Source organism: Maylandia zebra, linkage group LG2 (assembly GCF_041146795.1).
Source record: "Maylandia zebra isolate NMK-2024a linkage group LG2, Mzebra_GT3a, whole genome shotgun sequence".
Taxonomy (NCBI): Eukaryota; Metazoa; Chordata; class Actinopteri; order Cichliformes; family Cichlidae; genus Maylandia; species Maylandia zebra.
The window spans coordinates 13377744-13449832 of NC_135168.1; the positions used below are offsets into that span (position 1 = coordinate 13377744).

Genomic DNA, 72089 nt, shown 5'->3' on the forward strand with positions numbered 1-72089 from the left:
ATTTTTATTTAGCTTCGACTTCAGATTTTCAATTTTATATCAGTTTTAATCAGTTTTTACCACTTGTTTGCTAGTTTAGTTTAGTTTCAGTTATAGTTTTAGTTTGTTTTAGTTGTGTCTGCAATAATTAAGTGTAGCAAAATCCCAGTCCCATCATATCAGTCATGCTCTTGTGCTCATCCTTGGGTATTGTGACTATTAACTCTTGCAGCACCGGGTGCTCCTAATTTTGGTTCAAGTGAATTTATAAACTTTGTGAAAGGAATTGACTCCTCTGCACACTGGAATAAACATAATCAACATGATCCACATTTTACTGCGTGTTATTTCACCATCTTATTGATTCAAATGCTCCATCCTTATGTGGTTTGCGACATTATGTTTATCCACTCTGTCTGTAAATGTTTGAAGAATTTTCAAGTTTGGGGTCAAATTTTAAGAATTTGACCATAAGTGAAAGTTATGGTGTCATCACCCCCTTCGGGGCTTACCTTTCCCAGTTTTGATGATATTCCTCCCCCAAATATTCGCAATTACCCTCCTTTGGTATGAAAACTGTTGGTGTGGTCAAGTGGGTGCTATAGAAACAAAAGCTCAGGACAGAACAGTTATCCGTCATGTACTTCCTACAAATTTTGCATATGTTTTATTCCATATGATCCTCTGAGTGTAATGGTACATTTTAATTTGAATTTATCCAAACTAAACACAATATTTTTCTTTATTTACTTTGCTCTTGTTCTTTTGCAGCACCACATCCTATCAAATGTCCCTGTCAATTATATTCTACATCTAATAACTTACTATTTCAAGTGAGAACCTAAATCATGTGGACCAATGTTTATTATTGCATATCTCTATTCTGAATGTGGCAAGTCATTCATAGATATTGTTAAAGTTTTGGCGATTTTCCTCTAAAAACTTTAATTGACTTTTTTACAGTGGCCTGCTACGGTTAATAGTAACATATTCCAGTCATGAGTGATATCAAAAATTTTCTCCACTGTAGCATTTGGCATTCCCAATAATATAACATGATACCTTACCAAAACACAGCTAATATAGCACAGTTTTCTTAATGCAAACATCAGTAACTCAAAATTAGCAACCAAAATGTTAAGTCTGCAGTTCATGCTTATGTGAAGCTACAAGACACCAGTCTCCTCCAGTCTCTCTTATCCTCCTGCTCCTGAAAAAACAAAACAAAGCGAAGCATCCACCCTTCTCTTGTCCGCTGGGTGAATTATTTATTGGCATTTACTAATCCTAAAGTGGGTGCAGTCATTGTCTCAGTATCAAGTCATTCAAAACTTTCAGTCCGTCCATCACAGTCCAGTCACATGCATTCATTCACACACATTCATACCAGAAGTTGCTGATAATGGAGTCTCACGCGCAACCTATTCGAGCATCCATCGCCAGCAAGATGACGTCATCATTTTAAAAGGAAAACAATTCCTTGTTTTTTGGACCGGATTGACTCGCTGCAATCCTTTTAGATCAGTGTTCCCTATAAGTGAATTTCTCCCAAGCCAATTACAATCATGGAGAAGCACACTTTGCAACTGTTTACAGTAATAATATTTTATAGCGCTTTAAATCTCAATCTTTCAGGCCTGGTTTAAAGAGCTGATTGTTAAATCATGAACTCACAAAATATAAACATATCACCACCGGTGGATCACACCTCTCAGATGTTTTTTCTCCAGTGCACTGTAACAAAAACGAAAACAGACATAACCAACAAAATACTACTAAAATAACACAAACTAGGGCCCGTTGCAGACATGTCCAAACATAAAACTATCCTCTCTCGCTTACAAGAAAGAACACAAGCCAAAGCTCACTGATAAAATCAAGCTAGCGCTAAGCAAAACCAAAAAATCAACCAGAAATTCACAGGAACGTTTTGCTTCCTGTCGGGACAATATTATGTGGGAATGAGAACCTCAGGTGCCGTAACACCTTTTGTTCCTCCTTGAATTAAAACTCAATCACAGAAAATGCCGTACTCCGACCTAAAACTTACACTATTAATTCATCATCTTCACTCTGTGCCACTGTTCCTCATCAGGGCTGTGTGAAGCACAGCAAAGAATTCAGTCAAGGCCTTGAGCCATAAACAGACATCACGCACAGACATTGTTTTCATAACCAAACCGTTTTAGACCTTATTAACTCTACATAAATGCCCTCTAGGTGACATATAACACATTCTAAGTATTCAATGGTAATCAATTGCTCCTCATAAAAATTATGCATTGGGATGTTTGTGTGCAGCATTTTGCATATCAGCATAAGCAAAGCATTCTTCATTGCATCAGCGTGTATGTGTGTGTGTGCGCGTGTGGATCACTCTTCATTGCACAAGCGTGTGCATGTGTATGTGTGTGCATCACTTCTCAGTGAATCAGCATTCCAGTGTGTGTGTGTGTGTGCGTGTCATTTCTCACTCAATGTTCTGGGTAAACCACGGCCTGAAGCGTGCTCTGGGGTCCCGCTCCCCTCCTTTTCAGTTCGTTTGCGACCATTGCTGCTGCTGCTGCCCAAAGTTCTGTCCGTCCTGGTTCTGACCCCAATTGGGGCAGTCCTTTCTCCAGTGTCGATGTTCACCGCAGGTGAAACCTGCATCTTCTTCTGTGTTTTTGTCCATTCTGAGGTGCCTTCTGTCCTCAGTTACTCCTCCTGTCTCGGTCACGCCCTTTTTCGCCGCCCGATCATCCGTGTTGGTCCATCACTGTCCTGCACAGTGTGAATGCAAAGTTATCAAGGTCAGCATTCTTTCGCTCGGCCTTACTTTTCATTCGGGCTTGGCGGGCGTCTCGTCACAGCTCTGTCAGCTGACGCAGTCTAGGAATTTTCCCCCGTGTAGTGAAACGGGCCTTAGGTTTAGTGCTCTCCGTCTCTGCTGCATGAGATCGCCTTCCTGCAGCACTGTTGACTTTTTCAGGTTGTTGTTGTGGGTCCAGCTGTTGCAGCATTTGGTCAGTGTCACGTATGGGGGAGAGCAGGAGTCCAGGTCAGCCTCGGCTTTCATGGGCCGGCAAAGCAGCCTGTAATTAAACATAAAGAGAAAAAACAAAAACAAAACAAAAACAAACAAAAACAAAAACAAACGAACAGGAAAATGATGTTGTGTTGGCTTTGTTATTCAGAGGGGAGAAACACCGGGGCCAGGCCCTGTGTCAGCCTTCTCTCCCCCTTTTTTTTTTTTTTTTTCACCATATAATCCACTCATGACCCACCAAGCTGACAGGACAACACAGGTACATATTAAAATTCTTAAGATCATGTTTAAAAACCCAAAAATGGAATTTTCTTTCATTCAGTAATCACTTTTATTAATGAATCAACAGAAAACATGTCACAATTTGACTCTTTTTACCACTAAATTTGTTGTGTCTTGCCTGGTTGGTTAGACCAGTGCTTCGTTTTTTTTTAGTTAAATTGTTGTCCTGCAACCCAGAGGGTTTCTTTGTCAGTAATGTATAGACTTCATCATTTAAGTATGTTAATTTTTTCTTTAACCTTGCTGGAAAATCTTCACATGTTCATGAGTGTAAGCTGTTTCTTCATTGCATGTGTGTGCATTTGTAGGCAAGCAGGTTAATTTTAACTTTTTCAAACTAGGCGTTACCTTAAAAGGAGCCTTTCCCTCACATTTCTCTGCTTGTGTGTGTTTTTGTTTCACCTTTTGTTGTGATGCTCCGGATGCCTTCCCAACCTCCACAAGTCCGTTGGCCCCAATTTTATGAGTTAAAAACTTCTCTTAATTCCTCCTCTAATTCTCTCCTTGCTGCTGTCTGTTTCACAGCTGCTGATTCGTGCTGGGTGTGGTTCCCATTACCTATAATTTTGCTTTGGCCGCTGTGCTTGTGGGGGCAGTTGGTCCAGGTCCGCAGCTTCCTGTATTAACACACTAACGGTGTGTTCACACCGAACGCGATGGACGCGAATAGAGCGTCAGGTTTACATGTAAAGTCAATGGAAAGGCGCGATGACGCGCGATTGCGGGTCCCGCGAAAATTCGGAAGCAGATTTGCGTCGCGAAAACGCCAAAACGCGTGAAACGCGCGTCAGTGTAGCGCATCAGGCGCGTTTGACGCGCGAATAAAACCACGCGCGTGAGTTTTTGTGTTGCACTTTGTGCATACGCGCGTTTCGCGTCTACCGCTCGAGTTGGAAAAATCTGAACTCCAGCGTCAAATCGCGCCGCGACAACCAATCAGGAGCCTGGTGACGTGGCTCTGACCTAGGTCAAAGGGGCAGATCCAGCCAAAGCCCTTCATTCTTCATTCAGTATGGAGGAAAAGCTGATCAGCGCCGTGGCTAACCACCCCGAGCTATATGATGCCAGCTCCTATTTCTACCGAGACAGGAATAAAAAGGACCTAGCTTGGAGACACATAAGTGAGGAGATCGGGCAACCTGGTAAGTTCATTCCTTCTTCTTTTTAATTTTCAGACTGACCCGATGAAGCCGTGCAAAAGCTAGCAAGCACGCCTACTGTCCCGCGATTTTCCCACTGTTGTACAAATACCTTTCCGCTAACCAGATAATGCGTTTATTCAGAGGACATCTGCAGGAGAAAGTGGAAGAGCCTCAGGGACACCTATAATAAGGAGAAGAGGTCAGAGAAGGAGAAGAGGAGTGGGTCTGCAGCAGGATCGGGGAGGAGATGGAAGTTCTTCGCGGTCATGGGGTTTCTGGACCCCTTCCTCACCCCGCGGGAGACCAGCAGTAATATGGTGCGGACCGTGGAGAACTTCTCCCCCGAGGACCAGGGACAGCCCGAAGAGGCAGCAGGGGAGTGTCAGTCAGAAGGTATGTTTACAATTATTTAATGTAGGCAGTTAATTTATGCGTGTTGTCATACAGGAATATATTTTGTTTATTAATAAACAGTATAAAGTAGTCCCGCTGTTCATCCGTCACTGCCTCGCCTTTTCGCTGATTTTTTTTATTGCACCGTACAGCTTTCAACGATGCGCATTGCATTCTGCAGCCCAAATGACAAATCTCCTCCGTGTCGTGTCTCCTGCGCTTGCCAAACTTATCATGTTTGGTTTTGATAACCATCACTTCAAATAGAAAAAAACAGCACAAAAACACCCATAACTATGACCCTCATTCGGAAATAGACACCTGCACCGGGAGCAAAAAAGGCGCACAAAAGTGGCGCCGCAGACGGAGAAAAAGCGTGGCATAATACTTTTACGTTTTAAAATCGACAAAGGTTTGCACTTTGAGAATCAACTTGTGAGAACTGTGACTACTGTTCATGTGCTGCAATAAATGGGAGACCACTGTATATAATAATAAGTATATAATAATATAATATTCTCTATGACTATTGTCTTCAACCTGTTAACATTTAATATTGTCTTGATAGAGTCAAGTTATCATGCAGCAGAGTCCTCCCCTGTTGCTTCTCCTGACTCCCCAGTCCCTGGTCCCTCCACTCCTGCTGCTGCACCCACAGGTATGAACATCAAGCACTGATAGCTTTTTACTTGCTTGGATTCCCTTGTGATCACCTTTACTAAATATCTACAACCAATCTGTTCATATCCTGGTTTTTTTCAATTTTGAAAATGACAATCTAGTAGCAGCCTTCTCATTTCTTTGTGGTGTTTTGTTCTGTTTTTTACAGGCCCACAGAGGAGGAGAGCCCGAAGGCGGTCGAGGGAAGGGTCCCAGGATGGTCCATCGGCGGTGGAGCTGGCTATCCTGGAGTCCCTAAAGAGGCCACGCCCGTCTGCAACAGAGTATTTCCTCCTCGGCCTTGTTCCTGCTCTGGAGAGCATGCCGCCTCAGACACGAGAATTCGTGAAATTCCAAATTCATAAATTAGTTTTTGACAACAGCACAGCTGTGCTAAATTTGGAAACATTGGACCCTAATGATCAGTAGTTTTCTGATGAGGCAGCAGCTCTCCAGGGCAGAAACAATGTTCTTATTCTTCTCCTCCTTCTCCCCTGAGGCTCTTCCACTCCAAGCTGGGTCCTTTTTATTCCTGTCTCTCTGTAAATAGTTAAATTTTATATATTTATGTTGAATCTTTTTATTACTGAATTTATATATTTTATCAAATAAACATTTATAATGACAAATGTCTCTGTTCTACTACACAGCAAATATTGGCACCCGACTTGACACAAGTAGAATTTATTTCATATTATACTAATGACAAAATATACTGATACAGTGGGATGCAAAAGTTTGGGCAACCTTGTTAATAGCCATCATTGTCCTGTACAAATCGTTATTTGTCACAATTTAAATTGTCAGTTAAATACATCATATAGGAGACACACACAGTGATATTTGAGAAGTGAAATGCAGTTCACTGGATTTACAGAAAGTGTGCAATAACTTTACACTAAATAAAGCAGGTGCATATATTGGCAACACATAAAAAGAGAAATAACATAAATATGTAGTGTATATCAATGTGTGTGTCTCCTATATGATATATGTAATTGACATTTTTTACTGTAACCGATTCATACAGGAAAATAATGACTATTAATAAGGTTGCTCAAACTTTTGCATCACACTGGTTATAGGAACATAGTGAAGACAAGTTACTTAAGAGAATAAAGAGAGGTTAGGTTATTTTGGAGTAGAGATCCATTTATTAAGAAAATTTTAAAAAGACAGGAACACTCTTTAGAGGTTTGTGGGTGGCTCTTAAAAGAGCCGTTGTGGGGAAGTCACTCAGACTTCAAACAGGCTACTCCTTTGGTTGCCAAGACACAGCTCCCTCTGCCGAGAAGTGGGCCATGAACTTCTCCCTCACCAGGACAGCCTCTCTGGAGGAGTTGTTTGCTGCTACACGACCCAGGCCTTGCAACGGCTCCACCACAGCAGGTGCCACACCCCTCACAGCAGGTGCCCCTCTCTCGTCCACACAGCGCAGAAAATTGTGGAGAACACACGTTGCCTTCACACACTTCTCCGCAATTTCAGGACGGAGCTCCATGGCACGCCGATACAACCTCCACTATCATCCTGGCCCTGGAAAGGCGATAGTTAAAGATCCTCTTCTCTAAAGGGAGGAGGCGTCCAGGGAAAGGTCTCATGAGCTCACGCCGCAGCGGGAACGCTTCATCAGCCACAAAGACATGGGGCTGGGCTCCACGGTGTTCTCCACCAGGTAGAGGCTGGTCAGGAGGCAGATGGAGAGTCCCAGCCCGAAGAGCCTGACCAAAGGTGGAGTTGGCCAGAATACCACCGTCGCTGGTCCTCCCGTACCCCCCAACATCAATGACACGGAAGCGATGCTCTGCATCCACAACCGCAAGGAGAACAATGGAGAAAGTTCCCTTGTAGTTGTGGAACATGGATCCTGAGTTGGGGGGTGCCTTCGTCTGGACGTGCTTCCCATCCAGAGCTCCACAACAGAGGGGGAAGTTCCAGCGCTCCTGGAATCCCTCTGCGATGGACCGCCAGTCTTCAGTTGAAGGCACAGCCATGAAATCGTCCACTAGACAGTCCCAGATGGCCGTCGCTACCTGGGGGATGATCTGGCTCACCGTGGACACACCGACTCGAAAACTGAACGCGATGGTCCTGAAGGAGTCCCCGGTGGCAAGGAACCTGGACAAAATTGTTTAAAATGTGTATTATGTGTACTGCAGTTACAAAATACATTATTGAAATTCCAAAATTACAAATTCCAAAACATAAATCTTACATAAAACATTTTGTAATTATAAGGATAATTACATGATATATATTTGATATAATCTAAAACAGTCTGCAGTGATGATATACAAATATTCAACTATCCCAGAAATTAAACCAGGTATAAATAAACAAAAGGAGTGTGTATCACTACAAAGATTAACCCACAGTGGTCCTAATACCAGTTTGATATCAGCAAACACCGAGAGCATACCTATGACACCACAGCCATGCTATCATTCAACCACTGATAACAGCATAAATCGAATTAAATCGGGACTTGATGAGACCATCTGAGTATCACTAGAAATATTATAAACAGTACCAGTTTGCTATCGGTAAACACCGAGAGCATTCACTGTTAGCATAGCACATCCATGTTAGCAGTGTATAAACGATACACTGCTAACATGGATGTGCTATGCCATCAGTAAACGCCGACAGCATTCACTGTTAGCATAGCACATCCATGTTAGCAGTGTATAAACGATAGTTTATACACGCCGACAGCATTCACTGTTATAGCACATCCATGTTAGCAGTGTATACACGATACACTGCTAACATGGATGTGCTATGCCATCAGTAAACGCCGACAGCATTCACTGTTAGCATAGCACATCCATGTTAGCAGTGTATAAACAATAGTTTATACACGCCGACAGCATTCACTGTTATAGCACATCCATGTTAGCAGTGTATACACGATACACTGCTAACATGGATGTGCTATGCCATCAGTAAACGCCGACAGCATTCACTGTTAGCATAGCACATCCATGTTAGCAGTGTATAAACGATAGTTTATAAACGATAGTTTATACACGCCGACAGCATTCACTGTTATAGCACATCCATGTTAGCACATCCATGTTAGCAGTGTATACACGATACACTGCTAACATGGATGTGCTATGCCATCAGTAAACGCCGACAGCATTCACTGTTAGCATAGCACATCCATGTTAGCAGTGTATAAATGGATGGTTTAGCATATATTAGCACAGGTATCAATAAAGGACTACCGTATTGACCACTTTTACTAACCTCAGGCAGACGGACAGGCGCTCTGCAGGTGGGATTGAGCGCCTGTAATTGGTGTCTAGGCGGGCGATTCTGGGACCGACGCGGGAAAGCAGGTCCTCAAACTGGCCGGGTGACAGACGATGATATCGCTGGAATCTGCCGTCATCCAGGCGCAGCTCCTGGAGCAAATGGTGAAACTCACCAAACTGCTCACGCGCCTGGAGGACCTGATGGACCCAGGTACGGCGAGGACGTCTTTTACGCTGCTGCTCTGCTCTCCACAGTACATAGAGAAGGGAGACTCTCTCTTCAAGCGCTAGCTCGATAGCTGCCATCTTGCAAAACCAGGTCTGGCACAACTCCCTCCCACATTCCTCCCACATTTCCGGTTCACGCGCGTCAAAATATCATATTTTGACGCGCGATGGATTTTTCTTGGACACGCGTTGAGACGCGAATGTACACGCGTCAAATTAGGGGCGTTTGGGGCGTTTTATTCGCGTCCATCGCGTTCGGTGTGAACACACCGTAAGAGATTTATTTAATTTCATTTTCATCACATGTTAAACAGATAAGCAGGCAACACGCCTACCTTGACAGCGTAAACTGCACGCCAGTCTCCCAACACATTCCTCTCTCTACTCCTCCATAATTCTCCACTACACACCTCTTACTATCTCTCCTTTTTATTTTTATTACACCACAGAGTAATACACCCAATTATGCCCGTCTATCTCTATGTGGCTCCAAATTCCCTCTTTATTCTAATTTCACACTCGTCAGGGGACAGGCACACAACAATTTCAACCACTGAAACGAGGAATTCAACCTTTTTATTTCTTTACTAATCTAGACTCAACCTTTGTTCGCAAAATGTGTCTTGTTCTAGTCCAGAATAAATGTGAACCCGTGATTACGCTGCGGTCCCAGTGTTATTTCCGTAGCTGATGCGGGAGTCCTCAGTTCCCAAGTCGCCACCTCGGCACTTAACCTGCCTGCACGTCTACAGACAGGGGGGTTGCCAAACCTTGAACAAAATTATTTCCGCAGGTACACTAGGCATCAACCTTTGATCCTAAAATGTGTCTTTGCTCTAGCGTCCTCCTAATCAAACACATCAACCGTCACTGTCACTGTGTTCAGACTTCACACACACAAAAAGCACACTCAGCGCGCGCCTCACCCACAGCCAGAGCGCGCCTTACACACACAGCGCGTTTCACCATCAGTGAGACACACAGAGAGCGCCTCTCATCAGCAGAAATTTGCACAGAAACCTCTGAGCTCAACTATTAGATCTTCTTAAAGCACACTGCACCATAGACCAAAATACCCCTTTCTCTGCGCTTATGGCCGCCACAACGGGGCAAAGTCGCATCATAAACGTGATGCTTGCATCCCCTGAAGTTATACTGACACCATAAACCAGGTTTTGCTCTATGTACTTCTTGGCAAGTAAAATTTTACTTTGTTTTATGACCGCAGCCCTTAAAAAAAAACTCGACTGACGCCACAAACCACCGTCAAACCTCTGTTCAATGTACTAAACTAGCACCAACCACTACTGCACTCCACGGCCGCACCACCGGAACACGCCGTATCATAAACCAAACCTACGGACGTGTTTCGCTCTCGCGTTGCCAGCGTTCAACTGCACCGTGTGCCAGCATCTGCTTTTCCTTAAATCAACTTCTATTTCATGACCGGCAAGAGCCAGGACGTAACCGACACCATAAACAAACTTCAAACCTCGACTTCAATGTACTGAACTATGGCCGCGTCTTCAGAAGAAATTCTAATGTATTATTGCTACAGAAGCCAGTATTAGACAAAATTGAATGTGGAAGGTAAAGTGGCTGCAACTAGTCCAACGTAGTATGTTATTAGTATCTCGTTATTTAACACACTGGAATTCAGCCTCAACTTAAAAACCAGACACCGACAAATTTAATGTGAAAATACATGTGACTCAGTGAACAGATTAATTTGGAAAGCCCAGTATGCACATTTGGTATTTATAATACAACAGGCTGTGCTTACCTTTTTATTTTTGGACCGGTCCTCTGTTCACCTCGCCTCACGATCTCACCAAAGGCCAAATCTGCACCTCCTCAGCACACCAAAGATCCGGGTCACACGGCACCAAGTTGTTGAAATCTCCCAATTCTTTGAATCTTTGGGCTGAAGGAAGGACAATACTCGGTGTATAAATGCTCAATCAACAATCATTTATTTTCATATAATTCAACACATATGAGCATTTGAACCATCATGATGGGGAGAGATGCTACCAGAGGGTCAGGCACATGTCTCAAAGTGGTGACGGGTTACACAGCTTTTTATACTCTCTAGTGGCCCCCACCTGGTCGTAAAAGACCAAACATCACATTCTTTCTATCTTTACGGCGCCTAAATTTATGACCTCGGCTCTCTGTCTTTCTGCTCTTCACCAAAGGAATGTGGTCTGTTTCTTCTATTATCTGGAGAAGGTCCTCTGCACACAACATTCTCTTCATGATTCAGCAGTAAAACATGACAAGAAACAATGTAATACATTCAACAGTGTTGAGTAATACAGGTCAAACAAATAGATCGAATGATTTTCACACTCTTTTAAGTCAGAAGTATAATGCAAACTAAAACTACATACTAATCACACACTCTATATTAAATTGTATAATATGGTCTACAGCAGTTAACATAATTCAACTATTTTGATTACATATATAAGGTAACATATAATAACAGAATAATCTCACAGTATTTATCAGTGATTTGAATCCTTTCATTACAGAGTGAAGTTAAAGTAGACGTGTGAACACACTAATAAACACAAAGGGACACAACTACTACTCCATGATGGAAAGCTGAAGTATTACACAGCTTTATGAACCTCCTGTTATCCTGGTAGACGAGTACAGCAATAAATCTTTTACTTGAACATCTTCTGGCTCCAATAAGCTTTGAAATGTGACCATGAAGTTAGAGACACACTGACTGAAACCCACAGCTGTGACTGTGGATCACATCCACACACAGTGTAGCTGCTGTCTCTGTGTGAGCCTTTGCACTGCTGCTCGCAGCACCGTTATATCACTCAGCGCTCGCTGCTGTTATTGAATCCACTTTTTACTGTCCGTGCAATCAAGCTCCTCTGCAGAGCTAGAAAATATCTTCGAACCAGTTTATGTGTTAGGGGATCCTTTGCAGCTGTGACTGTTGCCTCTGTTTTTGTCCTTTGGTTCCTGGGAGCCTTTTACATTTCCATCAGCAACAAATATCTGAACAGGCTTTATTGTAGGAAATACAGGATTAAATAGTTGTCATGATTTATTAGATGTTGTTAAAGATGATCAGATGCTTGTTTAGTTTAATGCTGTGGCTTCAGTCAGCATCACTGTGCTGTATAGTTTTATTTTTCTGATCTTTCTGTTAAAGTTGCTGAATAAAAGCTGGTTGGTCTGCACCTCACCTCTGCCTCGAGCCTCCTTCTTTAAAGCAGCAGAGGCTCTTCATTCAGGTATCACAGCTCGAGTTGTTCTGCAGGAGACCCAGAGTACTGTCCTTGGTCCATAATGACATTAACTTTGATTCATGTCAGCCTGAGCGTCTGTGATGAACACACTATCAGCATCACTGACATATTTCATCATTTAAAAACACTTCCTGTCACTGTGGTGGTTACAGTGACATCATGCAGTTTGTGCTTTGACCTCCAGAGGGCGACAAATCAGCACAGACAGAGAGCTCCATTCAAACTTTGCTGCCATCAGGAATAATTCTTCAAATATAATCATCAGTGTTTGAGCAGTTATGATATCAGGGACAATCTAGACATGTGTGACAATACTGAACATGTCACATGACACACCTCAAACATCATGTGATCCACTCTCAGTCTGCACTTTCAGTCATGACTTCATGAATTTATGATCAGTTTACTCCTGAAATATTCAAATGCTGCAGGGTGAAGAACAACAAAGTGCTGACACATGTTTGTGTTTCAAACAAGAAAACCAGCAGAAATAAATCATCTTTGGACAACATGACAGAGATTAGTGAGTTTCCAACTTGCACTTGAATGCAGCACAGACAGATTCTGATGTTCGTGGTTGTAAACGTGTCCTCAAACGCCGCTCTGACTCTTTCCTTCCTGCTCAAAGTTCCTCTTTTCTGAACTTGGTGTTTGTGCCTGACGCTGATCGTCTCCGTGTGGAGCTCCGTGTGAAGGTAACGTTAGCAGTGTGTAATGTTTCCTGGCTAACATCAGCTGTGTGCAGCTCAGTTCCAGCACAAATCTGCCGCTCCATAGTTCACGGTAACGGACTCATGAGGTCGACCGTTAAACGCTCTCCCGCCATTTTGTCTGTGTGCGCGGATGTGTACATTTTTGTTACCACTGTCATCTCATCAATAGCCTATTTGTAAAAGATCTCTGTTCATAGTTTAGTTGGATTTTAAAACTCTGTAGTTGGACAGTTTTATTTTGGACTGATGCTAAAATTCTTGCTGATTGTTTCTGTCGAGGTTTTGTACTTGACATCCCCCATTTTGGATGTGATGAGATGTAGAGAGTGCGTCCAAAAAGAGAAACCAGAAAGAGAACCTGTTTTATTAATAACCTCTTGCAAATAGAAGAATATGAAAAAAACAACAACAAATAGGATAAAAACTTTAAATTACTTGAATCTTTAAAATCACATCATCTGTTAACACAAATTTGATCATTTCAAATTTGTGTTTTCATTTTCTCTTCCCAGTTACTTCTTTCTCATTCTCTTCATTCTCCTTGTCACCTTACGTCTCACTCCTTAACTGAAGTTATAGTTCTAACATAAGAAGTCCCACCAACGTCCTTTATTTAATCTCTGTGTTGTCACAGTTATTATCATCAGATCAGACATGAGACCCAGACAACAACATAAGTTTACAAGCTAACATCATGTCAGCTAACATTAGACGATAGCATCATAAACTTTAAATTACTTTGCCTCTGATCAACAGTTTGATTACATTCTCACATCACAGGTTTATTTGCTAAGTGTGAGTCCGCCCACATTAGATCCACTTTTCAGCAGGTGGAATAATTTGAAGTACTGCTGTGTTTAGCAGCATGTTTTGCAAATTACTGCATTTTGTTTGACTTCCTTGTGAAATCCAACCCCCCCCCCCAATAAAATTACATAAGGTATAAATAAAAGCCAAATAAAAGAAAGAAAAAATAAAATCCGCCTGGATCTCGGTACTTCCAGGAGCAGCTGGTCAGCTGACCTGAGACTGACACGGTGTGTGGAGATGAAGAAGCTCAGAGACCTAAAGCGGGTCAAGACTGTGAAGGCATTTAAAGACAAACGGCACAAATTTTAAAATTAACTCTAAAAGACACAGGCAGCCAGTGCAGGGAGGCCAGCACAGGGGTTATATGCTCTCTTTTACAAGTTCCTGTTAGGAGTCGTGCAGCCGCATTTTGAACCAGCTGCAGACGTGAGAGCAATGACTGACTGACCCCCACATAAAGTGCGTTATAGTCCAGGTGAGAAGAAATAAAAGCATGGATCACTGTTTCAAGATGCTGCTGTGAAAGAAAAGATTTGCCAGTCGCCTTAAATGATGACAACTGGACTTCACCACTGCTCTGATTTGGTTCTCCAATTTCAAATCATGTCCAACTTAAAACCAAGATCAGTAACAACAGGTTTAAAATAAACTTCCAGGGGTCCCAAATCTACAGAGGAGGACTCACAGGGACCACTGGGTCCAAACACCAACAACTCGTTTTCTTTTCATTAAAATTTAAAAAGTTTAGAGCCAACCAAGCTTTAATGTCATCTAGGCATGTCATGAGAGGTTTTATGCAGATGACACCCTTCTGCTTCAGTGGCAAATGAATTTGGCAGTCATCGGCATAACAATGAAATGAGATCCCATGCCTTCTAAAGATGGAACCCAGAGGCAATAAATACAGTAAAACGAGCAATGGCCCTAAAATTGAACCCTGTGGGACGCCGCATGACAGAGGAGCAGAAGATGATTTGGAACCGAGAAGGCTGACAGAGAAAGTTCTGACAAATAAACCTAACCAATTGAGTGCAGTGCCACCAACAGTTTTGGGAAGGTTAGCTTTAAAATGTATTCCATTACAGATTACAGAATACATGCCCCAAAATGTATTCTGTAACGTATTCCATTACGTTATTCAATGAGAGTAACGTATTCTGAATACTTTTGATTACTTAATATATTATCATGCTGTTTACAACTACATGATGTTAGGTAATCTTACACGGATGGATTAAGTGGCAGAAACACACACGGGCACAGGATAGTTGTGATGCAAGTTTATATACCAGAATAGGGAATATTTACAAGGAAGGGGGCTATATACAGTGACAGATAAAAATGTGCCAGGAGAGTAACACCGAAGAGATGAGACGAAGCCGAGGTATGCAGGTAGGCAGATGACGCACCGGAGCTACCTAACAACGAGGAACAAAACAGAGTTTACGGAGTACCGTTGATAGCCGAAAGTTAAACAAAAGTGGACGGGGAGAGTTGGAGAGCTTACTTGAAACACAAACTACAGCTGCAGCAATGATCACAGCCTGATGGAACGTAGCTCTCCATCGCGGATCCACAGTAGCCAACACCAAAAACGAGGCAGGCGAGCAAGCAGCGGAACAGGCTAAAACAAAAGAGAAGCAGGCAAAAAGTGGATCCTTAAAACATGCAGCTCCACAGCGTGGAATCAGCAGATTCAGCTTGCACTAACACGTTACCACTTGTGACAGCAGCAATACTCCGACACCAGACGTCCGTGACTCGGCTCCATAAAAGCGCTCACTGATGACGTCCGATGTGCCGCAGGTGTGCCGGACTGCCATCAATCCCCGCCTCGCCTACCCATGCCAAAAAGGAAAACAAAACCCAAACAACAACAATACACCTACCCACCACCTCCTAACACATGAATGTACTATTGCTGTGATTTATTACTATTACTGAAGGTCCGCGGCGCCGAACCGTAGTAAAGGGACCTCTGGCTGAAAACTAGCTTTACTCTGTTGTCTGGGTCAACTTTGCTAGCGAGAGACAGAGAGATGCGTTGAAAGGCTGCTCCAACGGAACTTATTGTTTCGGAGGAAAACAGGAACACGGTGTACAGTCGAGTCTTAATAGCTTACTTACAGCTGGGCTCGTCAGGCTCTCTTCTTGGCTGAAGTGGTTATTATTATATTTACATGCTTCCAGCTCCCGTTTTTGCTCAATGACAACTCATACTTTTCCTTTTTCTCCCTCCCTCGCTCACAGACACATAACGGGTATGACAGCCAATTCTCCCTGCAGCACGAACTACACTGCCCATCAGGCTACATTCTTTAGAGCTATACCTGTAGCATTCTGCCTGTTAGCTTAGCACAACAACAACAACAGCAACAACAAAAAGGCGCTCTCTCACCCAGGAAACGCGCAGAGAGAGAGAGCGTCACCCTGTAACCATGGCAACCGTAACGCTGCCGCCTGGAACAACAGAACGTAGCTGTCAAACAAACCCAAACAGTCCTGGCCCGCGACAAGATGAAACAGGAAAGTACCGCAGTGTAATCCATTTATTTCAACAAAGTAACTGTATTCTGAATACCACTTTTTTTTTTTTTTTTTAAGTGACATCAGAAACAGCAGCATGTGACATCACGTGATGGTGGAGCTTCAGTTCATCCTTTGTCATCTTTTTTTTTTTTTTTTTTTTTTTTTTTTTAATAAATAGGACAGGGGGAATGAATGAGAGAAAGAGGGGGAGAGAAAGAAAGAAAACCAAAGGGGAGAAGAGACGGTGAGAAGGGGGGAAGAGAGAGAAGAAAAAAAAAGAACTCCTGGGTCACCTGTATGGAGAAAAAAAAACAAACAAACAAACAGAGGAGACAGCAAACAACAAAGAGCAACATAATAATAGAGAAAACAAAGCACCATCACAATAAACTAGCTAGTCATAGATATCAATATTTACTAAATAATAAACGATATTGTGCAGCACGCAAGATAGACAGCGCACAGTGTGCTTTGAGGCAGCAGCCAAGAAAGCTTTAGTCCGCGTCTGTGAATACCCATGTGTGCATACCTGTGTGGATCAGCATGCTTGCATTCCAAAGGTTTCTCCATGTAATGATCTGTTAGGGAGTGTGGGGAGCCACAGCCCCGTCCTTTATGGTATCAAGCGGGTATGGAGGAGATCAAAACTCCAGACATCCAGAGGCCCCCAGAACACAAGAGACCAAGGAAGACCCACAGAGGGGCAGCTGCGCCACTGTCCCAGTTAGAGCTAAGGAGAGTCCCAGATGAGGGCTCATTCAGCAGCCGCGGAGCAGAAGCCAGGGGGAGTTGCAGTGACGCGCCCGTGGGCTCCGCCGGCAGCCAGCTGTGCCTGAGTGACCGAGCCCCAGGCCAAGAGGCCGGGGGCACCCCACCTCCGAAATGGCCCGAGCGAGCCCCAATAAGCGGCCGCCAAGGAGTGAGCCGGTGTGTACCCGGACGCCCACCCCCAGATACAAAGAACCACCAACGCACCGACACCTGAGGGAGTCCGCCACCGGCAGGGGAAGTGGTGGTGGGTGGAGATAGGCCTCCAAACCTTGGAAGGCCCGAGATGTCCCCAGAGAGGTCGCGTCTGATACCCAACCTGACATATAGATACAAACATACAGGCACACACAAACACAAACATCCATTCCCACCCTCATGCTCTCATGTGCACTTCACACTCAACCACCCCCAAGATCCTATATGTATGTGTAATGAGGGTGTGAGTAATGTGAATGTCTAAGTTGTGGGATAAAATTGAGGCAGAGGCAGCCAGAAGGGGACAGAGGGGGGGGGGGGGGGGGGGGGGGGGTAGCCTCCTCTGCATCCTGGTGACATACCCCTACTCCAAGGCCCTGCATGTGTGGGTGGCTGTGGTGGAGCGGGAGGAGGGAGGCAGCTGGAGATGGGGAGGAAAGGAAGGGAGGGGCAGTGACCCTCCCTGGGGCCAGCTCCCCCGCTGACCCCAGTAGGCACTCCCACACTCCGCGACCCGCCAGGGAAAAGGGGGCCCAGGCTCATCCAGACCGGGGCCCAGCGCGGCAGTGCCCCCCGGCCCCACAGAGCCCGGGACAGTCCACCCAACCCCACCACAGAGAAAACTGCACCCACCCCACCATCCACTCGTCTTCCAGACTACATGAGACAATAGACGCCCAGGCTGAGATCTTCCTCCACCTCTCCTGTATCTCCCCCTCCTGCAGAGAGTTCCTGAGGGGAGGAAAGCTCTTGCCACCTTTTTAAACGGTAACTGTAACGGAATACAGTTACTCATATTTTGTATTTTAAATACGTAACGGTGGTACATGTATTCTGTTACTCCCCAACACTGGCCACCAATACCCATCACATCACTTAATTGAGGAATTAGAGTATTGTGGTCTTCAGTGTCAAAAGCAGCAGTTAGGTCAAGCAAGACAAGAACAACATGGTTACCAGAATCACATGCCAGAAGGATGTCATTAAAAACCCTTAATAATGCAGATTCATTGCTAGGAAGGGTTTTAAAACCTGACTGAAAAACCTCAAGGATGCCGTTATCATCTAGTCATCTTTCAGTTGACTAAAAACAATTTTCTCTAAAACCTTGGAAACTAAAGGCAGCTTGGAAATAGGCCTATGAGTAGCTAAAACGTTGTGATCAAGGCCAGGTTTCTTAGCCCTTTGAGGTCCTCACCAAGGAAAAAAAGCAATGGAATTTTCTTTTTTGCATTTCTTATTGAGTTGGGTGAGTAATAACCACAATCATTTTTTTCAAGAGACCCTGTAGTTTTTAAAATATTGATCTGTACCAAACGGTTGAGTGTCTTGCAAATACAAGTACATTAGATAATACAGTTGAAAAAAATTAAATAAAGTGCCGAATTAAAATTAAATGAATAACAAAACCTATCCAGGGCATTGGATACAGTTTATTTCTAGCAGCATGCCAGTGAACATTGCTGTTTTCATTCCATCAAAGGACAGTATAATATCAAACAACAAAATACATAGTTTTTTCATCTGCAAATGTGAAAAATGTGATACAGCACAAAATACTCACATTCAGGCCACTTCTGATTGAATGCTACTGTGCAAAATCATTTTTGTTTTTTTTAAAAAAAAGAGAAAAAAAACAGTGCAAATCAAGCACATCTGCTTGTGGTTTTGGTCATTGGGGTCTTAGGGTGTAGCATTTATTCTGTGGTCTTGGAGAGCTGGATCATGTTAATCAAATTAACACTTAATTTGATTTATCAACAGCAATGGATAAACAATGATTTTATAGCAAATAATCAACATTAATAACATTTAGGTTATGTTAGCATTAGCACCATGAAGGGACAAATCAACTGTTCGGCTGACCACTTTTTAAAAAAAAAATTAAATATTTAATTTCACTTTTTTAATGCTGTCAAGTGACATACATCTGTTTAGTAAGTCCTCTAACACTATCATATATCAAAAATTATATCTTCCTATCTTAGTTTAATCAAAAACACTGAAAATATGTTGGATGTTTTTTTTTGTTTCTGACTTCCTGTTTGGGAGAGGTATAATAAGAGCCAACCGTTTACATTCACAGCGCCTTCTGGTGGATTTTTTTGGCATTACAGATGTAAACCAGGCCATCTGTCAGCTCTTTGTTACTTTGGAAACATGGATTAAACAATTTCTCTTCCACGACGCAATCCGATAAAAACCGATCTCTTTACCCGTCGGCTTCCTGTGGCTGTCATGCGACTATTGCACTTAATAACACAACAGCTTCTTGCCATTCTTTGTGTGTCTTTTTATCGCTGTGTGACTGTTTTCATGTGAAAGCCTGCTTGCACTAGTACCGCTTGCCACTCGTTCCCAGAATCCTTTGCGCTTTTACCCTGGACTGACGTCACATTTTCAGTCTCTATAATGGCAGTTGTTGATGGATGTGGCTCTGATGCAGCCGTGGTAGCTGCTGATAATCACGATGCTATCAGGTACTGGCAAAAAGGAGGAAATCTGTTTAGCACATTTGCGCTGCTGTGTGTTTTTGTGGTCTTCTTTTGGAACTATTTCAGTGAGTTTTAGTCGGAGTGCGGTGAAACTTGGTGTTTGGAATCGGTGATAGCTCTGGGAGCTAACTAGCCTTTCTTTAGCCGGTTACATGAAGTCTGTTTGGTTTTGTTTGTTTATGGACTTTTGGGCATTTATGTAACTACTCTTTTAATCATTGCTTGTTTCGTGTGTTTGGTGGTTGTAGAAATGTTTTCTATCAGACTTTAGCAGAGATTTCTGTGGATACCACACATGTCTTTTGCCCCCAGTACGGGAGCGTGGGGCTTATTAAAGTAAATTTGTAAGAATCAGCAATTTATTTAAGCTTTTCTCTCTTTTTCATTTTCTTTTGCTAACTGTGTTTAACAGGAACGTGGTCATTGAGAGCATCACAGTCGGTGCTGCTGTTTCCTGTGTCTGTACAGAGTTTGATCTTCAGCACATGATGTTCGTCTGTCTCTGCATCTGTTTCTCTGACTGCAGCTGTGTTTGGAACATCCAATCCTCCAACACCTCAACTCTGCTGATCCTCTTTGTATCCTGGATCAGGAAGTTGAATATTTGGTCTTTAAGTTTCTGTCTTAAACTCAGTCTTACTTGGAGCTTCATGAGTGCGGCTCCTGTTCAGACAGGTGTTCACAGAGACAGGTATTAATGACCTTCCTGTTCCACATGTGTAAATGTGCACACTGCTGTTTGTGCCACGTGATGCTGCAGGATCTGTTAACATGATGGTAACATCTGTTCTAACAGCAGCTGTCACAGAGTGTTTGTCAAACGGCTCTCTGGCTGTTTCCTTCCTGTTCAAAGTTTACTTTCACTTCCTGAACTTTGTGTCTCTGACTGATGCTGATCGTCTCCGTGTGAAGCTCCGTGTTGAGGTAATGTTAACAGTGTGTAATGTTTCCTGGCTAACATCAGCTGTGTGCAGCTTAGTTCCAGCACAAATCTGCCGCTTCATAGTTCACGGTAACGGACTCACAGCTGGACCAACGAGGCCGAGTGTGTCCGCCATGACCTGTTAGTCTGTGATCAGAGTCTGAATGAGAGCAGGAGCAGAGTTAGCTGATGGTCAGCAGCTGAACTCCGAGTCATTGTTACTTCCTGATGACTGAAGGCAGTTTTTCCTGCCTCCATCAGTCTGTGGAGGAGGTGGAGAAGAGCCCCTGCTCTCCCCTCACTGACTCTCTGACTGTGGCCTGAGCTCGATGGAGAGACTCTGAGTCTTTATACCCACAGACTCACAGAGAGGTCACAGCTGGTTTGATAGATTATTTATCACAGGTGGAGTTTAGACACAGATTAAACATGTGAACGTCTGATTTTATAAAAACTGCATCACAAAGAGTTGGCTCCGCTCCAACAGGAAGTGACATTTCCACCACAGAGAGTCATGTGACTCAGACTGTTTCCTCCAGCAGACGGCTGCCTGCTAACCAGTGTAGAAACCAATGACTGTATAAAAGATGTATGACGCGACCCCGCCTCCTCCCATTGTGCAAAAATGAAGCCAAAATATCCTGCTTCTGGAGGCTGCCATTTTGCAAATTTGGAGCCAGAGTCTGCGCAGTAGTGACTTGAGGTGGAGCGACTGTGTAACGCTCCCGCCCACACACCCGCTGGACGTGACCGCAAACACGCCCCCTACACTTTCTACTAGTGATGGGATTTCCGGCTCTTTTTAGAGATCCGGCTCTTTCGGTTCGGCTCACTAAAAAGAGCCGGCTCTTTTGGCTCCGAACCGGCTCTTCGATCGTGATCGTGGCTCAAGAGTTTGGAGTTCGCCTTGTAATCGGAAGGTAGCCGGTTCGAGCCCCAGCTTGGACAGTCTCCGTCGTTGTGTCCTTGGGCAAGACACTTCACCCGTTGCCTACTGGTGGTGGTCACAGGGCCCGGTGGCGCCAGTGTCCGGCAGCCTCGCCTCTGTCAGTGCGCCCCAGGGTGGCTGTGGCTACAATGTAGCTTGCCATCACCAGTGTGTGAATGTGTGTGTGAATGGGTGGATGACTGGATATGTAAAGTGCTTTGGGGTCCTTAGGGACTAGTAAAGCGCTATATAAATACAGGCCATTTACAATCTTCAGGTTGTTTTGCTGCGTTAATTAATTTATTATTAACAATAATATAAAATTATGCACAAAAGGAATTACTATCGTAAAAAAAAGTGGTTTTATTTATATGTTTATATATAAATATATGCGGTGGCCCCTAGAGACAAAACACGTGCAAACTCCAAAACACATTTCTAGCATGAACTGAACTTCCAAAGCAGAGCTACTAGATCACTTAAATTACACAATTGAAAGCATGTGTGTATTCTTTGTGTATTTATACACAGGCACTCATATACATTCAAATAATTAAAAAAAAAAAAGTTCATCTACCTGTTACTACCACACACCAAATCCAGTCGTTGGTACTTGCTGGATTGTGTAGCCACAAGATAACAAAAGCTCAACATTGCGCCCAGCATCCTGGAGCACTTCTGTTGTCTTTTGTACGTGTTTTGAGTTTTTATGTGCTTCGGAGTTTGTACGTGTTTTTACGTTTGTATGTGCTTTGTCTCTATACAAAAATCAACTATTCACATTTCAACTTTAACTATTTAAATTTTCAGCTTTTTCCTTTTACAAATTGAAAGTGAAAACAACACAAAACACTGCAAACCACAACACAATTGTGTAACTGTAACTTCTGTCGGTGCTGTGCTTTTGGAAACCGAATTTCCCAGAGGAACCCACCCAAGGGATTAATAAAGTTTTATCTTATCTTAATTAAATATAAATTAAATATGAAAACAAAAAGAAGATGCACATTCTCTGTCATATGGGCCCGCATGAATCCGCACTTTCTGAATCCTTTATCATCTGCAACCGAAAATAGTTGTGGATGATTACTATACCTTTCTAATGTGACGTTGTTGTCCCTGGCTCTCTTTCTCTCTCTCTCCCTCTGGCTTTTTGCTGGTTTACCGCGTCTGAGAACTCGTCTAATTAAGGTAAATACAACCATGTCACTGTTATAAAAAAGACACACAGCTAGTGATGGTGAGATGAAGCTTTCCACCCAATTGGTCGACTCATGGTTCGAAGCATTGTGATGATTCATTTGCTCTACTGCGCCATCAAGTGGACAATTCAAGTGAAGCGGGCTCTGTGATTATAATGATGTGTAAACCTCTAAACTGAATAAATAAATTGTTTTCTTCGTTATTTATCCCGAATATTGTCTCAGTATGTGTGATACAAAAGAGAAAGTGGAAAGTATCAGGACAGCGTTTTGGTATGATTGTGTAACTGTCAGCCTCAGACAGTCTGTCAATAGTATAATTCAGATCATAGATCTGTACATTTGCATATTTGTATAACCATAAAAAGAAAGCTGACACTTTCGAGACTTTATCTAATGTGTAAGCATCACAGCAGATGCCTTTGTGTCAACATAGCTGAGGCTAAAACAGAAAAACGATTCTATAAAAATATTCAGCAGTAGATCAAAACCGAAAGAAAACCATCAATCAACAAATGAACATTACCTGATGCTGCTGAATTGAAACAGAGCAAATAGAGGTTTTATTAGAGACACACCTTAGCGTTTTGCAATTTTGCATAATGTTAAAAAGTTTCAATTATTTTAGTAGCATATTGAACGGCAGAAATTAGGTTTTCTTTTCGGAAGTTTTTAAATGGGAAAGAACAGCGGCTGACAAACAACAGAGGTCTTATGCATAACAAACAAGCGAATAATGCAGAAAACAGATTTTTAGACGGGAAACTGTTCTTGAAGCATATTGTGTGTGTGTGTGTGTGTGTGTGAGAGAGAGAGAGAGAGAGAGAGAGAGAGAGCTGTGCATGAAGTGTGATTTTATCCTGGTGAAAGCAAAATGGCAAAAGTCAGAGGAAATTCATGACGATGTTTATGTGAAGCGTAGTTTGGATCTTCTTTTTCTGCTGGTTCGGTCAATATTGTTTGAAGAGAAATAAAACCTGCAGCTTCAGAATCAGTGCAAAAAAGGCGTAAACACGAAGCACGGACCCGCCGACGGATGCTTTATTACACAACACGGTGTGATGGGGAATCAGCTGTATTTTGCTGCCCATTTTATTTCGAATCTGGCGCGAACCGGTGAACCAGTCCCTGAATCAGTCACGTGGTACGGACTGCCCGCGAGGCCTCGAACGTCACTGCATACGTAATCAAGGCAAGCCTCGATACGCGCTTCACAAAAACGCCCCCGAGATTACCCGACACACGATTCGACGCTTCGACACACAGGACACATCACTACACACAGCTTATCATCGTATAGTTCTAAAATCACTCTGTTGTTAATTCGTTAGTTAGATTAGCCGCTAGCATACGCACTGTGTTGGAGGCTTGTTGCTAGCTAGTTAGCGATGCTACACACCTGCTACTCTTAATAGTCTTCAACACTTATGTTTTTTTTTTTATCCATTTTTAGACAGCGATGAGATCAGCTGCACACTCCACAGAGGCCCAGAGTTACTGTTAATATCAAAAATATAATGCTGTCCTTTGAGATTTTAACATAAGAGTGTAATGGATCTAAAACTGTTTAAATCTTCAGAGCCCTCTACAGCCTGGTAACATGGAGACTTTAAAAACATCAGCAGAATGTTTCAGTAGTGTAGTCTAATTTGTTCTTTTCATTTAATAATAGAGTCCATATTATATCAACAGCTACATTCACCCTGGAGAGAAACTAGTGAGGGAGACCATCAGGACCAAGCTGTGTTTCCTGCGTCCAGAGGTTTGGAGAAACTTCTTCCCTTTCTTTCATCACAGCTCCTGTGCCACTGAGAGAGTCTTCATTTAAGAAACACCAGGAAGACTGAAGTTCATGTTATTGATTGTTACATCCTGGTACATCAAACTATGTACCAGTTTTTAAATTGTGTTGATAGGCCACGTAAAACTGATGTTTTTTCTGAATACAACAGTGGCGTTTCCTCCGGGAAGAAACGGTTAAAACGGCGTTTTCTAAGGAGAGTGCTAGCAAACAAGCTTTTCTTGTGAGTGAAAAAAGAAAAAGAAAAAACACTCCTTCCCTATTGGTGGAAAAATGTACCACGTCGACCAATCAAAAAATGATATGTCAAAATGTGGCATTTGGTTGTTTGGGAAGAGGCGGAGGTTTTAGGAGTGAGAGAGCGAGAAAGAGACAGTTTTGAGACATGAGAAATTTCTGACATTTCCCGTGTTTGGAGTCTCAAGTTAGTGTGTTGACTAGTGTAGTGTAGTCGTTGTTTTGTTTTGTGTGTCAGTTCTACTAGTGAACGCCACAGTTGCTGCCTTAAAGCCACCAAAGGCAGGTTGCAGTGTAAACGCTGACACAGCTGCTGTCAGACCTGCAGGTTTATCCCTGAGCTGTTCTCATCATATCAGCTTCACACATATCAGCTGTAGCTGCAGCATCTGCACAGAGTTTGATTGGCTAACGCTGATTTGTTTGTTTTTTCAAACAGGACAGCAGAGAGAGAGAGGAGGAGATGAAGAGTGCAGCAGATTGATGAGACAGTGAAGAAGAGGTGAGCATCTGACAGAGCAGAGCCAGTTTAAAGGAGCCTCACAAGCTCACACATGACAGCTTCATCAACATGGAGCTCTGAGTGTTTATTAAAGGATCATTGGACGCTCTGACACAGCTGACTGCAGCCTTTAGCTGTGAGCACACAGTGTCTCACATTTACATTCACTTCCCTGTCAAACTCAATAACTTTAAACAGCTGCTGTTATCAGGTGAAGATAGCAAAGCTTTCAGGGCTGAGCCCCAGTGTTTCAGGATAATGGCCCCAGAGACCACAGTCACATACGTGGGGAAGGATTTTAAGTTTAAAACTTCCTTTAAGCACTAACAGCAGAGACGCACAAAGTCGCAGACAGGGAACAAAGTATTTTAGGTTTGTATTGTCAGATTATTTAATCATTATACTGAACAAATATGTGAAAAAGTAAAAACCTCTATTGTGATGAGGTTATCACTACATTCACATGTCGTCGATGTGTTCTTTCACACAGATCAGTTTCAGTGTGTGTGGCCCGTACACTAAACCATGACACAAATTCATATGATGTGACACCCAGACTGTGTTCACTGTTTCTTTTGGTAAAATCATCTTCTCGTGTTTTTATAGAAAGATGATGGAAGAACCTAAAGAACAGCCAGCCAAAGCAGCTCCATCAGCAGGTAGGAGATCAGTGCTTTGTATGATGAGACGTATGGATGTATAGACTTCAGGCAGATTCTTTTTTGTAACTGTGACAAGTACATAAAATTCACGAGTTGTAACCTGTCCTAATCTTTGCCTTAATCTTTCTGTGGGACATTAATATAACATGAGAACTTCCAGTCTAAGGAGTTTGGCAGAGAAACAACTGGACTTTTTTGTACTTTGAACCCACATATGAGGTTAAAATGATGCCACCTTAAAATGAAACTGAAAAAATATTGAAACTGAAACAAATGTATTGAAAGTGAAAAAAAATTGATAGTGAAAAAACATCAATATAGAAATTTAAAGAAAAAACTCACTGTTCATGTGGTTTTCACACTTACATCGGTTTTTTTCCACGTACAGTTATTTTTTCAGCTTCAATTAGTTGGCACTGCTTCGGCATCTGAGGGTGCGCTTGAGGAGCGGGGCTTCAGGGCCACATATATGAGCCACATATGTTTGCGCACATTATATTGCTGACCAGTGACTGTAGAAATCATGGACGACCTAATATCTGCAGCAGCCGCAGTCATGAAGAAACTTGCGTATCTCTGAACGGCACATAGAGCGGGGACGCTGAGAGGAGGTCCAGCGTTTACCGACTGTTTCAAACTGACAGACTCAGGTGTTCTTCAGCGTTACTTGTAACGCGTTACTGTAATCCGATTACTTTTTTCGAGTAACGAGTAAAGTAAGGGATTACAATGGCAAAAACGGTAATTAGATTACCGTTACTTTCCCGTAGGAACGCTGCGTTACTGCGTTACTAAAACCGTGATTTTTTTTTGTGAGAATGTCTCATGACAGTGACAGAGGATTTGTAAAGAATTTATTGGTAAATCAGGGTGGAAAATAAGTATTTGGTCAATAACAAAAATACAACTCAATACTTTGTAACATAACCTTTGTTGGCAATAACAGAGGTCAAACGTTTACTATAGGTCTTTACCAGGTTTGCACACACAGTAGCTGGTATTTTGGCCCATTCCTCCATGCAGATCTTCTCGAGAGCAGTGATGTTTTGGGGCTGTCGCCGAGCAACACGGACTTTCAACTCCCGCCACAGATTTTCTATGGGGTTGAGGTCTGGAGACTGGCTAGGCCACTCCAGGACTTTCAAATGCTTCTTACGGAGCCACTCCTTTGTTGCCCGGGCGGTGTGTTTTGGATCATTGTCATGTTGGAAGACCCAGCCTCGTTTCATCTTCAAAGTTCTCACTGATGGAAGGAGGTTTTGGCTCAAAATCTCACGATACATGGCCCCATTCATTCTGTCCTTAACACGGATCAGTCGTCCTGTCCCCTTGGCAGAAAAACAGCCCCATAGCATGATGTTTCCACCCCCATGCTTCACAGTAGGTATGGTGTTCTTGGGATGCAACTCAGTATTCTTCGTCCTCCAAACACGACGAGTTGAGTTTATAGCAAAAAGTTCTACTTTGGTTTCATCTGACCACATGACATTCTCCCAATCCTCTGCTGTATCATCCATGTGCTCTCTGGCAAACTTCAGACGGGCCTGGACATGCACTGGCTTCAGCAGCGGAACACGTCTGGCACTGCGGGATTTGATTCCCTGCCGTTGTAGTGTGTTACTAATGGTGACCTTTGTTACTTTGGTCCCAGCTCTCTGCAGGTCATTCACCAGGTCCCCCCGTGTGGTTCTGGGATCTTTGCTCACCGTTCTCATGATCATTTTGACCCCACGGGATGAGATCTTGCGTGGAGCCCCAGATCGTGGGAGATTATCAGTGGTCTTGTATGTCTTCCATTTTCTGATGATTGCTCCCACAGTTGATTTTTTCACACCAAGCTGCTTGCCTATTGTAGATTCACTCTTCCCAGTCTGGTGCAGGTCTACAATACTTTTCCTGGTGTCCTTCGAAAGCTCTTTGCTCTTGGCCATGGCGGAGTTTGGAGTCTGACTGTTTGAGGCTGTGGACAGGTGTCTTTTATTCAGATGATGAGTTCAAACAGGTGCCATTCATACAGGTAACGAGTGGGGGACAGAAAAGCATCTTACAGAAGACGTTACAGGTCTGTGAGAGCCAGAGATTTTCCATGTTTGAGGTGACCAAATACTTATTTTCCACCCTGATTTACGAATAAATTCTTTACAAATTCCACCATGTGAATTCATGGATTTTTCTTTCACATTCTGTCTCTCACAGTTGAAGTGTACCTCTGGTGCAAATTACTGACCTCTGTCATCATTTTAGGTGGGGGGAACTTGACTAAATACTTTTTCTCCCCACTGTATATGTATATTTGTTCATAGTATACCTGTATACTTGCCCGTCTGCAGAGGTGGGTAGTAACGAGTTACATTTACTCCGTTATATTTACTTGAGTAAGTTTTGGGAAAAAAAATTTACTTTTAAAGTACCCTTTTTGCACGATACTTTTTACTTTTACTTGAGTACATTTGTGAAGAAGTAACAGTACTTTTACTCTGCTACATTTCCAAAATTTGACTCGTTACTTTTTAAAAAATAATTAGTTTAACACATTAGATAACATGCCGCCAGTGGAGTTTCCGGTAACTATTTTACCAATCAGATGTGGCCATGCAGTCACATGACCAGCTTGAAACTGTGGCGGGCAGAGCGGCCCAAACGTTTCAAAGTAGCGACACACGGAAAGAAGAAACACGTGAAAACATGGCAAAGCCAGTTGTCTACGCTAGAGCTGAAGAGGATGAACAGCATTTTCCTCACATACAAAGAATGTTTCGCTTAAAAGCAGCACAAAAGAGCAGCTATGTCTTCAGTGAGAGCCAAAACAAACCAACTTTTCAGCGTGAAACAACTCAGTTCATGTAACCTGAGGAAACTGAGTTTTCTCTAAATATCTTTTAGCTGTGGTTAGCTGGATGTCAGTCTTATGTTACAGACGCTGTGTCGAGCTCGAGCTGCGAGTCATATTTTCGGCGCTACGTTGTAGTGAGATAAGTTTGTGGGTATTTTGTGCAGCTTCAGCTGTCCTTTTAACTGCTCGCTGGTTAGCTAGCGTGAGCTATAAGCTAACAGCTAGCACGGTTAATGACGCTAGAGTTCCACGCACATGCAAACAGCTCGTCTCTACTGCTTTACCTGTTAAAACAGAAGACAATACTACGGGTGACAGGGTTTATTATGTCAAACAGCAGCTTGTTTAGTTTAAACAGTCTGCATTAAGCTGGGCAAACACTGTGCGATTTTTTTTTCAGTCGCGTTATTCAGCTCCTGCTCAAACTGTACAATTAAATCGCAGAGGTTAAAAGTTCATAGGTCACGATGCAGGGTCTCACACTATATGGCCTGATGCTCTGATGCGACCCGAGTGCTCAAACTGTGCCTTCATAACATGAAGCTTATCATACAAAATCTGTCCCTCGCTCTCCCTCTCTCTGTCTTACAGACACACACACAATCAACTTTGCTAAATTACTAATGAAAAACATTGACCAGGCAGCTGTGATTGAGTAGCAATGTCCATCCAACTCTTTTCATGGTTGTTGTAGTCATAATAATTTTGTGAGGCCACATTGAAAAGTGTTGGATACAGAAGAGTAGTACGGAAGCGTAGAGCCGCCACCCAGGCAAAAGACAAATAGAGCTATGTCACATTATAACGTGCAAAGTTTATTATTATAGTATACTATTGTTCTAACAATATTAGATATATATTGTTCTAACAATATACTTTTCATGTTTGTACAATATACTATCATTTAGGTACAATATACGTATTACAATATACATAATTCTCACGTTCGTACTTGCACTCGTTCTTATTTTAAACTTAATCTGGAATGCAGGATATGAATGACAAGATTTTGTTTTTCATATTTTTCATTATTTTTCAGTTTCAATTTTTTCTTCGGTTTCATTTTAAGCTGGCATCATTTTAACCCTACACACCCTAAAATTTAGTATTTGTTGATGAGATGTTGAAGTGTTAATTGAACAAAGTTAAAATACAGTGGAACCCCGACTTACGAAATTAATCCGTTCCCGAGGGTCTTTCGTAAGTCGAAAATTTTCTTAAGTCGAAAAAGCCATTGCACCTTTTGAGTGAGGTGATGCTGAACGATAGGCTAATTGCTAACTAGAACAACAATATGTCGTTCAAGTGGAACAGCGAAGCACGAGTACGGAAGCCAAGGGGTTGTCACATGATTCGGAAGGCCTTGTGGGCATTGTAGGCTCAGCCAATCAGAGCCAGCGGATTTCGTTACACCGGCATTTTGCCGTACCACGGGCAGAAATATTGCCGTTCATTGCCTTCGTAACTTGAATTTTTTGTTAAATGGGGTATTCGTAAGTCGGGGTTCCACTGTATTTTTCACATGATTTCGACTGAGAAGCATGTTTATGTCTCTTTCTTCTTCCTGTAGAGGAGGAGCTTGCCAGGGTACGGTCAGCCTTTGTCTGGAGGGTAACAATAGAAATCCTTAAACTGCTCCTTGAGGCCCTTGTAAGTGATGGTATCTTAAATAAGTTGGAGGAAGAATCGATACTGGAGGGGAACCCACTCAGAGCAGACAAGGCACGCAGCTTGATCGACACAGTGAGGAAAAAAGGAGACAAAGCATGCAAGATAACAATCAAGCATCTTCAGATCAAAGATCCTTTTCTTTTCTCTCAGCTGCGTTTGAACTCTGATCCATCTGCTCAACAAGGTGAGGTCATGCATCATATACCATGAATAAAAATGGTCACCTTGCAGTTTGTTGATATGTGAAAGTGAAACCTCAGAATTCATTGTAAGAAAAAGGAGAGGGCAAGAACGTCATTCTACGACGAATGTTTGGATTTGTTACATGCCTGCAAATGTATTTTCTAAACTACATGGAGGAATTTGATGATCATCATAAACGTGTGAAACTACTTAGATCTAATGTGAGCTGTATTTAATTAAACACAAGTGTTCTTTACTTTTAAAAACCATGCAAACTGATTGCCTTAAGCTGGGCTTACACTGTGCGATTTTTGGCCCATTTTGAGCCGATTTTTGAGTCGTGCGACCGTTTTGGCGATCGGCCCGATTTTGGCCTTCATCGTGCATCGTGCATCGTGTAGTATACGTGGGGTAATGAGAAGCGATTGACACCTCACGACGAGCTCCCGATCATCAATCGCTTGGTCGTGAGGATTTCAAACCTGTTTCAAACCTGTTTCAAACCTGTTTGAAATCCTCGCGACCGTCGTGAGGGTGTCACCGCAGTTTGTCACACTGTGCACGCGCAAACACAAACGTCAGCGAAAAAGACGGCGCAGCACGGCAGTGCAGCGTGTGATCTGGACACAAGCGATGGAGGCAACAGGCTCATCCGAGCCTTTTCGGTGTGGCCTCACAAAATTATCACGACCACAACAACCGTGAAAAAAGTTGGATTTACATGCTGCTCAATCACAGCTGCCTGATCAATGTTTTTCATTAGCAATTTAGCAAAGTTGATGGTGGTGTGTGTCTGTGTGAGTGAAAGACAGAGAGGGAGAGAGCGACAGAATTTCTGTTATGACCTTCATTTTTATGGACGCACAGTGTGAGCACTCAGGTCGCATCAGAGCATCAGGTCGTATAGTGTGAGACCCTGCATCGTGACCTATGAACTTCTAACCCCTGCGAGTCAACCGTACAGTTTGAGCAGGAGCTGAATCGCGCGACTGAAAAAATCGCACAGTGTAAGCCCAGCTTTAAAAAAGAAAAGTCAGAGTGTTTCTCTAACAAGAGGACACTCTTTAAGCATCGGTCATTTGACTTAAATGTTTAATGATAAAAATGCCACATTTACATATAATAAAGTAAACCGTGGCCAGAAAGGGTTTACATTATCTTTTGCCATTGTAAATTACGTGAAGAATTAAATGTGAATTACTGAATCTCTCTCAGATGCTTCTTTAAATAACATAGCAGTGGGGAACATTATGACACTTCAATGTTGTTATTTTTGGTAACAAAGTTTGGAGAAGAGGCACAGAAAGCAGAAACCTGTTTAGCCTGCACATGTTGGCATCAGGTACATATGAAAAGCTGCAAAGCAATGTACCTGGCCCCGCCTACTATCCTCGAAAATGTAAAATGATTGGCTAGAATCTAAAGTGTGTCACAGCTCAGGAAAAAAAAGCACAGAAACAAAGCACCGAAATGTGCACTGCTTTTCGGTCTGGTTACTACCGTTTATGTCAGAACCGGTATCCGGTGCCATCATGGCACCGGATACCATTAAAGCAATGGAGGTTCAAAACATTTAATGTGGCTGTTTTCAGGAATTACATTTAGGAATTCCTGAAGCCCCTTTTTGATTTCTGGTAGAATGAGTATATTAAAAACTTGATAGGTTAAATAAAGGCCAAAGTACATCACATAGCTCCTTCAGACCAGATTTGTATTTTTCCTTCTTTTTTTTCCTTTTTTTGATTCAGATGCTCTTCAGAAGTGTCAGCCTAAACTCAAGTCTCTCTTAAAGAAGAAGTTCCAGTGTGTGTTTGAGGGCATCGCTAAAGCAGGAAACCCAACCCTCCTGAATCAGATCTACACAGAGCTCTACATCACAGAGGGAGGGACTGCAGAGGTCAATGATGAACATGAGGTCAGACAGATTGAAATAGCATCCAGGAAACCACACAGACCAGAAACAACCATCAGACATGAAGACATCTTTAAAGACTCACCCAAAAGACAGGACCTGATCAGAACAGTGCTGACAAGGGGAGTGGCTGGCATTGGGAAAACAGTCTTAACACAGAAATACAGCCTGGACTGGGCTGAAGACAAAGCCAACCAGGACATCCAGTTCATATTTCCATTCACTTTCAGAGAGCTGAATGTGCTGAAAGAGGAAAAGTTCAGCTTGGTGGGACTTGTTCATCACTTCTTTACTGAAACCAAAGAAGCAGGAATCTGCAGCTTTGAAGACTTCCAGGTTGTGTTCATCTTTGATGGTCTGGATGAGTGTCGACTTCCTCTGGACTTCCACAAAACTACAATCCTGACTGACCCTAGAGAGTCCACCTCAGTGGATGTGCTGCTGACAAACCTCATCAGGGGGAAACTGCTTCCCTCTGCTCGCCTCTGGATAACCACACGACCTGCAGCAGCCAATCAGATCCCTCCTGACTGTGTTGGCATGGTGACAGAGGTCAGAGGGTTCACTGACCCACAGAAGGAGGAGTACTTCAGGAAGAGATTCAGAGATGAGGAGCAGGCCAGCAGGATCATCTCCCACATCAAGACATCACGAAGCCTCCACATCATGTGCCACATCCCAGTCTTCTGCTGGATCACTGCTACAGTTCTGGAGGATGTGCTGGAAACCAGAGAGGGAGGACAGCTGCCCAACACCCTGACTGAGATGTACATCCACTTCCTGGTGGTTCAGGCCAAAGTGAAGAAGGTCAAGTATGATGGAGGAGCTGAGACAGATCCACACTGGAGTCCAGAGAGCAGGAAGATGATGGAGTCTCTGGGAAAACTGGCTTTTGATCAGCTGCAGAAAGGAAACCTGATCTTCTATGAATCAGACCTGACAGAGTGTGGCATCGATATCAGAGCAGCCTCAGTGTACTCAGGAGTGTTCACACAGATCTTTAAAGAGGAGAGAGGACTGTACCAGGACAAGGTGTTCTGCTTCATCCATCTGAGTGTTCAGGAGTTTCTGGCTGCTCTTCATGTCCATCTGACCTTCATCAACTCTCGACTCAATCTGATGGAACAACAACAAACAACATCCAAGCGGTCTAGTTTTTTTAGAAAAAAAGAGTCTCTCCACCAGAGTGCTGTGAAGAAGGCCTTACAGAGTCCAAATGGACACCTGGACTTGTTCCTCCGCTTCCTCCTGGGTCTTTCACTGCAGACCAATCAGACTCTCCTACGAGGTCTGCTGACACAGACAGGAAGTAGCTCACAGACCAATAAGAAAACAGTCCAGTACATCAAGAAGAAGCTCAATGAGAATCTGTCTGCAGAGAAAAGCATCAATCTGTTCCACTGTCTGAATGAACTGAATGATCGTTCTCTAGTGGAGGAGATCCAACAGTCCCTGAGATCAGGAAGTCTCTCCACAGATAAACTGTCTCCTGCTCAGTGGTCAGCTCTGGTCTTCATCTTACTGTCATCAGAAAAAGATCTGGATGTGTTTGACCTGAAGAAATACTCTGCTTCAGAGGAGGCTCTTCTGAGGCTGCTGCCAGTGGTCAAAGCCTCCAACAAAGCTCTGTGAGTACATTTGTACTCATGTCTTTACTTTTAACATCCAACTCACTCAGTAATTTATTTCACCAGGTTTTCTGTCTTTGTATGAATTTGTATCCTAAAGTTTTGGGATTTCTCCAAAACAACTGTGACCTCTTTGATGCCTCCAGAACTCGAGACACTGGATTCACCATAAACTCTGATCATCACTGCTGCTGTTGTGTTATCAGTCTTTGTTTAAACACTTAGGCTGCATGTGCCTGATGTTGTGATACTTTATATTCACATGCATGCTCCTAGATACATTTCTACTGCAGGTCTATTTTTAGTCACAAATGTTGGTGAAACACTTGCTTTTACATGCATGGTGGGTCCTGCATTAAAGAAAACATTTGAATTACTCAGTGAATCATGGCAGCCAGAGAAACATCCTTAGTTCCACTTTAAACTAAACTCTGCTTCGGTCTTCCACAGTGTGTTTGTTGTTTCTTTGTTGTTGTTGGCCTGCTCTCTACTCTCACTCCAATCTGGTTGCAGCAGATGTTTGTCCCTCCCTGAACCTGCAGACTTGGGTGCAGCACCTCAGTTCATCTTCAGTCTGAAACCAGCTGTTGTAGCTATATCCCCTCAAGCACACCTTCCCGGGTCATCTCTGCTGTGGTTGCTATAAAATTTAATCTTGATTTAAAAAAAAGAACAAAAAACCTCAAGTCAGACTTGATGCCATTTGTTGGCAGCATGGTGCCTGTTTGTCTTTGATGATAAACTGCAGCACAGTCTAAAGCAAACCTTCTGACTTTATTGACTTTATGCATGTATATATTCTTCCTGTTCACCTTGGACACACAACAGCTCTCTGTTTGTTGTGATTGGATCTAGAACAGCCAACATATCCTAATCTAGATGATTTCTAAGGTGGTATCTGGGAGGAAAAGTTAAAATCAGCTTGGATGGCCTGTACTGTATGATGGCCTTGGTTGCACCACATTGATAGCCATGCAGGGTGGTTCACTCCTTGGGCAAGAAGACCGAGGAGTGAGCCACCCTTGGTCAAAGCTTGGCCATTCAAGCTCACTGTTTTCACCTTGTTGGTTGATGATAGTATTTTTTTTACCTGACTTATAGTCATCATTGTCTTCAAATTAACTCACACACTGCTGACTGCTGTAGCTTACCTGGCTGAGCAGGTGACCCATGCACTGAAGGTTAGAGTCATGACTCCAGGGCCTGGTTTGAGTCTGCCCAAGACCATTTCCTGTGTGTTATTCTCCACACTTCTCCCTCCCTTCCTGTCTTCTTTGTCCTGTACAGTGAAGACAAACTCCTAACTAGGGATGGGTACCGGTATCCGGTGCCATCATGGCACCGGATACCGGTTCTGACATAAACGGTAGTAACCAGACCGAAAAGCAGTGCACATTTCGGTGCTTTGTTTCTGTGCTTTTTTTTCCTGAGCTGTGACACACTTTAGATTCTAGCCAATCATTTTACATTTTCGAGGATAGTAGGCGGGGCCAGGTACATACGTTCTTTTAGAGCAGAGCTACAGATTAAAAATGCCCAAGACGAAGCGGTCAAAAGTCTGGCTGTACTTCACAGCAAAAGATGCAAACTCACCAGCCTGCAACAAGTGCTTTAAGCTGATACTGTGATGCTGTCAAAGGAGGTAACACCTCAAATCCGATGAAACACCTGGCGACGCATAGCGGGTTTCTTTTAACGCCGAGAAATGCACCGTATTTGATAGCTTGCTGCGAGACCTCACACCGAGCACATCTACTGCGGGTGTGGTGCCTGTTATCGGACCCGGAGTTAGCAACATCCCCCAAAAACCCGAAGAGTACAGTCCTGGCCCCTAGCCCTGCCAGTGTAGCAGAAATGATGAGGATGATGATGGCAGCAGCAGCCGTTCTTCTCTGCGTGAGTAGCTTAATGTTGTTCGTGTGTAATTTACGTTGAGTAGGCTAACCGTTATTACATTAATGCATGTAAGGTGAACTAGCAAACATCATCATAGACATATGCGGCTGTCTTCTTGTTTGATGGCAGATACTCCCTTCACCCTGGCCAAAAAGGCTAAAATGACCAAAGAAAAAGTGGGAAACAGTTAAACATGAGAGGTTTTTGGACAAAGTTTGTGTTTTTTCCATTGTTTAAGCACTGCTTCCAGCCAAGAGTGATACCATATATGCCCCATAGCTGCAGAAAAGGCTAACATTGTTATCTTTTTACAAAAAAATAGCTGAACATGAGGTTTTTGGACCAATTTTGTGTTCTCATTCTTTAAGCACCATTTGAGCACCGGCACCGTTTCAAAAGTACCGGTTTGGCACCGGTACTTTTGAAACGGATAAAACCTAAACGATACCCATCCCTACTTCTCCCTCCCTTCCTGTCTTCTTTGTCCTATACAGTGAAGACAAAAGGCCTCGAGTTCTGAAAACTCTTCCCCTTCATCATCTTCCATCTCTCTCATCTAACATCACCAGTATTCTCTGAGTAGAGAATCTTTTCAGAATCTTGAATGATAAGGATCCAAGTAGGTAAAGTTATTTATTTGTTGTGTTCCTATTTGCAGCTGGGATAGATTGTGAAAAACTCTCGGCTGCCAAAATTACATCCAGTTTAGAAGAAAAACATTGAGTGAAGTGTTTGTTTCATCATCCTTCACAACTCATCAACCAGGTGTCACAAACTGCAGCAGGACAGTACAAAGCATGTCATACTGGATGGCTGCAACAACCAGAGTTTTACCTACCTTTGGTATTTCGTGACAGCATGAGCGTAATATTTACTGAACAGAGTTGTCTTCTGTAATCTTTTCAGATTCAGAACACTGTATTTATTTTCAAGGGGCAATTAGGATACTGAGCTTTCCAACCGTACATACAATACACAAACATCACATTGGGGAGACGGGTCAGGCTAGGTAGCTGGCCGGTCAGCCGCTAGAGCAGCGACCTGGAACCGAACAGCAGAAAATGCACAACATCAGGAAAGATGAGGAGAAAAAAGAACTCCTCCCAGACTGAGCTCCAACAGGGAGATCAGTTTGAGAACAGAAAAAAAATGACCTTAGCGCAGAGCACATGAAAACTCTTAATGCGCCATAGAAACACATAGCAACAGGGATGGGTAAAAGGTGAGAGACAGCCGGTGTAGACAGCGCACCCGGGCCTGCAGGATTTGCGCTGGTCCCCAGTTTTTCAGTTTTGCGCTCAACTCACGACCGCCATGAGCTTCTTCAAGATCTTATCCGTGCTGCGTTCAATGAGCCCATTTTGAGAAGTCACGACCCGTCCCATTGTGTCAGTCACAGCGGGCAGCCTTGTGGAGTTTTGGACAGCTGATTCCGCTTTCTTTAATCTTCAATAAGCCAGGGCCAAGCCAGCTCAGATCAGCAAGAACCAAGAACTTGTTTAAGTTACTTGAAGACATTTCACCTCTCATCCGAGAAGCTTCTTCAGTTCTAAGGTCAAATGGTGGAGAGTCCCAGATATAAACCTAGTGAGAGTTTCCCCCCACAGAGGGACAAAAGGACCCCCTGATGATCCTCTAATCACCTGAGACAAGGTGTGAAACTGGGTGTGGGTCCCAATCAGCCAGAATTTCAGGTGAGTTCATTGTGAAACCTGGCCCCACCTTATCATGCGAATTCCTGAGGTCAGATGGCCCAGGATGTGACTGGGCGTTAAGACGTCTGGGAAGGGATCTCAAAACTGGATTATAGATGGCAGAGAGCTGATGTCGTAAACCCCCGCCTCTGTTCAAAGATGGTCGCTCACAGTGGGCAAATTCAAATTCAAATTTTTATTTGTCACGTACACAGTCATACACAGTACGATATGTAGTGAAATGCTTGGACAACTGCTCGTGACCTAAAGAAAACAAAAAAGGAAAAGGCTATGAATAAGATAGGAAATAAATATGAAAAATTAAAAAGGGTAAATCTAACTAGGAAGGAATAAAATATAAATTAAGGTTAAAAATGAAATAACTGTACAACACAAATTAGAATGAAGGGTAAATTTAACTGGGAAAGAATAAGATAGAATATATAAATTAAACTTGAAAATAAAATAACTGTACAACAAAGTACACAATATAGAAATATATAAGAATGTATGAAGAAATATAAACAAATAAATAAATATATATATACACAATAACAGCAGCTGTACAAGTATTAACTGGAAATGAAGAATATAGTGACCAGTGTTGTGCAATCCACATTATGTCTTGTGCAGTGCAAATATGCTTAAAGTGATTTAAGTGATAACAATGTCCAGAATATCCAGTGTGTGTGTAAGAACCATATGTGTGGGTCAGTACTGTGTGGTGGTGTGATTGTGATTGAGAGACCGTATCGCCTGCGGGAAGAAGCTCCTCCTCAGTCTCTCTGTGTTGGTCTTCAGGGAGCGGAATCGCTTTCCTGACCTCAACAGAGAGAACAGTCTGTTGTTGGGATGGCTGAGGTCCTTCACCATCTTCCTGGCCTTGGTCCAGCACCGCCTGCTGTAGATTGAGTGCAGGTCAGGGAGCCTGGAGCGGATGGTGCGCTCAGCTGATCGCACAACCCTCTGTAGAGCTCGTCTGTCCTGCATGGTGCTGTTCCCGAACCAGGTTAAGATGTTTCCCGTCAGGATGCTCTCTATGGTGCACGAGTAAAAGTTCCTGAGCACCTTGGAGGGCAGTTGGAAGTCTCTCAAGCATCTGAGGTGGTAGAGACGCTGACGGGCCTTTTTCACCACGGAGTTGATGTGACAGGACCATGACAGGTCCTGCGTGATGTGAACTCCGAGGTATTTGAAGCTGTCCACTCTCTCCACTGGGCACTCGTTGATGACGGGGGTCTGGTAGTTCCTCTCCTGCTTAGTGCTGAAGTCCACTATCAGCTCCTTTGTCTTACTGATGTTTAGAAGGAGGTTGTTCCTCTGGCACCAGTTCTCCAGATTCCTAATCTCCTTCAGGTAGGCCGTCTCGTTGTTATCAGAGATCAGGCCCACCATGACGGTGTCGTCAGCAAACTTGATGATGGTGGTGGAGCTGGTAGTGGCCACGCAGTCATATGTGTACAGAGAGTACAGCAGGGGGCTCAGAACACACCCCTGGCACAGCCATGTTTTTGTCTGTAAAAGCCTTCGTTGTATTTGAAGTATGTAGTGGTGAGGCAGAGGTCTAACAGTGTGCAGGTCTGATGGGGTGTGAAGGTAGTCCTGTCCTCCAAGGAGCTGTCTTCTTGTAGTCATTTTCTGACAGTCTCCACGGCCTCCGTGGTGGGTATGCAAGTGAAGAGAGAGACTACATCAAAGGACACCATGGTTTCATCTGGATCCAGGGTAAGTTTCTGGACATTGTCAGTGAAGTCGGTGGAGTTCCTGATGTGGTGTGGGGTGTTCCCCACGAGAGGAGCAGAGATGGTAGCAAGGTGTTTAGCAATGTTATAAGTGGCTGAGTTTATGCTACTGATTATGGGTCTGAGTGGGACAGCTTCCTTGTGGATTTTAGGAAGTCCGTAGATGCAGGGTATGGCATCCCCTGGGTAAATGCGGTGATATGTAAGGCAGTCAATGATTTTGTCCTTTTCAAAGTCTTGAAGGCAAGCTATAACGTTCTTTTTGTAGCTGCTTGTGGGGTCTCGCTTTAGGGCTTCGTAGGTATTGTTGTCACTGAGGAGAGTAGAAGATCTTTGTATGGTAATCTGTAGTGTTTAGGACCACGGTGCATCTTCCCTTATCAGCTGAAAGGAAGGCTGTGTGTAGAAGAAGAGTTGTGTTTTAATGAAGCTATTTAGTTAACCAATGATTGTATTGCATGCTGGCATTAAAAATGTTTCATTTGACTGATTTAATTGTTTGTTTGTTTTCTTCCAGACTGAGTGGCTGTAACCTCTCAGAGAGAAGCTGTGATGCTCTGTCCTCAGTTCTCAACTCCCAGTCCTCTAGTCTGAAAGAGCTGGACCTGAGTAACAATGACCTGCGGGATTCAGGGGTGAAGCTTCTGTCTGCTGCACTGCAGAGTCCACATTGTACACTGGAAACTCTCAGGTCAGGATCCAAACATATCATTAAATGATATTATTGTATAAACAACCAAGCTTTATAGAATTGGCAGGTGAACTTTTCTTTATCTTTGGATTGCTTAGGAGATTCTTAATTACTGTCTGAACATTTTTTTACAGTCACATATTTTGTTTTAATGGTCAAACAGAATTATTGTTCAGTTCAATGAGCAGGTAGCTGCGCGATTCATAATAATGAGGTATATTTGTATTAAAGATGACTAAACTTGAACAGTAGCTGTGAGTTACTTTGTTTACTCATGTGTGCTGATGTTGTGAGTAATTTAAAGCTGAAGTAAACTTGTAATGAGTTTAATAGAGTTTCTGAAGTAAGTGTACTTGGAGATATGTCTGTGTTTACTAAAGTCCAGGAGCAGGAGGCTGTGTGTAGCATAGAGGAACCCAGACCTCAGCTTTGTCTCCTGGGTTTCCGTTGCTGCTGTTACAGTTTCCCCTCATCGTTCCCTTCAACAGTCTCCTCACTGTAACAAATCAAAGTGTTACTGTATAGATTCACGTCTGAATGTTGCCATGTGCTATTAAAACTGAAAGCGATGTTTCATACACCCACGTGGTTCAGTCACACAGTAACTGATGGTAAATAATATTTGTGTTGAGCACATCGTACAGGTCAGCTGCTCCACACAGATCTCAGGTTTACATGCTGGAACAGTTTGTGATCACCTCACTTCCTCTTTGTTTCACACAGATGTGACATGAACAATAACACATTCATGAAATCCTTTTAGGAACACAAACACTATTGTAGCTGGAGAATATATTTGAATGTAGGATAATGTAGGGGATCATAAACAACAGTAAGAACTAACCACCACCTCAGCATTTGGGTTGGTAGCTGCATGTTGATTGATGAAGTCATTTTCTTCTTCCTCCATTTCTACCTTATTAACATCAGATTAAAAGCTGCACAGAGACAGACCCTGGACATGTTTAGCCTAGCTTAGTACAAGGACTGGACATGGGGGAAACGGCTCTCATCACTGGATCAAATCATGAAAACAAATCTGAAGTAAAGTTTTGTTGAAGTGAACTGTGGTGGTGCCCAATGTTCCCTCTAAGCTGCGCTCGTGTAACTGCGCGCTGCTGGCACGTCTCTGCACACAGAAAATCTGTGTTGCACACAAGAAAAAAATCAAATCTCAATTGAAATTAAAATTAAATCTTCAACAATTCTGTTTTGCAGTGTTAGTCAGTGACTGGCTGCTCCCATATGGGATTAGAACGATGCCACCTTATCCCATAGTCCAGCCAATCACGCGATTCACATTCGTATATACGCAGATAATCAATGTGGTTGACAGGCTATGACAGCGTCCTTATGTGCTGGTGTTTTAGCTAGCAAAGTGGCTGATGATGAGGTGAAGCCACGTTAATGACAACGTGTACAACCATTGAAGATGTGAGCAGGACAGACGGAGCAACTGAAGGACAAAGTGTGGACTTTATACCAGTTTTTAAATTGTGTTGATCGGCCACGTAAAACCAGAGTTATGATAAAATATCTGCAATGTTTGGTTTTCTTCCTGAATAGTATTGTTGTTTATAACAACGATGGTATTCAGTATTTATTGCAACAAACTTTGTTGTTTGCAAAACTCAGTTACTTTTTTGAAGAAGTAACTTCATTTTTTTTCTCTTGTTTGTTTGAAGCTGCTTCCTGTTGGCTTCAGCTGTTTGGAGTTTCCATTTTCTAAACTTCTACATTCTGAACCTTCTTCAGCTCTGAACAGATGATGAAACCCTGAATGATTTCAAGCTCACACTTTGTCTAATAAACTTACATCTTTCATCTTTTATTCAGATTGAAGGACTGTGATTTGTCAGAGATCAGCTGTGATTATCTGGCAGCAGCTCTGAAGTCCAACCCCTCCCATCTGAGAGAGCTGGACCTGAGTAACAATAACAACCTGCAGGATCCAGGAGTGAAGCATCTGTGTGTTCTTCTGGAGAATCCACGATGTCGATTTGAAACTCTGAGGTCAGTCACATGTTTTAGTTGTGCTGAGATGAATATGATGTGAAAGTTGTGCTGACACTGTGGATCAGTAGGCCCACACACCTCTATACAGGAAGTCTGGTTCTACTCTTTGTAGAACTTCTGATCCTCTGAGTCTGACTCAGTAGATAATGCAGAGTTCTGAGCTGATGTGGGTGAGAGGACTCAGGCAGCCTGACAGAGTTGATGTCCAGGTCTTCCCTGCTTGTCCTGATATACATAAACATGAGTATCCTTGCAGGTCAGATCTCATCAGTCACACCTGTTAGTGCAGCTCTCCTCTAGATTGTAGTGTTTGTTAAACTAGGATGATTTTAGGAGCCTGGACCAGAGATCTAAGGGAAGATATGACTTGGAAAGACTAAACCAACCTATTAGAGGTGTTCGCACTAACATAGATAAATACTCAGATTTACACCTTTAGTGTCTCACAAAGGGTTGAAAAGTGAATGTGCACAGAGTTGGTGGTGAAGGTTGGTGGTGAGACGGGCACTTCCAGCACTGTAGATGTGTTCCAGCTCAGTGTTCATGGAAATAATCCAGAGAGCAGGATTCCTTGATGAATGTCACATCTTCTTAAAGTTATAATCCACAGGGAAAACTGTGAAACTGTCGATCTGATATCTACTCAACCAATCAGGTGTTTACATGCCCTTCACTGATCTCCAGCCCCACCTTATTATCAGTTTCTCTCTTTTACATCTGAATTATCTTCACTTCACATTTCAGTCAGTTCAGATTTCATTAGCACGTTCACTTTAGCATAATCCATTTTAATCCAAACACCTTTCTCTTTAAACTCTGTTTGTCAGTCACAGTATATCCAGTACAATCCTCTTTTTCACTGCGTCACACACATTCAGAGATCAGAGTGTCCTGTGTGTGCTCTCATTCACTCACACTCACTCTCATATGGCTGAAGTCTGTTTGTACTAAGGATGGCACGATACCACTTTTTTATGTCCGATACCGATACTGATATCATAAATTTTGGATATCTGCCGATACCTATATAAATCCAATATATCTATTTTTTAAACTGTTTTTGTATAAGTTCAAAGTCAAATTTAAAAAGACAGAACACTAAAGCTATTCTCTTATACTTGCATGCAAGAAAAAGACTGCACACAAAATATTGCTCAGTTCAACAATGCATATCTCTTTATTTAAACTTTAGCACTGTTTAGCTGTCACCACTATCAAAATATCCATCCTGAAAGTGCGCAACATAATGCAGAACTTTAAATGTCGAAGTATTTAAAGTAACATTAATCAAAATAAAAGTGCAACATTATGCAGAATTTTAAATCTTGAAGTATTTAAAGTAAAATTCAAGTAAATAAAAGTGCAACTTTATTCAAATTTCAAAACCCCTTTGGTACTGAAAAAAGGTGCAATTTTAGCAGAGCAAAAAACATTCTTGTAATAATGCAGTTGTAACTTTTTTTCACTTTAACGTGAGAGGTAGGTTCTTCTTCAGAAAGATCAACATTTCAACCTTCTCAGCTGTCAGCCTGCTTCTCCTTTCATTAATGATAATGGAGGCTGTACTGAAGAGTCTCTCACTCTCAATACTTGTGGTAGGTGCACAGAGAAATTTAGCTGCTGTAGAAACCAGAGTGGGAAATCTAAGTTTGTTGACTTGCCAGTACAGCAGTGGATTATCTGAGCGTTGAATGGTTGGCTCACAAAGGTAAGTTTGCACTTCAATGCATGCACTTGTCGTGGCTAACTGAGGAACAGGATCTTGAGTGTTTTCCTTCAGGATTTCATCAAAAACACTTTCAAGTTTGCTTTGGCTGGAAGATTCCACCCGTGGAGTCTTCTTTGCTGGCTCCAAGACTGCTGATGTCCCCTCTGCTGGCTCTGAGGAGTTTAATGTAGTTCTCAAAAACTCCATCTTCCTCACCTCTGCCATTAAAGCATCTTTAGCTTGTTTTGAGGTTTTTACACTCGTGAAGTACCTGAAATGAAAAAAGTCCAAACTTGAATATTAAACAATCATTAAATTTATCATTAGTATCATTCAGCAGTGTGATTAAACAATCATTCCTCATTCTTGCTATTTATTCCATGCCCATCATAAAGACCTCAACATACTTTGCTGTACTACTCTGAATCAGACAATACATGTTATAATGTGCAATGGTGGTGTCCTGACTGAATGACAAGTCTATTACAACTAATCTAGAATGTCCTCACCATTTTCTGACACACTCTCTCTAATGCACTATCACTTACACACACACACACACACACACACAAAACAAGTTGATCTGTTAAAATAACATGAGTGAAGCCTTACATACCTGTCTTTATATCTTGGATCCAGCAGTGTTGCAACTGTGTATAGTGGCTCGGATTCCACGTCTCTGAAGCGTCTGTTAACTGCTTCGAGAAGAGTGCCTTTCAATTTCTTTATTCCATCGTCGGCCTCATTTTCTCGGGAGAGCACGCGCTTAAGGACGCAGACAATAGGGATGACATCAGATGCAGATGAGGATGATGCGCTTACCTCCTTTGTTAACTCCTCAAAGGGAGCTAGAGCTGTCAGGACCTTTTCCAGTAACCCTCACTGCTGTGCACTAAGTGTGGCAGGCAGATCATACTCTGCAGAATATGCACACAAGACTCGCTTCTGTTCTGTGAGGATCTTGATCATATAATATGTGCTATTCCATCTTGTTCGCACATCTTGTATCAGACGTTTGGGTGACATGTTCAGCTCCATTTGAATGTCCTCCAAATGTGAATATGCCTGTGGTGAGTGTTTGAAGTGACCCACTATTTTTCTGCCCACTGTCACAGCATCACATACACCACGTTGTGCAAGCAGTCCCTCATTCACCACAAGTTGCAAAGTGTGCGCGAAGCATCCCAAACTTGCAACACCTAGCCGGCTCATTGCCTTTTTTATATTGCTGCCATTGTCTCGCAAAACAATGTGGACTTTATTCTTCAGAATTTTCCACGCATTTAACATTTCCTCCATAGCTGCAGCGATGGACTCTCCTGTGTGTGAACCATGAAACTCTTTGGCCTGCAACACTGCTTTTCGCATTGTAAAACTCGAGTCTATCCAGTGTACATTCAGGTTTAGCAGGGACAACGGACAAACGTCTGAGCTCCAGATATCAGTCGTCATGCTTAACGTGAGAATTATTTCCAAACTTTCGGAGATGAACTTGCGCACCTGTTTGTACTTGCCTGGGATAGCTTCCTCCGAGATGAAACGCCGGTTTGGCAGCATGTAGCGAGGCTCTAAATGCTCAATTAAGCGTCGAAAACCATCATTTTCCACAACAGAAAGGGGCTGGTCATCAAGCACAACAAATTAAACTATTTTCTCCGTTATCAGCTTCGCTCTATTGCTTTCCGGAGGGAATTTCTCACGTCTCTGAATGTTTTCCAAAAGCGTTTGTTGATATGGTACACTTTTCTGCTTAGCTTTGGAGGCCAGGCTAAATTCCGCGTACTCCTTTGCGTGGTGTTTCTGTAAGCTTTTAATCATGTTTGTGGTGTTAAAATTCCCCACACTGCTACCACCTCGCGAAACACTTGCATCGCATAAGTTGCATTCGGCAGTCTTGCTTTTTTCGTCTTTTAGTTTGAAATAAGTCCACACTGCTGACATGATGGCTCTGGGCTCTCCCACACGATAACCGCTAGATCACGTGACGCATACTGCTCTGACGTGCTAAGGTCATGACCTGGGTTATACCATGTTAGCGAGTTTTTGAGGTGCTTTTGTGATATTCACTGGATCGGATAAAAATTTTAAATTTCTCTCCGATATCCGATCCAGTAATTTACATCAATATCGGACCGATACCGATACTGAATATCGGATCGGTCCATCTCTAGTTTGTACACAGGCTGTCAGCTGGCCTGAGTTAGGCCTGTCTCTAAAATCATTATTTTATTACTTTTATTCTGATTCATCAAAGCCAAACTCAAACATATTTATATTTACTGATTATGTTCTCATCAATAATTAACAGTCAGTACATTCAGTTATGAATCATAATTCAGTGTTTAACATATTGTCACAGATGGACTGCACAGGAGATCTCCTTTATGAAGAAACTGTGAAAGTTTGTCCAACAGTGGGAAACATTTCAGAGAACATCTCAGAGAATATCTGTGAAGCAGAAACTAAACATAATAATAGAAGAAAAGCCAAATAATGATCCAAATCCTGCTCTGAGACTATCAGACAGTAAAGGCTTCCAAAGACTGCTCACCTCTCAGACTTACTTAAAGATGCTGGTGCTGTCCACAGATCAGCTGACCTGCTGGGTCTCCATGATCAGCTTTGTTTCTTGGAGATAAAGGCTGAAGCCTTTAGAGCTTCAGTTCTCCAGAGCAGCAGGATGTCTGAGGTCCGCAGAAACACAAAAACACAGCAGCTAAAAATAGTTGTTCAAAGAAAATGAGGTGGGAGCTGCTGATTCCTGAGCTTTGATACTGGATTAGCTTCAGTAGTTATTCCCATCACTGCTGTAGGAGCTACATTTAGTCACAGCTGACTGTCTTCTTTGAACAATCACAATGACTACTGTTCTAAAAAACAAGCACACAAAGAACCAATGAGAGTGAAGAACATGATAAAGAGCTCCTGTGATGGTGGCAAAGAAATGAGCAGCAGACGGCCGTCTACATGTTGTAGTGGTTTACAGTCACCAGGGGGCGCCGTCACGGCCACGCAGTCAGTGGGCTGCTCTGCTTGTGCTGTTGTTGGTGAAGCTGAAGTGAAAGCGAATGTTAAAACAATGAAAAGTGTCCACTGCAGCCTCCATCTGAGCTTGTCATGTTCTTCTTCTTTGATCCTTCGTGTTTGTGCTGAACACTGCTGTCGCTCTCTTCCCTGTTCCCGCCCACTTTCTAACCAATCAGCATTGGAGCGTGCACAGCGTCGTCCACACTGAGCTTTGTTGTGAGCGCATGGACTCGTCTGCAGAACATTTGTATGGGCTCAAAATGTGGTCATAAATATTTTGTACTTGTAAATCAGGATTTGTATGTGTAAAAAGAATTTGTGTGTGTGTAAAAAAAAGATTTGTGTGTGGACTCAGCCAAAAAAAAAAAACCCTGCAAGTTACAAGTACGAATTTTGACCCTATTTTTCTTCCTTTCATCTGATTGGTCAATGTCATGTCAATCACAAATGTAACTATCCAATCAGAGAACAGATGGGTTTGGCTGTCGGAGGGGCACTTTTTTGACCTGACGTTCCCGTCACAAGTGTCTTCTAAGTGAAGCTACCAGGTTCAGGTCCAGCTCTGTTTATCTGGAGCTGCAGTAAATGATCCGTCCTCACAAAGCAACACAGACACCAGATATGCAAACACAGCATCATACAACACAACCAAGAGATCCAAATAATTATCTCTGCATTTCTGTGGCTGATGCTGCTGGAACGAAGCTGTTTGAAACCTTGTTGTTCTGCACTTTGGGACCTGAAGAGGAACCTGAACCTCTGTGCAGAGGGTTCAACTCTGAGGATTCCTGTTCAGTTTTTTTTATTTCACACAGCAAAACTTGACAACTTTATGATAAATGTACGACTTCAATGTGAAAAATTCATTTTTTTCTCTTGTTTGTTTGAAGCTGCTTCCTGTTGGCTTCAGCTGTTTGGAATTTCCATTTTCTAAACTTCTACATTCTGAACCTTCTTCAGCTCTGAACAGATGATGAAACACTGAATGATTTCAAGCTCACACTTTGTCTAATAAACTTACATCTTTCATCTTTTATTCAGATTGAAGGACTGTGATTTGTCAGAGATCAGCTGTGATTATCTGGCAGCAGCTCTGAAGTCCAACCCCTCGTATCCCAGAGTGATGGACCTGAGTGGAACCTACAACAACCTGCAGAATTCAGGAGTGAAGCAGCTGTGTGTTCTTCTGGAGAATCCACGATGTCGATTTGAAACTCTGAGGTCAGTCACATGTTTTAGTTGTGCTGAGATGAATATGATGTGAAAGTTGTGCTGACACTGTGGATCAGTAGGCCCACACACCTCTATACAGGAAGTCTGGTTCTACTCTTTGTAGAACTTCTGATCCCTGATCCTCTGAGTCTGACTCAGTAGATAATGCAGAGTTCTGAGCTGATGTGGGTGAGAGGACTCAGGCAGCCTGACAGAGTTGATGTCCAGGTCTTCCCTGCTTGTCCTGATATACATAAACATGAGTATCCTTGCAGGTCAGATCTCATCAGTCACACCTGTTAGTGCAGCTCTCCTCTAGATTGTAGTGTTTGTTAAACTAGGATGATTTTAGGAGCCTGGACCGCAGATCTAAGGGAAGATATGACTTGGAAAGACTAAACCAACGTATTAGAGGTGTTTGCACTAACATAGATAAATACTCAGATTTACACCTTTAGTGTCTCACAAAGGGTTGAAAAGTGAATGTGCACAGAGAGGTTGGTGGTGAGACGGGCACTTCCAGCACTGTAGATGTGTTCCAGCTCAGTGTTCATGGAAATAATCCGGAGAGCAGGATTCCTTGATGAATGTCACATCTTCTTAAAGTTATAATCCACAGGGAAAACTGTGAAACTGTCGATCTGATATCTAGTCAACCAATCAGGTGTTTACATGCCCTTCACTGATCTCCAGCCCCACCTTATTATCAGTTTCTCTCTTTTACATCTGAATTATTGTCACTTCACATTTCAGTCAGTTCAGATTTCATTAGCACGTTCACTTTAGCATAATCCATTTTAATCCAAACACCTTTCTCTTTAAACTCTGTTTGTCAGTCACAGTATATCCAGTACAATCCTCTTTTTCACTGCGTCACACACATTCAGAGATCAGAGTGTCCTGTGTGTGCTCTCATTCACTCACACTCACTCTCATATGGCTGAAGTCTGTTTGTACACAGGCTGTCAGCTGGCCTGAGTTAGGCCTGTCTCTAAAATCATTAACAAAGAGGAGGTGAGGAAGATCCAGGTGTTACTAAAGGACAAGATCAGAGAGGCTAAGGACAATTACAGGAGGAAGCTGGAGTGGAAACTCCAGCAGAACAGCATGAGAGAGGTGTGGAGGGGCATGAAGACCATCACTGGATTCAGGCCAACCAACAGCAGGGGAGCTGAGGGAGGTGAGAATAGAGCCAACGAGTTGAATCTGTTTTTCAATAGATTCGACACCACAGTGTCTGCTTCCACCCCCACAACCTCACCTGTAGTCAGCCTGGAATCCAGAGCCACACCACTGTGCCAGCCTCTCTCTTCACATGTTGCCTCCTGTGAGATTCCTGACACCCCTCCCCCACCCATCACCTTCACTCAATACCAGGTTGAGATGCAAATGAGGAGACTTCACTCAGGCAAGTCTGCTGGACCAGACGGAGTGAGTCCCCTTGTCCTCAAGACCTGTGCCCCCCAGCTGTGTGGAGTCTTTCATAAACTGTTTATGCTGAGTCTGAGTCTGCAGAGGGTCCCGGTGATGTGGAAGACATCATGCCTCGTCCCTGTACCAAAGACGCCTCGTCCCAGTGGCCCCCAGGATTACAGGCCCGTGGCACTGACCTCCCACATCATGAAGACCCTGGAAAGGCTCATCCTGGACCAGCTGCGACCCATAGTAAGACCACATCTGGATCCCCTTCAGTTCGCTTATCAGCCTCGTCTCGGAACAGAGGACGCCATCATCTACCTGCTCAATCGTGTCTACACCCATCTGGACCAGCCGGCGAGCACTGTGAGGGTCATGTTTTTTGACTTTTCCAGTGCTTTCAACACCATCAGGCCGACCCTCCTGGGTGATAAGTTAGCAGCGATGCAGGTGGATGCTTCTCTGGTGTCCTGGATTGTTGATTACCTGACAGGAAGACCACAATATGTACGTCTCCCACAGTGTGTGTCTGACAAGGTGACTAGCAACACAGGGGCACCACAGGGGACTGTCCTCTCCCCCTTCCTCTTCACCCTCTACACCACAGACTTCAGCCACTGCACAGAGACCTGCCATCTTCAGAAGTTTTCTGATGACTCTGCGGTGGTTGGATGCATCAGCAGGGATGATGAGACAGAGTACCGGGCTGTGGTCGACTCCTTTGTCACGTGGTGTGAGCAGAATCATCTGCAGCTCAACGTGGCAAAGACCAAGGAACTGATCGTGGACTTCAGGAAGACCAGGAAACACTTGACCCCTGTTTCAATCCAGGGGGTCAGTGTTGACATTGTGGAGGACTATAAATACCTTGGAGTTCACATTGACAATAAACTGGACTGGGCTAAAAACACCACAGCACTTTACAGGAAGGGCCAGAGTTGTCTCTATTTTTTGAGGCGACTGAGGTCCTTCAACATCTGCCAGAAAATGCTGAGGATTTTCTATGAGTCTGTTGTGGCCAGTGCGATCCTCTATGCTGTTGCATGCTGGGGGAGCAGGCTGAGGGTCGCAGATGCCAACAGACTTAATAAACTAATCTGTAAGGCCAGCAATGTTGTGGGGACGGAGCTGGACTCCCTCAAGGTGGTGTCGGAGAGGCGGATGCTGTCCAAGATAAAGACAATGTTGGATAACACCTCCCATCCACTCCATGACATGCTGGTCAGTCACAGGAGCTCGTTCAGTGAGAGACTGAGATTACCGAAAAGCACCACTGAACGACACAGGAAATCTTTCCTGCCTGTGGCCATCTCCCTGTACAACGCATCCACTTAACACACTGTTTGCTGCTACAACTACACATGTTTCTTTTCCAACTATTTATTTATAAGTGACTTATGTATGTATGTATATATATGTATATATTGTACTATTCTTAGTTAGCGTATTGTCTGTCTTGTCTTAATGTTGGTTTAAAATGGAGCACTGTAACAAAAAATAATTTCCCCCAGGGATCAATAAAGTATTCTGATTCTGATTCTGATTCTGATTATTCTGATTCATCAAAGCCAAACTCAAACATATTTATATTTACTGATTATGTTCTCATCAATAATTAACAGTCAGTACATTCAGATATGAATCATAATTCAGTGTTTAACATATTATCACAGATGGACTGCACAGGAGATCTCCTTTATGAAGAAACTGTGAAAGTTTGTCCAACAGTGGGAAACATTTCAGAGAACATCTCAGAGAATATCTGTGAAGCAGAAACTAAACATAATAATAGAAGAAAAGCCAAATAATGATCCAAATCCTGCTCTGAGACTATCAGACAGTAAAGGCTTCCACAGACTGCTCACCTCTCAGACTTACTTAAAGATGCTGGTGCTGTCCACAGATCAGCTGACCTGCTGGGTCTCCATGATCAGCTTTGTTTCTTGGAGATAAAGGCTGAAGCCTTTAGAGCTTCAGTTCTCCAGAGCAGCAGGATGTCTGAGGTCCGCAGAAACACAAAAACACAGCAGCTAAAAATAGTTGTTCAAAGAAAACGAGGTGGGAGCTGCTGATTCCAAATCAAATCAAATCACTTTTATTGTCACATCACATGTGCAGGTACATTGGTACAGCACATGTGAGTGAAATTCTTTTGTGCGAGCTTCACAAGCAACAGAGTTGTGCAAAATACAATAACGTAAACAAGCAAAATACAAGAATGTCTACATGTGAAACTAATAAATATATGTACAATATATAATAGTATATGCATTTCTGGATGTGTATACTAAATATTTTTCTACGTGTGTGTGTGTGTGTGTGTGTGTGTGTGTGTGTGTGTACACATATTTACAAATTAAATAGAGTAAACAATAAGTAGAATATTTAAAATAATAAAATAAAATATACAGAGTGAGACATGTGCAAAACAGTGGCATTACTGTACAGTGTGTAGTGCATAATGTTAAAGTTCCAGTAGTGAAGCTGAGGTGTCTATGACGTGTTCAGCAGTCTGATGGCCTGGTGGAAGAAGCTGTCTCTCAGTCTGCTGGTACGGGACCGGATGCTGCAGAACCTCCTTCCTGATGGAAGCAGTCTGAACAGTTTATGGCTGGGGTGACTGGAGTCCTTGATGATCCTCCCTGCTTTCCTCAGGCACCGCTTCCTGTAGATGTCTTGGAGGGAGGGAAGCTCACCTCCAATTATCCGTTCAGAGCACCGCACTACTCGCTGGAGAGCTTTGCAGTTGTAGGCGGTGCTGTTGCCATACCAGGTGGTGATGCATCCTGTGAGGATGCTCTCAATGGCACAGTGATAGAAGGTCCTGAGGATGCAGGGGCTCATGCGGAATCTTTTCAGTCTCCTGAGAAAGAAGAGGCACTGCTGCGCCTTCTTCACTGTTTTGTTTGTGTGTACTGACCACGTAAGATCCTCAGCCAGATGTACTCCAAGGAACCGGAAGCTGCTCACTCTCTCCACAGCAGCGCCGTTGATGGTCATGGGGGTGTGTACTTCTCTGCACCTCCGGAAGTCCACTATCAACTCCTTTGTCTTTGCGACGTTGAGGGTGAGATGGTTGTCTTGACACCAGTGGGTCAGGGCGCTGACCTCCTCCCTGTAAGCCGTCTCATCACCGTTGGTGATAAGACCCACCACTGTAGTGTCGTCCGCAAACTTCACAATGATGTTGGAGTTGCTAGTGGCTGTGCAGTCGTAGGTGTAGAGTGAGTACAGGAGAGGGCTCAGTACACACCCCTGTGGAGCACCAGTGTTCAGTGTGATGGGGGATGAGGTGATGCTGCCCAGTCTGACCACTTGGCGTCTGTCAGACAGGAAGCTAAGGATCCAGCTGCAGAGGGAGCTGCTCAGTCCTAGATCCTGCAGTTTCCTGTCCAGCTTCGAGGGAACGATGGCATTGAATGCTGAGCTGTAATCTACAAACAGCATTCTCACATACGTGTCTCTCTTCTCCAGGTGTGACAGGGCAGTGTGTAGTGTCAGGGCAATGGCATCATCAGTGGACCCGTTGTGGCGGTATGCGAACTGTAGAGGGTCCAGTGAGTCGGGTAGTGCAGAGCAGATGAAGTCCCTGACCAGCTTCTCGAAGCATTTGCTCACGATGGGGGTCAGGGCTACAGGTCGCCAGTCGTTCAATGAGGAGATGGTGGAGGATTTGGGTACAGGGACGATGGTGGCCATTTTGAAGCAGGCTGGGACTACAGACAGAGAGAGGGAAAGGTTGAAGATGTGTGTGAACACTCCAGCCAGCTGAGCCGCGCATGACTTGAGGACGCGGCCGGGAATCCCGTCCGGACCAGTAGCTTTGCGCGCGTTCACCTTCCTGAAGCACTTCCGCACATCCTCCTCAGACACAGTGTGCGCACTGACGTCATCCGCACACTGTCCGGTCTCATGGTGTTCGCTGTGTCGAATCTAGCGTAGAACACGTTTAGATCCTCACACAGAGAGGCCGTGGTCTGCGGTGTGCTGGTTTTCCCTCTAAAGTCTGCGATCGTGTTTAGTCCCTGCCACATACTCCGAGGGTTGTCAAACTGTTGCTCCACCCTGTCCCTGTACTCACGTTTGGCTGTTTTGATCGTCTTCCGGAGTTGGTAATGTGCGTGTTTGTAGTCCGATGTGTTCGCGGAGGCAAAGGCGGTGCTCCGTGCCGCCAGTGCCGCGCGAACATCTCTGTTAATCCAGGGTTTTTGATTTGGGAAGGATTTAACTGTTCTGGATGGGACGGCATCTTCCACGCATTTCCTGATAAATCCACAGACTGAGTCTGTGTACTCATCAATGTCTTTAGCAGCCACGTGAAACATTTCCCAGTCCGCGTGATCAAAACAGTCCCGCAGCGCAGACTCCGATTGGTCCGTCCACCAGTGCACCGCCCTCCGGGTTGGAGCTTCCTGTTTCAGCTTCTGCCTGTAGGCGGGCAGGAGCAGGATGGAGCGGTGATCTGATTGGCCGAATGGGGAGCGGGGGAGGGCTTTGTACGCATCCCGGAAAGAGGTGTAGCAGTGGTCGAGTACTCTGTCTCCACGAGTGTTGAAGTGGATGTGTTGGTGGAGTTTGGGTGAGACTTTCTTCAGGTTTCCCTTATTAAAGTCTCCGGCTGTGATAAACGCTGCCTCTGGGTGTGCGGTTTCCTCACTGCTGATCGCGCTGTACAGTTCCCTGACTGCTCGGTCAGTGTCGGCTTGTGGGGGAATGTAAACAGCCGTAAAAATCACTGCTGTAAATTCCCTCGGTAGCCAGAATGGCCGGCACTTAATCATCAGGTACTCCAGGTCCGCTGAGCAGAAGGATTTGACCGGGTGCACGTTCGCATAATCACACCAGCTGTTGTTGATCATCAAACACACACCACCGCCTCTGCTTTTCCCAGTAAAGCTTTGATACTGGATTAGCTTCAGTAGTTATTCCCATCACTGCTGTAGGAGCTACATTTAGTCACAGCTGACTGTCTTCTTTGAACAATCACAATGACTACTGTTCTAAAAAACAAGCACACAAAGAACCAATGAGAGTGAAGAACATGATAAAGAGCTCCTGTGATGGTGGTAAAGAAATGAGCAGCAGACGGCCGTCTACATGTTGTAGTGGTTTACAGTCACCAGGGGGCGCCGTCACGGCCACGCAGTCAGTGGGCTGCTCTGCTTGTGCTGTTGTTGGTGAAGCTGAAGTGAAAGCGAATGTTAAAACAATGAAAAGTGTCCACTGCAGCCTCCATCTGAGCTTGTCATGTTCTTCTTCTTTGATCCTTCGTGTTTGTGCTGAACACTGCTGTCGCTCTCTTCCCTGTTCCCGCCCCCTTTCTAACCAATCAGCATTGGAGCGTGCACAGCGTCGTCCACACTGAGCTTTGTTGTGAGCGCATGGACTTGTCTGCAGAACATTTGTATGGGCTCAAAATGTGGACATAAATATTTTGTACTTGTAAATCAGGATTTGTATTTGTAAAAAGAATTTTTGTGTGCGTGAAAAAAATTTGTATGTGTGTAAAAAAAAAAAAAAGATTTGTGTGTGGACTCAGCCAAAAAAAAATAAAACCCTGCAAGTTACAAGTACGAATTTTGACCCTATTTTTCTTCCTTTCATCTGATTGGTCAATGTCATGTCAATCACAAATGTAACTATCCAATCAGAGAACAGATGGGTTTGGCTGTCGGAGGGACACTTTTTTGACCTGACGTTCCCGTCACAAGTGTCTTCTAAGTGAAGCTACCAGGTTCAGGTCCAGCTCTGTTTACCTGGAGCTGCAGTAAATGATCCGTCCTCACAAAGCAACACAGACACCAGATATGCAAACACAGCATCATACAACACAACCAAGAGATCCAAAGAATTATCTCTGCATTTCTGTGGCTGATGCTGCTGGAACAAAGCTGTTTGAAACCTTGTTGTTCTGCACTTTGGGACCTGAAGAGGAACCTGAACCTCTGTGCAGAGGGTTCAACTCTGAGGATTCCTGTTCAGTTTTTTTTATTTCACACAGCAAAACTTGACAACTTTATGATAAATGTACGACTTCAATGTGAAAAATTCATTTTTTTCTCTTGTTTGTTTGAAGCTGCTTCCTGTTGGCTTCAGCTGTTTGGAGTTTCCATTTTCTAAACTTCTACATTCTGAACCTTCTTCAGCTCTGAACAGATGATGAAACACTGAATGATTTCAAGCTCACACTTTGTCTAATAAACTTACATCTTTCATTCTTCATACAGATCGAAGGACTGTGATTTGTCAGAGATCAGCTGTGATTATCTGGCAGCAGCGCTGAAGTTCAACCCCTCGTATCCCAGAGTGCTGGACCTGAGTGGAACCTACAACAACCTGCAGGATTCAGGAGTGAAGCAGCTGTGTGTTCTTCTGGAGAATCCACGATGTCGATTTGAAACTCTGAGGTCAGTCACATGTTTTAGTTGTGCTGAGATGAATATGATGTGAAAGTTGTGCTGACACTGTGGATCAGTAGGCCCACACGCCTCTATACAGGAAGTCTGGTTCTACTCTTTGTAGAACTTCTGATCCCTGATCCTCTGAGTCTGACTCAGTAGATAATGCAGATTTCTGAGCTGATGTGGGTGAGAGGACTCAGGCAGCCTGACAGAGTTGATGTCCAGGTCTTCCCTGCTTGTCCTGATACACATAAACATGAGTATCCTTGCAGGTCAGATCTCATCAGTCACACCTGTTAGTGCAGCTCTCCTCTAGATTGTAGTGGTTGTAAAACTAGGATGATTTTAGGAGCCTGGACCGCAGATCTAAGGGAAGATATGACTTGGAAAGACTAAACCAACCTATTAGAGGTGTTCGCACTAACATAGATAAATACTCAGATTTACACCTTTAGTGTCTCACAAAGGGTTGAAAAGTGAATGTGCACAGAGAGGTTGGTGGTGAGACGGGCACTTCCAGCACTGTAGATGTGTTCCAGCTCAGTGTTCATGGAAATAATCCGGAGAGCAGGATTCCTTGATGAATGTCACATCTTCTTAAAGTTATAATCCACAGGGAAAACTGTGAAACTGTCGATCTGATATCTACTCAACCAATCAGGTGTTTACATGCCCTTCACTGATCTCCAGCCCCACCCTATTATCAGTTTCTCTCTTTTACATCTGAATTATCTTCACTTCACATTTCAGTCAGTTCAGATTTCATTAGCACGTTCACTTTAGCATAATCCATTTTAATCCAAACACCTTTCTCTTTAAACTCTGTTTGTCAGTCACAGTATATCCAGTACAATCCTCTTTTTCACTGCGTCACACACATTCAGAGATCAGAGTGTCCTGTGTGTGCTCTCATTCACTCACACTCACTCTCATATGGCTGAAGTCTGTTTGTACACAGGCTGTCAGCTGGCCTGAGTTCGGCCTGTCTCTAAAATCATTATTTTATTACTTTTATTCTGATTCATCAAAGCCAAACTCAAACATATTTATATTTACTGATTATGTTCTCATCAATAATTAACAGTCAGTACATTCAGATATGAATCATAATTCAGTGTTTAACATATTATCACAGATGGACTGCACAGGAGATCTCCTTTATGAAGAAACTGTGAAAGTTTGTCCAACAGTGGGAAACATTTCAGAGAACATCTCAGAGAATATCTGTGAAGCAGAAACTAAACATAATAATAGAAGAAAAGCCAAATAATGATCCAAATCCTGCTCTGAGACCATCAGACAGTAAAGGCTTCCAAAGACTGCTCACCTCTCAGACTTACTTAAAGATGCTGGTGCTGTCCACAGATCAGCTGACCTGCTGGGTCTCCATGATCAGCTTTGTTTCTTGGAGATAAAGGCTGAAGCCTTTAGAGCTTCAGTTCTCCAGAGCAGCAGGATGTCTGAGGTCCGCAGAAACACAAAAACACAGCAGCTAAAAATAACTGTTCAAAGAAAACGAGGTGGGAGCTGCTGATTCCTGAGCTTTGATACTGGATTAGCTTCAGTAGTTATTCCAATCACTGCTGTAGGAGCTACATTTAGTCACAGCTGACTGTCTTCTTTGAACAATCACAATGACTACTGTTCTAAAAAACAAGCACACAAAGAACCAATGAGAGTGAAGAGCGTTAATCCCATACAGCTTATGACAAAATTTGATCCGAAGTGATTGATGGCCCTAATCACGACCTTTTGACCTCCCGCCCCTCCCCCCCGGAAGCGTGTAATGAGCGTGACGAATCGCATCCGGAGAAAGGGGGGTGAACCCCGGAAGCGCGCCATCTGTTGCTAACCGTGTCGAATCGCATCCTGAGAAGGGGGGGGTGAACCCCGGAAGCGCGTCATCTGTTGTTGGGAAAAAAAAAAGTTTTTAGAGGGAGGGGGGAAACCTCCGGAAGCGCGTCATCTGTTGTTGGGAAAAAAAGTTTTTAGAGGGAGGGGGAAACCTCCGGAAGCGCGCCATCTGTTGGAGGGGAATAAAAAAGCAGAGAGGAGTCCGTCACAATTTCTAAGGCACAGACACAAGATGGATTTCCTTCTGCAGCGTTCCTGTGTCCGATGAGATCTGCTCTCCCAAAGAAGAAGGCTTTGAATATGACATATTCAATCTCGATCCGGACCTTATGACCCTACCGGAAATACTCTGGAAGTGTCTAGTCATTTTCAGACCTGTTGCGTCATGTTCCCTAAGCACAGCGGTGATGCAGCAGCTGATTCTGTGATGTATAGAGAGACAGAGCGGATGTAATTTTACTTTCTTAAGTTGCACCGGCGTTTGTAATGGAAATAAAGAGTGACTTCCTGTAGAGATTTCAATAGTAATTTTATTTTCCTATAATACAGACGCAGTAAAAAACCTTTAAGATACACCATAGCTTATGATGAAAAGAAGAACTTTCTATCCGCTTGTATCCTACAGGCTGGCTATGTGTAAAAAACGAATAAATATCCCTTAGTGAATACTACTTTTCCTTTTGAGAGTCCTTTTTACAAGAGACTGAAAAACAAACCAGCGACAGGCGATCTTGTTTCACACACACACACACACACACACACACACACACACACACACACACACACACACACACACACCCACCCCCACCCCGCGGGGCCAAGGAGGAGTTTTTTTCTTCAATACTTTAACAATAAGTTTTCTCAATAGATAGAAAATGATGACGCTGAGGAGTCAACATCCGATATTATCATTGCTTGTAACCCGGTAAATAATTTCGTACATCTCCCCATAAAACAAGTCTTAGTGGAAAAAAGCTCATATTCGAATAAGTTTATTCCCCTCTGTGGGAAAGAGTCAACCATGAGGCGAGTTTTGTCAACAGGAGACGGGTTTTGTCCATTTGGTAAAACAAATATCCGCCTCAAAGTCGTATTTTACCGTTGCAGAATGTGGAAAACAGACAGCCCTCACAGGAGGCACCATAGTTAAAATATTTAAATTTCAACTAAATTTGTAGTAATGATCGGATTTCCTCACTTATCTACACCACACTCCTTGTCCTTGATTTCTTATCGTTTCTTATCGTTCCTCTGTCCCTTAATAGAAACCACATATATAGAAACTATCCTCCCTTTCAGTTGTCTTTTGCACTTCCATATCGCAAAGCAGTTACTGTAGGTTATTTTCTGCTTATGCATTAATGTAATTAATTAACTTATTTATCCTTAAGTAAGGTAATGACTTGAGTTCTAATGCTTTTTGTCTCTTGAGTTAGCTGTCAATGTGGGATTTTTTTCCCCTTTTGTCCAGTTAAAGCTGCCTTTCATTCTTCAACACAGCTTAAACTCTAATAGGTAAGCTTTCTTGTAATTTCTTAGTTCTGCAGGCTTCTTGAAAGACATCCGAGACTCTTCTTTGGATGCTGGCTGCCTTTTGTTTTGTTTTCTGTCAAGATGATCCCACACTGCTTCGATTATCTTGAGGTTCGAACCCTGGAGAGATCAATCCATGACTGATGCGTTGTTTCATCCAGGCATACTTTGACTACATTGGCAGTATGTTTGCGATCATTGTCGTACTGAAAAATGAAGTTGAAGCCAATCAGACACTACGTGGTATTACATGGTCGATCAAAATCTGGTGGAACTTTTCTACATTCATAATTTGATTAATTTGGATAAGAGCTCCAACAACACTGGCTGAAATCCAGCCTCAAAGCACGGTAGAGTATCCACGCTGTGTTAAAGACGGCTATAGACATTCACTGTTGTATCTCTCTTCGGACCTCTTCCATGCATATTTCAAATTTGGATTCATTACTCCATAAGACATATTACAGCTGATTTCTTTTTCCAGTCAATTTCTTGTGTAATTTGGCACACCTCAGCCTTATTTTTCTCTGTTCTCCTTCCTTAAGAATGGCTTATTAACAGCCACCCTTCCAACTCAGATAACTTTTGATGAGGTTTCATGAAATGTTTACAGCACTTGAGTTACTCGCCACGGCCATCCTAAATGCTAAAAACACTAAACTTTAATTCTAAATTACGTAATTAACGTTAACCAGAAAAAACAAGCCAAAGTCGAAATGTTGCTGAGCTGACCTGTGGTATGCTATGTCTTCTAAAGCACGTATAATGTAAACAGAACTGGTCTTTGCACAGAAGCCTGTGGAGCTTCATAATTAACCTCAGTGTGTGAAGAGGACTCTCCATTTAATAATAGCTGTAATAAAATGTTATGGCCGACGGTGTTAAACGCTGCACTTGGGTCTAGCAGGGAAGATTTCAACTTTTCAATACGAATGAAGGCTGCAAACTGATTAGATTAATGTCTGATGATCTTTTCCGTGCTTCTTCAAGTTTGTAACACCAAACATATTAAAGGATGATGTAAGGCTCACAGGAAGAGTTTAATTAGACACACATTTACTATTTTCTTTATACTCTTTCTTTCTTGACATGTTTAATATGATTACTATCAGAGGAGAAAATGAACCTTGTGTAGTCTAAAAACTTTTTTATTTAATCAAACTGTAATGTTGTTGAACTCTGACGGACGTGTCTTTTAATCTTGTCAACAAATCCTTAATCATCTAAATCTGCCATTTATCATCTTGTAAAATGTTCCCTCTGCTTCTGTTGCACATCTCCCCCCGACACTCTCTGCTTCACCAGCCCTGTGCAGGTGGTCCAACCCCTGCCTGCCTCCTTAAACTGGGGTGTTTAAATCTCTTTACCTCTGTTGTGAACTTCACACAAAGTTTGTGGTAACAAAATCAAACTGACGAGGATCTCGTTTGAAAAACACACACACTCACGAGACAAAATAAAAACAGACTGCTCAAAGCAAAAGCAGAGCCCTCACAGCTGGTAGTACAAACACAGTGACAACATGCGTATTAGATACCCTCAGTGCCAAAAGCATAAATATGAAAAAATGTGATCACCAAGAATATCCTAAAAATGGCATTGAGGTGCGTGTTACAGTAAAGAAAAAAAAAAGTAGCCAAATTTTCATCGGAAAATGTTGAATTTTAGTAAAAACAATGCTCTGTAGTTTGATACTGTCGTTACAGACAAAGCAGATGTTTAAAGCCTTTGGACGCACATTTGAAACGCACTCATTCTCCTTATCAGCTGGAAACATTAAAGCCGTAAAATGACTTTTTCAAACGGATAAAAACTATTGAACAAACAGCAATGTTGAGCCTGTTCCAAAATTTGAATGTACATGTGTTGAAGGTGCGGGTCTTGTTGAATTATTAAACATACATTCTTTAATTTTTCGAGCCACAAAAACAACAACTTTTAATTTTCTTCTGCTTGAGTATCGGCCTCGGGTAGCTCTACTTATCATTGCTCAATCAGTTGTCTGTTTGTGCTACTTTTTTTCAAGGAGCAGTGGATTATTGGTAAGGGTGACTTTATGTGTTTAGTTACTTAAGTGGAAGTACTGTGGATAGTTTTACCTTACATACATAGATCTACCAGTACAGCTTCTGAGGTATCTGTTTACAAAATGTTATAATCTATTCAAAGGTTCTTTGCAATTTTACATTGATAAACATTATCCTTAACACATTTGGCCCACATAAAGTACTATGGCCATCGCACGGTCATTTAGAATTGTTTAAATAACTCGTGTCTTAAGTCCTTCCATCAAACAGAAAATTTAAAAAAAAAAAAAACATGGTTCACTTTTACATCACAAAATGTTAGAAATATAAGCCGTTCATAACAACCTGAAAGGTTGGGAGTTTAAAATGCAAACCGATGGAAGCAGAAGTAGAAGACTATAATGTCTCAGAGCACACAGTGTCTATTAATGTGTAGACATGTATAAATAAGAGCTTAATAAAGATGCTTAATTTCTTAAGAAATAAACAGGTGGAGTGATCTTTATCAAAAGTGGATGTTGCATCTGTGGCTAAACCACTGTACCCCCAAAAAAACTTTAAAAATCTACTGTGTGTGAGGCTGTGTAAGTAAAGCTTGCCCTTCACACCTGCGTGTAATAAACCATTTGTTGGGGGTTGTGGATTTGGCACCTCAGCATTGTGAAAGTGGGGAAACATGTTTCTGGCTGTGCATAAGATTCCTCCTTACAACTTAGAATCTCAGTTCTAAATGAAATTCAGATGTTTTTTTTAAGTATGGCTAATGTATTATTTGACTTCTAAGGCACACACACACACACACACACACACACACACACACACACACACACACAAGAACAACACAGAGAAGAAGAAGAGGGGGTCGTTTTACTACACATCATAAAAACGCAATCATTCATCTTCCAACTGTATCTTTCTGTTCTGTCTTTAGAATCATAGGTTGTTTACTGAGCCGTACTTTGGGAGTCATACTATTGTGATACAGGGGAGAAAAGGGTAAGGTTTGATAGACTAAACCCTTACACACACACACATAACTTGAAAAACCTAAAGAGTGTGTGAGACTGCTAGCTGTGTTGTTCAGCATTAAACTCATCTACAAATGTGTTAGTAAAGAGCGACTTGTACTTCTGTCCCATTAAGCAACGGTTTAACAAATTTCACTGCAAACTATAAAAGGAATCTGGATTTATATAGAACATAGTAGTGATGGATTAAGTGCAGGAAACACTAGTATAAGGTGTCTATTGAACAAATCTCCTTCAGCGTTCAAAATGACCAAAGTGAGGCCTACAGGCGTTTCTCTCGATTGGTTGTGTTCAGGGAAAAAGCAGCTAAATACACTGAGACTGCTCCACATTGTTAGCGAGTTAACTCTGGATATCTGTAGGTTTTGTCAAACTTGGAGTGAACAAAAGCAGAAAAACAGTAAAAGATGCAGACAGTGAAAGTCTGGTTTATTTCATGAACACAATGAAACATTTTACAGTCCACAGAGCAAAGTAGCATACATGATAAATAGATACACATAACATGAGAAGTAAAACTCGTCGTCTTACCACATGTTATATTCTGTAAACTTAAAATAACCACAGAAATTAGAGTTTAGTGTTTTAAGTCATCTATTAAAAAACATGAGTCAACATTACTGAAGTGACACTTTAACGATGCGTCTTATCACCGTGTTTATGATGATAAAACATGTTCTCTCGTTAGTAGATGTCAGCGCTGTCACTTGTCATGAAAATGTCCAGAGCCAGGGTTCCTCTTTAATTACCATTGATCATTAATAGGGTCACAAAAGATTTGTCACATTATCCCCATAAACAAAATGCTTTTATAGAAATCATTGTGATACAAATATTTAGATTCTTGATTCACAATGTGCACGAACTCAAAATCTTTAGAGGTTCATATTTATAAAGTATCGCAAATAATACATTTATACCATTGTATGAGCTACACTTCTTGTAAAAAACTGATTGAAAAAAGCTCCTGTCGTGACCTTCCTTCTGTGAGGACACACACACACACAGAGAGAGAGAGAGGGGGGGGGGGGGGGGGGGGGGGATCATTAGGATTGGAGGCGTTTTTGGATTTTCACTTATTGTTGGCTTTACAGTCACATAAAATTCATTCCAATTTTTTTGCCTTTGCTTCAATTAAGGTGTTTCTTTAAATCTACAGCAGCTTCCTTTTCAAAAAGTTTACTGACATAGTAAGGAAGTAGCTAGGGAACTCAGTAAGTATGAGCAACAACAGCTTAGGGACTGTTTCTACAATAAAGAGGAATTCATCATCATCTGCAGTTCATCAAAAAAAAAAAGCGCCATTAAAAACAATTCAGCAGATCCTCAAAGTATGGATACAATCTGTTTTCAGCTGTAGAGGTACGCTTCATGTACTTATCAACATGCAGTTTAGAGGCTTGCATTAGAGTGCTTTGGTACTTGGGCCTCTTTTATTTAGCACGGTTATACCATTGTGTATTTAGCTATATAAATATGCTCAAGAGTCTATTGTATGTTTGTCATGCAATTAAAAATTCAAAAATATAATTTTTAAATCAGTAACTTTGCAAATTTAGCGCGGACCCTCACCCCTCCCTCCGGCTCCCACGGCCCCGCTGTCACCGTAAGACTCATACTCTTCCCCCACGTATGCTGCTATTTCCCCGCGCCCCAATAATTCTTGTCCTTTTTCTGTTGCAGCCTCCCACAGTCCCGTTTTCGGCGTTCCTGCGCGACTCATCTCCCGGTCCCTTGGTTTCTCGAGTTTCACGCGTGTTTTCCTTCTACCCTCCCGGGACACCTTCAGTTAAAATAAAGTTTATTTTCTCGTACTCCTGTGTGTGTTGGCTCTGCTTCTGGGTCCAGCTTGTGCACTGAACTTCGGTTCATGACACTAATAGTTTTAAATAGAGCACCACAAACAACAGGTATTCCTTTAGAAATAAACTTTTCTTGTGTTACTTCTAAAAACTACAGATTCTTAACTCTGCAACAGTTAGACAGAGTTGGTTACAGTTAGGCCCTCAACAGTCAGCAAAACAAGTCATAAAACAATAAAAGAGGCTGCCTTATCAAGAGCATCCCAGCACTGTAGTTCCATTACAATCAGTTTCCTTTATTTTATCTTATCATGTCAGAGGCCAACTGAAACCAAGTCCACCTATATAAAAACACCCCCATCAGACACACAGTAGTTTCCTCAGCACTTCACAATTCCCCCCAAGGTATAGCGTTTTAACTTTTTATTTTTTCGGATCCCAGACACAGCGGTGTGAGGTAGTTAGCACACAGTTTGGACGTGTAGAAAACATTGCTTGTTTGGAACACATCAGCAGAGAGGTAGAGTTCATAGCTGTTCATAAGAGTTTAATTTAATCAAACCTCATTTTACGGATCTAAGTGGCTCCTCATCACTAGCCAATTCACCATTTTATTTAAATATCTGAATTTTCGGAATGAGGATCCAAGCGGGACACAGAGGCTGCTTTAACGCACCAGAATGCAAATATAAATAAAAGCCTGACTATCCTGAGAGCCTAGCTGCAGCGAGACCTTTCTTTCACACAGATTCCTGGATGTGCGTTGGATCCGACTTTGCTACCCACACAGAGCGTTTCTGACAGTCGGGCGCTGCTTATACAATAGAGAAAAGCAACAATACACCGTGTTTCTCTGCTCCAAGGTAAGGATGTCTGTTATACCCAGCGCATAAATGTCTCTGTGTTAACGCTGATTATTCAAACCCTGTTGAAAATGTGACACATTTGTTATCCAAAAACATTTCCTCTAAATTTGCAAAGTTACTGATTTAAAAATTATATTTTTGAATTTTTAATTGCATGACAAACATACAATAGACTCTTGAGCATATTTATATAGCTAAATACACAATGGTATAACCGTGCTAAATAAAAGAGGCCCAAGTACCAAAGCACTCTAATGCAAGCCTCTAAACTGCATGTTGATAAGTACATGAAGCGTACCTCTACAGCTGAAAACAGATTGTATCCATACTTTGAGGATCTGCTGAATTGTTTTTAATGGCCTTTTTTTTTTTTTTTTTTTTTTTGATGAACTGCAGATGATGATGAATTCCTCTTTATTGTAGAAACAGTCCCTAAGCTGTTGTTGCTCATACTTACTGAGTTCCCTAGCTACTTCCTTACTATGTCAGTAAACTTTTTGAAAAGGAAGCTGCTGTAGATTTAAAGAAACACCTTAATTGAAGCAAAGGCAAAAAAATTGGAATGAATTTTATGTGACTGTAAAGCCAACAATAAGTGAAAATCCAAAAACGCCTCCAATCCTAATGATCCCCCCCCCCCCCCCCCCTCTCTCTCTCTCTCTGTGTGTGTGTGTGTCCTCACAGAAGGAAGGTCACGACAGGAGCTTTTTTCAATCAGTTTTTTACAAGAAGTGTAGCTCATACAATGGTATAAATGTATTATTTGCGATACTTTATAAATATGAACCTCTAAAGATTTTGAGTTCGTGCACATTGTGAATCAAGAATCTAAATATTTGTATCACAATGATTTCTATAAAAGCATTTTGTTTATGGGGATAATGTGACAAATCTTTTGTGACCCTATTAATGATCAATGGTAATTAAAGAGGAACCCTGGCTCTGGACATTTTCATGACAAGTGACAGCGCTGACATCTACTAACGAGAGAACATGTTTTATCATCATAAACACGGTGATAAGACGCATCGTTAAAGTGTCACTTCAGTAATGTTGACTCATGTTTTTTAATAGATGACTTAAAACACTAAACTCTAATTTCTGTGGTTATTTTAAGTTTACAGAATATAACATGTGGTAAGACGACGAGTTTTACTTCTCATGTTATGTGTATCTATTTATCATGTATGCTACTTTGCTCTGTGGACTGTAAAATGTTTCATTGTGTTCATGAAATAAACCAGACTTTCACTGTCTGCATCTTTTACTGTTTTTCTGCTTTTGTTCACTCCAAGTTTGACAAAACCTACAGATATCCAGAGTTAACTCGCTAACAATGTGGAGCAGTCTCAGTGTATTTAGCTGCTTTTTCCCTGAACACAACCAATCGAGAGAAACGCCTGTAGGCCTCACTTTGGTCATTTTGAACGCTGAAGGAGATTTGTTCAATAGACACCTTATACTAGTGTTTCCTGCACTTAATCCATCACTACTATGTTCTATATAAATCCAGATTCCTTTTATAGTTTGCAGTGAAATTTGTTAAACCGTTGCTTAATGGGACAGAAGTACAAGTCGCTCTTTACTAACACATTTGTAGATGAGTTTAATGCTGAACAACACAGCTAGCAGTCTCACACACTCTTTAGGTTTTTCAAGTTATGTGTGTGTGTGTAAGGGTTTAGTCTATCAAACCTTACCCTTTTCTCCCCTGTATCACAATAGTATGACTCCCAAAGTACGGCTCAGTAAACAACCTATGATTCTAAAGACAGAACAGAAAGATACAGTTGGAAGATGAATGATTGCGTTTTTATGATGTGTAGTAAAACGACCCCCTCTTCTTCTTCTCTGTGTTGTTCTTGTGTGTGTGTGTGTGTGTGTGTGTGTGTGTGTGTGCCTTAGAAGTCAAATAATACATTAGCCATACTTAAAAAAAACATCTGAATTTCATTTAGAACTGAGATTCTAAGTTGTAAGGAGGAATCTTATGCACAGCCAGAAACATGTTTCCCCACTTTCACAATGCTGAGGTGCCAAATCCACAACCCCCAACAAATGGTTTATTACACGCAGGTGTGAAGGGCAAGCTTTACTTACACAGCCTCACACACAGTAGATTTTTAAAGTTTTTTGGGGGGTACAGTGGTTTAGCCACAGATGCAACATCCACTTTTGATAAAGATCACTCCACCTGTTTATTTCTTAAGAAATTAAGCATCTTTATTAAGCTCTTATTTATACATGTCTACACATTAATAGACACTGTGTGCTCTGAGACATTATAGTCTTCTACTTCTGCTTCCATCGGTTTGCATTTTAAACTCCCAACCTTTCAGGTTGTTATGAACGGCTTATATTTCTAACATTTTGTGATGTAAAAGTGAACCATGTTTTTTTTTTTTTTAAATTTTCTGTTTGATGGAAGGACTTAAGACACGAGTTATTTAAACAATTCTAAATGACCGTGCGATGGCCATAGTACTTTATGTGGGCCAAATGTGTTAAGGATAATGTTTATCAATGTAAAATTGCAAAGAACCTTTGAATAGATTATAACATTTTGTAAACAGATACCTCAGAAGCTGTACTGGTAGATCTATGTATGTAAGGTAAAACTATCCACAGTACTTCCACTTAAGTAACTAAACACATAAAGTCACCCTTACCAATAATCCACTGCTCCTTGAAAAAAAGTAGCACAAACAGACAACTGATTGAGCAATGATAAGTAGAGCTACCCGAGGCCGATACTCAAGCAGAAGAAAATTAAAAGTTGTTGTTTTTGTGGCTCGAAAAATTAAAGAATGTATGTTTAATAATTCAACAAGACCCGCACCTTCAACACATGTACATTCAAATTTTGGAACAGGCTCAACATTGCTGTTTGTTCAATAGTTTTTATCCGTTTGAAAAAGTCATTTTACGGCTTTAATGTTTCCAGCTGATAAGGAGAATGAGTGCGTTTCAAATGTGCGTCCAAAGGCTTTAAACATCTGCTTTGTCTGTAACGACAGTATCAAACTACAGAGCATTGTTTTTACTAAAATTCAACATTTTCCGATGAAAATTTGGCTACTTTTTTTTTTCTTTACTGTAACACGCACCTCAATGCCATTTTTAGGATATTCTTGGTGATCACATTTTTTCATATTTATGCTTTTGGCACTGAGGGTATCTAATACGCATGTTGTCACTGTGTTTGTACTACCAGCTGTGAGGGCTCTGCTTTTGCTTTGAGCAGTCTGTTTTTATTTTGTCTCGTGAGTGTGTGTGTTTTTCAAACGAGATCCTCGTCAGTTTGATTTTGTTACCACAAACTTTGTGTGAAGTTCACAACAGAGGTAAAGAGATTTAAACACCCCAGTTTAAGGAGGCAGGCAGGGGTTGGACCACCTGCACAGGGCTGGTGAAGCAGAGAGTGTCGGGGGGAGATGTGCAACAGAAGCAGAGGGAACATTTTACAAGATGATAAATGGCAGATTTAGATGATTAAGGATTTGTTGACAAGATTAAAAGACACGTCCGTCAGAGTTCAACAACATTACAGTTTGATTAAATAAAAAAGTTTTTAGACTACACAAGGTTCATTTTCTCCTCTGATAGTAATCATATTAAACATGTCAAGAAAGAAAGAGTATAAAGAAAATAGTAAATGTGTGTCTAATTAAACTCTTCCTGTGAGCCTTACATCATCCTTTAATATGTTTGGTGTTACAAACTTGAAGAAGCACGGAAAAGATCATCAGACATTAATCTAATCAGTTTGCAGCCTTCATTCGTATTGAAAAGTTGAAATCTTCCCTGCTAGACCCAAGTGCAGCGTTTAACACCGTCGGCCATAACATTTTATTACAGCTATTATTAAATGGAGAGTCCTCTTCACACACTGAGGTTAATTATGAAGCTCCACAGGCTTCTGTGCAAAGACCAGTTCTGTTTACATTATACGTGCTTTAGAAGACATAGCATACCACAGGTCAGCTCAGCAACATTTCGACTTTGGCTTGTTTTTTCTGGTTAACGTTAATTACGTAATTTAGAATTAAAGTTTAGTGTTTTTAGCATTTAGGATGGCCGTGGCGAGTAACTCAAGTGCTGTAAACATTTCATGAAACCTCATCAAAAGTTATCTGAGTTGGAAGGGTGGCTGTTAATAAGCCATTCTTAAGGAAGGAGAACAGAGAAAAATAAGGCTGAGGTGTGCCAAATTACACAAGAAATTGACTGGAAAAAGAAATCAGCTGTAATATGTCTTATGGAGTAATGAATCCAAATTTGAAATATGCATGGAAGAGGTCCGAAGAGAGATACAACAGTGAATGTCTATAGCCGTCTTTAACACAGCGTGGATACTCTACCGTGCTTTGAGGCTGGATTTCAGCCAGTGTTGTTGGAGCTCTTATCCAAATTAATCAAATTATGAATGTAGAAAAGTTCCACCAGATTTTGATCGACCATGTAATACCACGTAGTGTCTGATTGGCTTCAACTTCATTTTTCAGTACGACAATGATCGCAAACATACTGCCAATGTAGTCAAAGTATGCCTGGATGAAACAACGCATCAGTCATGGATTGATCTCTCCAGGGTTCGAACCTCAAGATAATCGAAGCAGTGTGGGATCATCTTGACAGAAAACAAAACAAAAGGCAGCCAGCATCCAAAGAAGAGTCTCGGATGTCTTTCAAGAAGCCTGCAGAACTAAGAAATTACAAGAAAGCTTACCTATTAGAGTTTAAGCTGTGTTGAAGAATGAAAGGCAGCTTTAACTGGACAAAAGGGGAAAAAAATCCCACATTGACAGCTAACTCAAGAGACAAAAAGCATTAGAACTCAAGTCATTACCTTACTTAAGGATAAATAAGTTAATTAATTACATTAATGCATAAGCAGAAAATAACCTACAGTAACTGCTTTGCGATATGGAAGTGCAAAAGACAACTGAAAGGGAGGATAGTTTCTATATATGTGGTTTCTATTAAGGGACAGAGGAACGATAAGAAACGATAAGAAATCAAGGACAAGGAGTGTGGTGTAGATAAGTGAGGAAATCCGATCATTACTACAAATTTAGTTGAAATTTAAATATTTTAACTATGGTGCCTCCTGTGAGGGCTGTCTGTTTTCCACATTCTGCAACGGTAAAATACGACTTTGAGGCGGATATTTGTTTTACCAAATGGACAAAACCCGTCTCCTGTTGACAAAACTCGCCTCATGGTTGACTCTTTCCCACAGAGGGGAATAAACTTATTCGAATATGAGCTTTTTTCCACTAAGACTTGTTTTATGGGGAGATGTACGAAATTATTTACCGGGTTACAAGCAATGATAATATCGGATGTTGACTCCTCAGCGTCATCATTTTCTATCTATTGAGAAAACTTATTGTTAAAGTATTGAAGAAAAAAACTCCTCCTTGGCCCCGCGGGGTGGGGGTGGGTGTGTGTGTGTGTGTGTGTGTGTGTGTGTGTGTGTGTGTGTGTGTGTGTGTGTGTGTGTGAAACAAGATCGCCTGTCGCTGGTTTGTTTTTCAGTCTCTTGTAAAAAGGACTCTCAAAAGGAAAAGTAGTATTCACTAAGGGATATTTATTCGTTTTTTACACATAGCCAGCCTGTAGGATACAAGCGGATAGAAAGTTCTTCTTTTCATCATAAGCTATGGTGTATCTTAAAGGTTTTTTACTGCGTCTGTATTATAGGAAAATAAAATTACTATTGAAATCTCTACAGGAAGTCACTCTTTATTTCCATTACAAACGCCGGTGCAACTTAAGAAAGTAAAATTACATCCGCTCTGTCTCTCTATACATCACAGAATCAGCTGCTGCATCACCGCTGTGCTTAGGGAACATGACGCAACAGGTCTGAAAATGACTAGACACTTCCAGAGTATTTCCGGTAGGGTCATAAGGTCCGGATCGAGATTGAATATGTCATATTCAAAGCCTTCTTCTTTGGGAGAGCAGATCTCATCGGACACAGGAACGCTGCAGAAGGAAATCCATCTTGTGTCTGTGCCTTAGAAATTGTGACGGACTCCTCTCTGCTTTTTTATTCCCCTCCAACAGATGGCGCGCTTCCGGAGGTTTCCCCCTCCCTCTAAAAACTTTTTTTCCCAACAACAGATGACGCGCTTCCGGAGGTTTCCCCCCTCCCTCTAAAAACTTTTTTTTTTCCCAACAACAGATGACGCGCTTCCGGGGTTCACCCCCCCCTTCTCAGGATGCGATTCGACACGGTTAGCAACAGATGGCGCGCTTCCGGGGTTCACCCCCTTTCTCAGGATGCGATTCGTCACGCGGGGGGTTTCCCACCCCCCTTCTCCGGATGCGATTCGTCACGCTCATTACACGCTTCCGGGGGGGAGGGGCGGGAGGTCAAAAGGTCGTGATTAGGGCCATCAATCACTTCGGATCAAATTTTGTCATAAGCTGTATGGGATTAACTCTCTGAGTGAAGAACATGATAAAGAGCTCCTGTGATGGTGGCAAAGAAATGAGCAGCAGACGGCCGTCTACATGTTGTAGTGGTTTACAGTCACCAGGGGGCGCCGTCACGGCCACGCAGTCAGTGGGCTGCTCTGCTTGTGCTGTTGTTGGTGAAGCTGAAGTGAAAGCAAATGTTAAAACAATGAAAAGTGTCCACTGCAGCCTCCATCTGAGCTTGTCATGTTCTTCTTCTTTGATCCTTTGTGTTTGTGCTGAACACTGCTGTCGCTCTCTTCCCTGTTCCCGCCCACTTTCTAACCAATCAGCATTGGAGCGTGCACAGCGTCGTCCACACTGAGCTTTGTTGTGAGCGTATGGACTCGTCTGCAGAACATTTGTATGGGCTCAAAATGTGGTCATAAAGATTTTGTACTTGTAAATCAGGATTTGTATGTGTAAAAAAAGATTTGTGTGTAAAAAAAAGATTTGTGTGTGGA

At 42.5% G+C, this 72089-nt stretch overlaps 2 protein-coding genes and 1 long non-coding RNA gene across 3 annotated transcripts in view; all 3 read left to right on the top strand.

Moving 5' to 3' along the window:
- The first annotated feature begins 4742 nt into the window (after positions 1–4742).
- On the top strand, positions 4743–6230 carry LOC143420842 (uncharacterized). Its single transcript, XR_013100574.1, has 3 exons — positions 4743–4824; positions 5393–5482; positions 5654–6230. It is a non-coding gene; the product is annotated as an uncharacterized LOC143420842 (long non-coding RNA).
- A 6390-nt stretch (positions 6231–12620) lies between these two features.
- LOC112431934 (NACHT, LRR and PYD domains-containing protein 3-like) lies at positions 12621–56111 on the top strand. The gene is made up of 8 exons (XM_024800677.2): positions 12621–12945; positions 25962–26014; positions 30421–30705; positions 32453–34244; positions 40094–40267; positions 42104–42280; positions 48060–48239; positions 55874–56111. The coding sequence occupies exons 2-8, from the start codon at positions 25966–25968 to the stop codon at positions 56094–56096; spliced, it is 2880 nt and encodes a 959-aa protein (XP_024656445.2). The 5' UTR covers positions 12621–12945; positions 25962–25965; the 3' UTR covers positions 56097–56111.
- Positions 56112–71014: 14903 nt separating this feature from the next.
- LOC143413436 (NACHT, LRR and PYD domains-containing protein 12-like) overlaps positions 71015–72089 on the top strand; it is a 56878-nt gene continuing 55803 nt past the window's right edge. The window contains exon 1 of the mRNA XM_076876519.1: positions 71015–71019. Coding sequence (XP_076732634.1) covers positions 71015–71019 — 5 coding nt within the window. The remainder of the gene's footprint in view (positions 71020–72089) is intronic.

What these genes read in the sequence shown, in the direction of transcription:
- LOC112431934 (XM_024800677.2), top strand. Translation starts at nt 25,966, where the DNA reads ATGATGGAAGAACCTAAAGAACAGCCAGCCAAAGCAGCTCCATCAGCA. An exon ending in CAAAGCAGCTCCATCAGCAG is followed by an intron (nt 26,015 to 30,420) that starts GTAGGAGATCAG and finishes TTCTTCCTGTAG; the next exon opens with AGGAGGAGCTTGCCAGGGTA. An exon ending in TGATCCATCTGCTCAACAAG is followed by an intron (nt 30,706 to 32,452) that starts GTGAGGTCATGC and finishes TTTTTGATTCAG; the next exon opens with ATGCTCTTCAGAAGTGTCAG.